The 67,217-nt window shown below is 34.9% G+C and overlaps 5 protein-coding genes and 2 long non-coding RNA genes across 10 annotated transcripts in view; 2 read left to right on the top strand and 5 right to left on the bottom strand.

Moving 5' to 3' along the window:
• LOC100267260 (CASP-like protein 4A3) overlaps positions 1-3,790 on the bottom strand; it is a 5,527-nt gene extending 1,737 nt beyond the window's left edge. Inside the window, exons 1-2 of one of the 2 annotated variants that reach the window (XM_002279677.5) lie at positions 3,094-3,787; positions 193-328 (exon numbers count right to left, since the gene is read on the bottom strand). In XM_002279677.5, the coding sequence (XP_002279713.1) occupies positions 193-328; positions 3,094-3,707 (750 nt within the window). In that variant the 5' untranslated portion in view covers positions 3,708-3,787. Of the gene's footprint in view, positions 1-192; positions 329-3,093 lie in introns of both variants that reach the window. The other variant, XM_059734030.1, reaches the window with a different exon arrangement.
• Positions 3,791-7,028: 3,238 nt separating this feature from the next.
• Positions 7,029-23,088, bottom strand: LOC100262100 (protein EXECUTER 2, chloroplastic). Its single transcript, XM_002279698.5, has 11 exons — positions 22,606-23,088; positions 21,667-21,783; positions 21,509-21,574; positions 12,753-12,859; positions 12,596-12,677; positions 10,394-11,092; positions 9,745-9,871; positions 9,487-9,656; positions 9,264-9,338; positions 7,646-7,738; positions 7,029-7,526 (listed from the first exon to the last, which is right to left on the bottom strand). Exons 1-11 carry the CDS (start codon positions 22,936-22,938, stop codon positions 7,425-7,427), a joined length of 1,971 nt encoding a protein of 656 aa, XP_002279734.3. The 5' UTR covers positions 22,939-23,088; the 3' UTR covers positions 7,029-7,424.
• Positions 23,089-24,247: 1,159 nt separating this feature from the next.
• On the bottom strand, positions 24,248-31,875 carry LOC100260484 (E3 ubiquitin-protein ligase SIS3). 2 transcript variants are annotated; one of them, XM_019226471.2, is made up of 11 exons: positions 31,626-31,875; positions 31,390-31,428; positions 30,855-30,921; positions 30,669-30,742; positions 27,792-27,930; positions 27,587-27,679; positions 27,317-27,382; positions 26,401-26,520; positions 25,872-25,985; positions 25,151-25,309; positions 24,248-24,787 (listed from the first exon to the last, which is right to left on the bottom strand). In XM_019226471.2, exons 1-11 carry the CDS (start codon positions 31,652-31,654, stop codon positions 24,383-24,385), a joined length of 1,305 nt encoding a protein of 434 aa, XP_019082016.1. In that variant the 5' UTR covers positions 31,655-31,875; the 3' UTR covers positions 24,248-24,382. The 2 variants fall into 2 exon arrangements, with proteins under 2 accessions (XP_019082016.1, XP_002282957.1); XM_002282921.4 differs by lacking the exon at positions 25,151-25,309 and having other exon boundaries at positions 31,626-31,870.
• A 12,645-nt stretch (positions 31,876-44,520) lies between these two features.
• LOC100241599 (uncharacterized) lies at positions 44,521-46,857 on the bottom strand. Its single transcript, XM_002279763.5, has 5 exons — positions 46,365-46,857; positions 45,798-46,043; positions 45,207-45,288; positions 44,858-45,072; positions 44,521-44,721 (listed from the first exon to the last, which is right to left on the bottom strand). Exons 1-5 carry the CDS (start codon positions 46,727-46,729, stop codon positions 44,601-44,603), a joined length of 1,029 nt encoding a protein of 342 aa, XP_002279799.3. The 5' UTR covers positions 46,730-46,857; the 3' UTR covers positions 44,521-44,600.
• A 1,024-nt stretch (positions 46,858-47,881) lies between these two features.
• On the top strand, positions 47,882-53,470 carry LOC109124333 (uncharacterized). 2 transcript variants are annotated; one of them, XR_002032275.2, is made up of 2 exons: positions 47,882-49,945; positions 50,716-53,470. It is a non-coding gene; the product is annotated as an uncharacterized LOC109124333 (long non-coding RNA). The 2 variants fall into 2 exon arrangements; XR_002032274.2 differs by having other exon boundaries at positions 50,694-53,470.
• Positions 53,471-54,283: 813 nt separating this feature from the next.
• On the bottom strand, positions 54,284-59,759 carry LOC109124334 (uncharacterized). Its single transcript, XR_009464626.1, has 4 exons — positions 59,421-59,759; positions 56,604-56,796; positions 56,345-56,523; positions 54,284-54,479 (listed from the first exon to the last, which is right to left on the bottom strand). It is a non-coding gene; the product is annotated as an uncharacterized LOC109124334 (long non-coding RNA).
• A 5,037-nt stretch (positions 59,760-64,796) lies between these two features.
• Positions 64,797-67,217, top strand: part of LOC100255417 (T-complex protein 1 subunit gamma) — a 15,037-nt gene continuing 12,616 nt past the window's right edge. The window contains exon 1 of the mRNA XM_002282955.5: positions 64,797-65,008. Within this exon, the coding sequence (XP_002282991.1) occupies positions 64,984-65,008 (25 nt within the window). The 5' untranslated portion in view covers positions 64,797-64,983. The remainder of the gene's footprint in view (positions 65,009-67,217) is intronic.

The following is a 67,217-nucleotide window of genomic DNA, read 5'->3' as shown; positions in this document are numbered from 1 at the left end:
GTTGCCTGCTCTGTCATTCACTAGAGATGGCACTATAGAACCCTAAACCACAAGGAGACACAACCAACGAGTTCACTAATAAAGCTGAATTATTGTACAATAGAGTTGCATACATATAGAAAACAAAGCATGTTAGGTATGCATATCACCAAAATTCAAAACGGCAAAAAGATAGGAAATTTAATAACTTACCTGATCCATGAAGAAATTGAGATGATAACGGGAGTGGTTGGAGAACATATGTTTCTGTGTGACTAAATGGTATGCAAGATCACATGCCTGGAATCCCGAATACACAAATGCAATAACAGTCATAGATAAACAGTACCTGCCATCAATAAAGCCATCATGTCACAAAATCTCTCCAAGGAAAGGGAAAAAAAAGAATGATAAATGCACTATGTTTGTATTTGAACATATATATTCACACACAAACTGATGCTGGTGTTGCTTCAGTAGATAATAGAGATTGAGTGAAGCAATATCAGTTGATTATTTTGGTCAAAATTTCAATGCTAGCATAGCAGAAAAAGCAACAAGACAGAATGTACTGCTGATTTTAAGATAAGAATAATTACCACCACTCATAAAAATTATGTTTTGCAGGGTGTGCACATGAGAGACCAAAGAAAATCTCATCCACACTAGGTAGGAGCAAATTGATTGGATCAAAAATTTTTGCCCCAGATTGCAAGAAGTTTTTGCTATATTTTCTTACAGGCACAAAAAGGTTTTGCCAAACATCAGCATAAAAGGAACATCTGGATTGAAGGAGATGCAAAAGCAGCAATTTACACTCTCAAAGTTAGAAGCTTCTAGTAGAATTAGGAGCATGAACCATTATATCACAACTATCCAAAATGGAATCTATAGTTGTTCAAATCAATCATCTATACAAACCCACTAGAGATTAAGATAGACATGATATTGTTCCAGGCTATAAAATAGGGAAGGATATAATTGATACATAAATATGCCTTATCCAATAGCAAAATCATTTGGAGGTCGTCCTTCCTAAAATGCATCTTTGCTCATTTATTTTTCCTTATCAGGAAGGAAAAGAAACAAAAAGAGAAGAAGACATTATTTGTAATAGTGTTATGCTTTTGGCTCCAGTTAGAAGCTTAAGCCATGATTTAAAAAGGCAATCTTGATACCATGGAAGTTAAAAAAGGAGTTCTATGAGAAACAACATTATCCTTATTTCCATGTTAAAGTTAAACTCTTTTTAGATTCAAAAATACTTGATTGAAATCACCTAGACATGTATAAAAGCTTTTATCAAGCTTGAAAGAAATGACTTTTAGCTTCCAAGGAGCCAATCCAAACAAGGCTGAAATGAGGCCTATTTAATCAAATAATGGACCTATCAAGCCTATAATTAGAACTGTTGACACCAGTGGAAGGGATATCTACAGTAATCTATCCAGTTAATTTGTTTGCTTAAATGGGCACCTTGTCAAAACCATAAGATGTTTGCACATAAATGAATAACATAAAAGAATGTACTTTCTCCTAAATATCATAAAAAATGTATTTTTTTTTTAAATATATGGAATCATGAAGTTTAAACAAATGGTACTACAAAATTTCATGTCAACAAAAACCTGGAAAGAAAATAAAAAAGAATAAGGTTCTGAAATGGATAAGTGTGAAAAAGAGTTGGAAGTGATTAACAAGCCCAAAATTAATATATATTATGGGGCCAAATCCTAACAGCTTAAACTTTTAAAAAAATTGGTAACTCAACATGGTATTAGAACTCTAATTTATTAGAGATCTCGAGTTCAAGTCAACTTACAATTTTAAGAAAATTGGTAACTAAACTTGGTATTAGAGCTTTGGTTAATTGGAGGTCTCTAGTTCAAGTCTTCCCCTTGTCTAATTATCTTTGATCACTGCAGCTATTGTTGTTTGTGCTGCACCTGATGGGTATGGGGCCATATGTTAAAGGATTGTTAAAGCATGACATACATTGCGGGCCCATATCCTAATAGCAAAGTTTTAGGAAATTGGTAACTCAACAGCGTGAGTTAAAATTGAAGATAAAGAGAGTGCATGTGAAGTGGGAAAATTAAGATGGTGAAAGACCTACTATCAAAATCCTCTGCCATGGTTACCTATCATAAAAATAAAAATTAAAAAAAATTAAAAAAAAAACCTATGTACCATGGTTAGAACAATTTCATAGCTATGGTGAGAGCAGGGTAAAAGGGAAAACATTTTTCCCTGAAGAATCAGGTCACCTATGGTTGAAGATGAGAAAAGCTCCAAAACAGAATAATATTTCAATTGGATCCCTAGAAATGTATGGGCATGATGGAGCATCCAGATTGAACAAGTAGTGCATTAGTTATAAAAAATAACTACTGTATGCCAGCAAAAATTTCCATTAACTGAATATAAGAATGAGATATTCAAAGTTGCAAAACATATAATGAATTCAGAAAAATAGTGATCTCACAACAATAACAGGGTGCATTTTGCAAAAGAAACGGGTATCAATTACATACACGGACCTGATAAAGGATAAATACTGTGAATCCACAACAGCTGCAGAAAGATGAAAAGTGAAGCCACAATGGGCTTGTATCATAGTTAAATTAAGTCCCTTATTTAGCCTAATTATGGATGAATTGACTAGATTCACAAGTCTGGTACTAGAAGAGGTCCTATGATGATGCAATTCATTAAGGGCAGAGTGTTACTAAATTACAACTGTGGATAGATACTTTAGACATAAATCATTTAAAATTGGCAGGACTGATTGCATATCTAGGATAATTTTACTTTTAAGTATAAACAAAACATCAGCCCAGATTTGTTTTTATTGTCTAGGTTTGATTCCAAAGTTACGCACTAAAAATATATCACCTGTAAAATTAAAATGAAATAGATTTAAAGTTGAATCCCACTGCAGCAAATTAAAGGGGATGAAAAAGTTTTACAAGCCGGTTCAAAGCAACATCTTTTGGGCTTTTCCAAAAATTCAGTAGTTCAATTATACTTAATGGGAAAAACACATAATAGAACACATTTGAGCATTTGATTGGACATTGAAATAAACCACACAGAATCAGTAGAGAGTGAAACCTGTACTCCTTGTAGCGATCAAAAGAATCACCACTCCAACCCTGGGTCTTGTCTGCAGCCATGACCGAAAAGGAAATCAAGCAAAACACCACCTCACAAACCCTAAACCCTAGCTCAGCTCTCTTCACCATATCCTCTCTTCTGGATCTCCGAACTATCGACGTCACTGCGCCCGGCGGTCGCCGCTCCCTACCGCCGTCCTCTACCCTTCCTCCGCCTCCGGTAAAACCGTCCCGGCCACCACTGGGATCGACTTTGGTCACCACCGCCGGCATCTCATCCCTTACAGCGCGGTTAAACGTCACCACTGATGATAGGGGCGACTTGGCATGCTCCCGAGGCAAAGCCGTCGGATTATGCTGCCCTGGCAACCCTTGAAGGGAAGATCGGTGGGGCGAGTGCGGAGAATACTTCTCGACTGGCACCATGGAGTTGGACTGATGCTTTTCCGGTGAGTTCACCGGCGAGCACTCCGGCGGTTCTGGTTCGTCTGACCGGAAAGGAGACTCTGATCGAAGGGGAGAGTGAGGGGACTCCATCAGAGACTGAGACCGTGAGTCGGAAAACGATTTCTCGGAAACTGATTTCATTGAGTAGTTTTCTCGGCTTTCCATTTTCCTTCCAATTTCACGGATTTTAATGAGAGAAAAAGCTCTGTTTGAAGACTCGGAAAAGAATGAAAGCGAAGTTTTCTACTTTAAATTTTGTGTCCCTTACATAAGTATATAAGGTTACTGCCACGTGGCAAAAGGTTTTTATATTATTATGAAAAGGGCTGTATTCTATCCGGCATAAGAGCCTCCATGTCGTAGTCACAAAAGCCAACCCAATAGCGATTTGCCACGTAGTAGAAAGAAATCGATTTGTTAGAATTTTGATGACGTGGCTATGTTCTATTCATCTACCCACCAAACTGGTGTGCTCACCTTTACACAGAATCTCCCCCCCCTCACTAAAGGCAGTGAAGACACCGAGATTCTTCACAAAAGACATAAAAAAGCGTTATGGTTAAGTTTGCCAATTTCAAAACGATGTCGTTTAAGATTTCTATTGTCTAAGCCTGTTAGGAGGTGGTCATGGAAGACAGTACTTTTGATTGGATTAGAGTAAAAAGTGTTTATGAAGTTTTTAAGTTTTTTTTTTTTCATTAAAATTTGTTTAGAAAATTTTCAAAAATCATTTTTAAAATTTTAAAAATTACTTAAATGCATTTTGAATAAACTTTTTATTTTTTAAGTTAATTTTTAAAATTTTTTGAAAACGACCATATTAATATAAACACGATCCCATCCCAAATCCCGAAAAATGTTTTTGAACATGACACATAGAAAACTTTTTAACTATATGTATAAGAGGAAGGTTCTAGAATAGAGCAAGGAACCACAGCTTATGAATGATATTGGTCATTTAATTAATTATTGCATTTGGCAGGCTGGAAAAGAAGAATGGCATTTGGGTATGTGGGAAGCTGCATGGGGAGAGGGAGAGAGAGAGAGAGAGAAGAATATCAAAGGAGGAGTCCATTTACATAAAGCACTTTTGGGTTTCTTTGAGGGTAGGCTTTCCTTGGTGAAATAAAGACACAGATTCCTCCAACTTTTTCTTTTTCTTCAGCCAAACAAAATTCTTCCTGCACTAAAAAGTGTGGATGGATAACATTCATACACATAAAAACAACACAGCTAAGGAAGCAATCAAGAAATGGGGGGGGTTGGGCCCATTGCCCACATGATTGATGCCTTTCACAAAGTCACAAGACTCACAACCACCCCTACCAGGTCCATGAGAATATACCAAAAGAAAGAAGAAAGAACCAATACCCAATCAAATATTGGACACCTTCCTTGCTCACTACCCACATTAGTGATTTCCTTCATTAATTACCATTACCACCACCTCTATGGGTTCCAAGAAAGTACAGCTTAAAGAAAAAGAAGCCCTAAAGGCATCAGACACACTCATCATTCTCCAAAATCATGGGCTTTTACCACCTTCAATAACAAAAAGAAACCTCAGTGAGTTTGGTTTCTGCTTTTACAATGCCATAAGCTGTTTTTTGGAATTCCATTCTTTAAGCTTTTCAAGTGTATAACCGCCCACTGATATCTACGAGCTTTTATGTTGTATTCAATGATTACAAATCTTCTGATGCTTTGGAGTACACCATCAACATGGACAGCTTCCAATCAATTGACTTAAACTCGTTGACAAACTTACCAACAATCAATTGATTTTTCTTTGATGTTAATACATAGATTATTAAAATGGAAGAATTGTGTTTTGGACCCAATTGGTCCAAAAATTAACCAAAGATCTATATATAATACATATTTAAGTTCAAGACCCAGATAAAGTGTAAAAATTAAGTTGAAAGATATTACCTTTATTAACTCCTAAAATACCTTTAACCTCTGTATAGGCAAATAGTGAGTGTAAATTTGAATTTTTTTGTGTGTTTTTTTCCCTTTCTATTTTCAATTAAATATTACTCATTTCTAGCTTTTTTTTTTTTTTTTTTTTAAAGATATCGAATCTTTTTACTCTTATTATAAGTAAGAATAAAAAATTTTCATATAAAATTTAATGGATAATCAATGAATGCAATTTTATTCTTTTTATTATTTTCATATAAAAAATAACACTAAACAAGGTTTTCAATTTTTATTTTTTAAAATAGTTTTTATTTTTTAATTAAATGTTTTTTCAAAAAGAAAATATTAAAATATAAATTATATTACCATTTTTTTAGAAAGCATTTTTTAAAATAATTTATGAACGTAATTTTTTTATTTATAATTTAAAATAGAAAATAATATTGATTTTCAATTATTTGTAAAATTTTTTTTAAAAAGCAATGAAAACCCCAAATGGTTAAAATAGAATTATTATGGTTGTATAAATAATGGTGCAATAAAAATAAAAAAAATTATGTAAAAGGTCAATGGGTATTTTGGTCTTTTGATATCCTGTATCGTTTCATCAATTATGTAAATTATATGGACTAAATCTTAATTTTTTGGCCCAAGTGGCCCAAAACACAATTGTCTCATTAAAATATACATTTTGACCCTCTCCCCGAACAAGTGTTCAAAATGCTATTTAGCTTTTTAAAAAAATTAAAAATAAAGAAAGATATTTAGAACCGCATCTAGAAACTATGGCTTTCATGCAAATTTAAAATCCTCATTTTCAAACTATCATTTGTCATTTATATAGAAATTGCATTTTCAAAATACGGTTTCAAATTAATCAAATAAATAAACCGATAGTTTTTTTAAAACATGCCAAAAACCCATATCTTGTTTGGCAATAGGGCAATTTGAGCCAAAATTCTGAGTCTATGCGCTCAGTTCAGTTTACACAGAAAGTGGAAACAGGCTCATCACCCATTACAAAAGATGGAAAGAATGAAGCCAAGGAATACCCTAAAACCACTTGGCAAATAACCCTTAAAACAACATTATATTACCAACTTACCGCTAGTCACTCCATGCTTGGTCACAAAGCAAAATGATAATACAACTCAGCAAAAAAGTGGGAAAAAAGGAAAAAGGGTAAAGGTTCCTATAAAGGCATATAATGATACATACAAAGAGATAGCTTGGTAGTAGGGTAAAACTGCCATCTTCCTCAAACACCACGTAAAAAACCTCAAAGCCTTCTCTCTCCAACATCATGGGCTTTTATCACCTTGAATAACAAAAAGAAACCCCAATAGAGCTTGGTTTCTGCTTTTACAAAGCCATAAGAAATTTTGCTTTCTGTCTTTTGGGATTTCATTCTTTCAGCTGTCAAGTGTATAATAGCCCAGTGATATCTATGATCTTTTATGATGTGTTCAATGATTGGTTCATAAAATTGCAAATCCTCTGATGCTTTAAAGTACACACCATCAATATGGGCATCTTCCATTCATGATTGCTGGGTTGAGTTCATGCACGCAATTCAGTTTGTATAAAAAAATAAAAGTGGAAACAGGCTCATCAAATATTACAGAAAAAATGTAAACAAAGAAGCTAAGGAATACCTTACAACCACACGGCAAATGACCCTTAAACAGCATTATATTACCACTAGTCACTCTATACTTGGTCAGGAAGCAAAACTGATATACATCTCAGCAAATAAGTGGGGAAAAGGGAAAAGGGAAAAGGGAAAGGTTCCCATAAAGGCATATAATGATACATACAAAGTGATAACTTCGTAGTGAGGGTAAAACTGCCTTCTTCCCTCAAAACACCATATAAAAAACCTCTCTTCTCAGCATCTAAAGACTCCCAAGTCTGGCGTAATCAAAGGGGTGTCAGGTTAAACAGATTATAGGTCATGGCTCATTCAGGTAGTTTCAAACGGTTGAACAGCACAAGGAAACTTTGCTCAGGAACAACATAAAGGAAACCAAGATCTGCGCCTCGGACATATGGTCCCATGCCCTGAATGAACATATTTTACACAGGTAACAAAATGAAAGCAACTAAAATTCAATTTGTAACTTACAACTAAAGATAGTATTATATAGAATCTAAGCAAATATCCCAGATAGTTTCATTACCTTGCCACTGAGTTGGAGAAGTTCACCATCAACCCATTGGGGATTGCGGAATCCAAATTCAGCTATTCTCCCTTGACCGCTGTAACTTGCAACCTGGATGAAAGAGCTTCTGTAATAAGTTCTCATGTTCAGAAAATCCAAGGCAGCTGATTTGGAAGCACCCAATAAGGAGAGGTAATGAACATTCACGTTTCCACTTTGAAATAAACTTTCATTTCAATTGAATGCACAAGAAAAGATATTGGAAGAGGAGTGTATTAAGCAATGAAACAAGAGCATAGAAACAAACAAGTGTCTAATTTATTGATTTCCAAAAACTAATAAGCAACCAGTCATAAAAGAAAATTCATTTTTATTCATGTTAATTGGAACTCAAAAAGCATGAACTACCTGTATTGGACACATCATGAGTATGGGTATTTTAAGGATATGCACCCAACACGCTGACTGTTGGATACAGGTGCTAAGGCTTTTAGCCTTTGATATACATTGTGAGTTTATTAGCAAATAGTTAAGCTTTTGAGTCAATCCATAAACTTAACTTGGTATCAAAGCCTTGCTCACGAGAGGCCATTTGAACCTTACTGCGCTTTTATTTCCCTCATTTATGAATCCATGTGCAAGCAAGAGGAGGTTGCACATGAGGCAGATTACACTCTTGGGTAAAATTGATAGCTTTAACTACAGACATAACCAACAGGAGGGTCTGACAGAGGAAAGCATGTATTCCTTTTTCATCATCAATTTCTGCCAACACTTTCATAAGATGATATATCTATTACATATTTATTTCAAAGTGGATCAGTTACCATTATTTCAAAGTGAATCAAGTACAGATATGGAACACATGATGTTGCACAAAGATATAATTGTAGACTGGGACATGAAAAATTAAGAAAATAAAATAAATAAAATAAATAAATACAGAATGGTCACATCAACTCAGCTATGTCATTTTGTAGGGATAAGATGAATATAACACCTACATTAAACTATAATGAACATATGTTTTCTAGTTCCATGTAAAAGGCTATCAATGTTTGACATGCAAATGAGGTCCACTGGTTAAGAAAGGAAAAATAGTACTGTCCTACAGAGGTTTGTATAGCATTGTTCAACGAGGCATATGATGGCTAATGCTAGTATGCTGTTACTATTTGTAAATAATAAAGCAAGATGACAGTAAATGCTAGTATGCTATTAAGATTGGTTAATGCACAAAACAAGATGAATGAGGCATGTGTATCTAGTCCCCTATAAATAACTTCCCACGGATAAAGGTTAATATTTTCCTTCATTTGTTGCAAGTCTAAAACTCCTTCCAAGTGTACTATAAATTTTCTTAGTATGCCATGAGAAGCACTGGCAAGAGTCTTCTAAAACCTTTCCAAGGATCCTCAATTCTTTAGTACCAACTACCAACCAAACAGCCTAAGAGCCATTCAAGATTAAAGGTTTAGAAAAGTTGATATTTGTTGATTACTCATGGTTTCGAATTAGAGGTGAAAATACCTCTTGTGCTTAGTATGAGAGAGAGAGAGAGAGAGAGAGAGAGAGATGCACTGCACGTGAGCACATGTGACACACACACACACACAAATGTATCTGGCATAATTACCACGCCCAACTCATCTGGATACATTCCACGATTGGGGATACGACTCCCTTTCCCAATTTTAGCACGAAAGGTCACCTAAGGAATCAAAACATACATGAATTAGAATTTTCTAACAAGAAAAGCTGAATTAATTGAAAAAATACCATTTATATGCATAAGAAATAAACATAATTGCAGATAATAAACAGAATGGTGTAACTAAAAAAATTATAAAGATATAAACCTGCCCAGCAGGAACATTAAGATCTCCTGTTAGCTTCACTGCCTCGACATATTCAAAGAACTCGACATCTGAAGACTTATCATTGTCATCCCCTCCATTCCAGTTGCCAAATTTACACCTTAGTTGTACCACCTCAGTTCCATAAGGGCCAAATGCACCGACATAGAGGCCTATACTTCAACCATAAAATCTTATTTTCAAAGAGACTTCATTACTTGAATTGAAAATTAGAAAGAAAAGAAAGGGAAACAAGCTCACCATCAAATGGATCTAAGCTGCCTTTGGAAGTGGTAATCCGACTAAAACTTGTATGCTCAGATAGTCTATTCCGCTTCTGTGCCTGACTAACAGCGAGTTTGACAATTTCACGTACATCTCTAGAAACCTAAGACAAAAAAGGTATTGATTAATTTTTTGTCAAGAAGCAAACCAGTGCAGTAGAAAAGTAAAGAAGCCCACATGACCAAGGACTCAACTTTTGATCAAATTCTCAAAATTCTTTGTTTCAATATCAACCTCTTCCAAAATATGAAAATTTACCTCGACAAAAAAAAAAATGATAATTCCAAGAAGTATTAGCGATTCCTTCCATTAGCAGCTAGACCAAGATTGACGTTGAAATAGATAATCAAAACCTTAGTATGTTTTGTCATGGACACCAGTCGAAAGTAGAATAATACCTATTTTGATCATAAAATCACTCAAAGAAACAAGCACAAGGGAGGTGTTTTCCCAAAAAAAAATCAAAAAATCAAAATTAAGCCTGTTAAGCTCAAAGTAATCCCCCTAATGCTCATCACAAGAAGCTCATTGATAACACTAACAGCAAGCAAATATATAGGAGTCTGATCACGCAAAAGCTCCAGATCTCATTTTCCATATTCAATGAGTCAGATCTCTATCTTACCTTTGGAGAAACTTTATCAGCACTCCAAAATGCTTTAGCCACTTCAGAAGGCATGAGTTCAGAAATGCCCTGAGCTGCTATTGCTGCCACTTTGACCTTGGACACCTTATTTTCTCCAATATCATGATCTTGACTTCTCACAGGAACATGTAGCACAAAAGAATCTCTTTCCATGTCTCTAATTTCAGCTGGTTGACGCACGTAATCATCCTTAGAAGATGTATCCTCTTTATTATGCAAAACCCCACCAATAAAAAGCTTCATATCCAAATTCTGGCCATCTTCTGCTGTGTTACTACCTCCTCCCAGAGCAACCTCATCTGGCTGAATCTTGTCCAAGTCATCAGCTTCATCTTCAGAATCCTCACTAGATTGTGTCTTCTCATCATCTTCTTGCATGAACTGCTTCACAGAATCACCATCCTCTATCACTTCATCAGGAACATTAATTTTCATGACTTTGACTTTCAATTCTGGAATTTTATCTTTGAGAAAATTTATCACACTTTTTATCCCTTCCTCAGTTGCCCCCTCAATACTTATGCCCTTCTCCTCTCTTTTCTCTGTCTTACCTTCATTCCCCTGAATGTCTACTACAGATGCAGTCTCAGTTTCAGAAGAGGATGAGCCTTTTGTGGGCCTGGATGTCAAACTTGTGGGGTTCGCTGTACTTCCCTTGGCTCGCTGCAAATATACTACCTGTCAAAGGATATAATATCAGCTGCAATTTGCATAAACAGCATAAAGAATTTGGAAACCTTCAAAGACCCTAGAAAACAAGACTTTCCACATAAGAGATGCAAGGAGATGGGGCAAACCCCAGCCCAGATAATTATCAAAAGAAAAGTTCAGCATCTCTATAGAGTATTCACTGTTGGACAATCTGTTGCATGTGTGGTCTGAGACAATGCAACAGTTTAAACCTAAGAGCAATACACAGAAGTTGGAAAATAGAACTCTCTTTAATTAAGAAATAATTAGACAAAATAAAAGGAAAGTAAAGAAATGATCAAGCTTTTTCTGACAAACAACCAAATCTTTTTGCGTGTCCAAGCTTATGAAATGGAAAATAGGATGTTCAATGAAATTCTTTGGCTTAAAGAAAACTAAATGACTAGCAGGTCCAGTAATGTGCTGATAAATCCAGCCTAGTTTCACACAAGGCATGAACCCAACTCCCAAAGGGGCAGACCAGGGTAACATTAAATTTCAAGACCCAACTAGATTTCAAACCAGGCCAGTGATGAACATGTTAAGACAGGTCATTTATATGTGCTAAAGAATTGCTTGAAAATTTCAGGATGTAAGCTAACCAGGTCTCTCCACAACCTGGTACAGAGTTAGAACCAACTAGAAGTTTGTTTTGCTTTGGACATCAAAGTTAGAAACCCCAATTAGATGGGGACACTTAAAAATAATTATAATAATACTCATTGCACTTCTAAGACGGCATTGTCACCAAAAGGGTTTGGAATGATCTTGAACGGTTATATTCACATCAATCTAAGGCTGGACCGGCACTTTTGAGGCTTGGACCTTGACGGCCATTCTATGCTACCAACTCAACAAAGTCTCAAATCAAAACCAGCTATGCAGGTAACATTAGTTTAGTATTATATTAATGGTGGCTGAAGATTCAGTCCTTTCAAGTCCTAAAAAACTTTCCAGATCTGCAGAACATTTTACATACCACTATACCAGTCTTTGCCTAAAATATATGATCCTTTCTTGAGCGGACCATATCGTGGAACAATCAAAAAAATGTTTTCACCTTCAATCATAAATGGAACTTCCAGAGAAAATTCCATAGAGAAGTTTCGCATAAATAAGATTTATGGTATCCCTTTTGCCATTGATTATTGAGAATTTGAACATACATTTGGATCTACCAAATGGATACTCTAGATTTACCAAAATTTGAAAAGTGCAACTACAAGAAATAATGTACGAATGAAGACTTAATACACACATCATTGTCGCAGATATGTGTGCATATTTTGAATTTAAAAAATGGTTTTCCTAAACAAAAGTCAGTCAAACAGTTAAAGTATCCTGACTCTGCATCTGTGCTAACTGAGTCTAGCCAAACTCAGTAGCAGCTGAGTTAGGCAGGCAGCTTGGTCATCACTGAACATAAGTATCAACCTTGACTAAATAAATAAAAAATGATTTGTGATATAAAAAAAGGTATTTGGATTTCACCTGCATAATGTACTTCTCATCCGAATCTTTGACCACAAAAATTTCAAACAGTGGAGTTCCTGCAGATGCAGTAACCAGTTGTCTGCAATAAAAAATAGTCAGTAAGGCTCCTCAGGATATCAGGAATCAATTGATACCAGAAGTTTTTTTTTTTTACCTAGGACTGTAACTCCTGCCAACAAATCTTCCCACTCCAGGTGTTATATGAACTAATCTGCCAAAGGGATCATCAGAATCAGCAGAGCAGCCTACCCACCACCCAACCTGCAAATCAATGGGTTAAAAAGGCTTTCCATGAGGATGCCATGAGTATAATAATCAAACTGAGCTAATAATAAGTCACATTAAGTTCATCTTAAGTAACATGCATGAATGTGAAACATGATCCACTTATTTAGGAACTCAGAGATGCAAAAAAACAGCTGACAAGGCAGAGAACTAGGAAAACAGTTTCACGTCAAGAGTAATTGCTACCATCTTTCAAACAATCCATTTCACAAACAAAGCTTCGTGAAACTGAGGTTTCAAAATTTGTAAATGAGAACAATATCATTAAACTGGATCCAAATTTACAGGCCCAGTAGCACCCCCCTTAAAGCAGCCTGCTCGTCTTTGATTGGAGGAGTATTCTATAGCAACAAGTAGCCTTTATCCTTTTCAGGCTTATCTTCGGTAAAGTCTTTTTTCCCCTTAGCCTTATCTGATCTACCAAATCCAGTTCCTGTCTCTTCAGCTAAATTTCTTCAGAAATCTAAAGCTCCATATTAGTTTAAGGTCTTTGCATGGCTAGTGACGCATAAGAAAGTAAACACCAATGACATGTTATAGTTGAAAGATCTTACAAAACCTTTAGTACTGACTATTGCATTTTTTGCATAGAGAATGCAAAGATGGTTGATCATCTTTTTCTACATTATCTGCTGATTTTGGGGCTATGACACAGATTATTCAATCTTGCTGATTTGGATTAGGTTTCCCTAAGTAGTATATGTGACCTATTGACTATCTCTTATAGGGGTTTAGGGAGTACCAAAGAGGCAAAGTCCTTTGGCAAACAGCTTGCTTCACCTTGATTTGAAATGTGTGGTGAAAACGAAAGGTAGGATTTTTTAGGACAAGTGAAGGACTTCAGAAACTCACTTAGACCTAATTCATTTCTATTCATCTTTTTATGCAACCTGTACCATTACTTTCGAAGGCACTCTTGTCGATGTTGTTTAGCTCAATTGGAACTCATTGTGTAGAACAAAAAGGTATGGATAGCAACGAGAGGAGCATTGATTAGGTCTCTATTGGATGGAGATGAGATAAACCCTATGAAGTGATGAGATGCTTTATTTGTATATTCACATGTAGTATTCCAATGCAGAGGTCTCCTTAGTATAGAAGAGGAGTTCAGTCATATATTTTTTTATTTGTCTTTGTATTTTTGGGGAGGACTCTTCATCCTTCTCATGTGCTTATTATCACATTGAATACATATTTTTTTTCTTATAAAAAAAAATATTAGACCTTTAGACAGGGTGTAAATAAAATGGGAATTAGGTTGCTTTGTTAGTTTCATTCTGTTTCGAAGAATTTCCCGTCTTTCATTGTATCCTCTCTCTCTCTTAATTAAAAACATATCTCAGTTTTCATCTGTGTCTGCAAAGAACTGTAACTTTGCCATGACATGGAGTGAAAAATTCCAAAGACTACTGGCATATGATCCTGCAATATTTAGACAACCTACCAAGACTTAGCTTGCAATATACCTTGTAAGTAATGAACTCTTCTATCCATATTTTCACAATTCTATCCATCATCAGAAGATAAATTTGTTTCTGCATTTGATTGATAGCATGTTTTGTCTTGACTCCTGAACTTTTTCCTAGCATCTGATGATATTTCAAACAATGAAGTATCTTCTTCTACTTCCTTCTTACCTTTCAGTTAATATGAAACTTTAAGGCAAGCCATGGTTTTTTCCATGCTGATCCAAGAAAGTATCCATGGGTCATTCCTAGTTAACAAAGGTCTAGAACAATGTTGTCAAAAGAAAAAGGTGATGTCAAGGCGATAGGACTCTTTTTAGCCTAAGGCAAAAGGCGATAACATGAGTACAGTAAGGCAATAAAAAATATACACATATTTTTGCCTATTCGATACTTAATCAATACAAGCGTTGTCTTCAACAATCAATACTATTAATTTTACACTCCTCATAGTGTCTTATAAAATTAAAAAAATAGTAATAAAGTGTTAAATGTTATATCCCACATCATAAGAAACATCATATTGTTTAGAGAAATTCATCCTATCCAAAATGCATATTCTAATTTTACAGACATCTAAAAAACAAAATAAAAGAATAAATATCCTAGAAAAGTTTTGGGCATCATCATCATAGTCATCACTACATTAAAATTATTATCACTTTAATCAAGACTAAATTGATAGCCCTCTATTTCATTATCACTATGATTAATAACATAATATTTCATCTTATACTTTATTAAATCTAATATTAGATCGAATTAAATTACAATCTAAGTATGTTTAATCTTAACTCATGGTTGATAGCAACCACCTCTATGCCTTGCACCTTATCCCAAGGCAATCGCCTAAGCATTGCCTCTTTTAAGCCGCCTTGCCTAGGCCTTTAAGAGGTGGCTTTTATCTGCCCCACCTGGCCTAGTGGCCTAAGCAACCCAGGAGATCGCCTTTGATAACACTAGTCTGAAATCTTCTGCTTGCTTAACTTTATGATTTTTGTGAATATGAAATGTCTTCAAGTCTTACAAATAGCCTCGAAAATAGGTTCATCGTAAATTAGGCATAAAAATGCAAAAAAAAAGGAAAAAAGAAAAAAAGAAAGATGATGTCAAAATATTTGCCTATCTCCAAGCATAAGTACAAAAAGGGAGGGGTTGAGTCATGGGTTCGGTTGGGTGCGGACAGTCTAGGGTTGTTTATGGAAGGTCTGAAACTCTGTATTATGGATGAGAAAGAAACAGGATGGGGAAGGGAGTGGAAGGAACAGGGCCGAACATTCTCTATGTCACGAGGGATAAACAACGCGGGGGAGTATATCCGGCTAGGGGTCTCCGATCTTGAGAGGAAACACTTCTGCATCTTCGTCCCGAGAGGCAGAAAGGAAAAGCGAGGGTGGATGACCATGGCGGACAAGATTAAAGAGGTGATAGGTGCTTTTGTTAGTAGATCAAAAACCCAGGAAGGAAAGGCTATGGGGAAAATTGCTGGGGGGAATTCATACGCAACAATAGCAAAACGCGCTTTGTTGGGCAATCCAAACGCGATCGCAGTGAAGGTCAAAAGAGAGGATTCGATGGGATTGTTGAAGAAGTTGGAACACTGTGTTGTGGCGAGCAGGAGGAGTAACGTAGGGGAAGAGGATGATCTTGAGAAGTTGGGACAGCGTTGGGCAAAATCGTGGGAGCTTAAAGGTAGCCTAGGGTTGGTTAAAATGGAAAAGGGAAGGGTTCTACTGGACTTTGAAGACTTGGAAGAGGCGCGTCGTGTTGTTTCTTCTGGAAATCGCACGATAGAAGGAGTCCAGGTAGGGTTGGATTTTTGGAGTCCGAGGAGTGGGTGCTGGACAGAGGAGGAGAAGGCAAAGGAGATTTGGGTGAGATTATTTGGACTTCCAGTTTCGTTTTGGAGCCCAGAGATTTTGAAGAAGGTGGGGGACGAATGCGGTGGCTTTATCACAGCCGATGAACAAACGAAGACGTTGGGTGAGCTACAGTGGGCCAGAATCTTAGTGAGGGGAAGAGGTGGTGCTCGTCCGAGTGTTTTGGAAGTCGTAGTGGAAGAGGAGGTCTATGAGATAGCATTATGGTGGGAATGCCGTCCGGTGATAAGGAGGTCTTCCAGACAAGCAGACGGCCGGTGTAGCAGCGAGGTTGGGGGTGAGGAGTCCTCACGCGCGGAGAAGCGAGTGACAAAGGGGTGGGTGAGCGTGAGGCTCGAGGACCTGCATCCGTCAGGAGATGGGACGGGTGGGCAGAGGGCTGTTGGGGGTTGGGTTGTATCCAATGAAGGTCGAGGCCCAATAGTCCCGTCTTGGACCCAATCTGGTGCAGTCCACCCTTTAAGTTCAAATGCCAGCCAAAAGGTGTTAAAAGGGGACGGTGGGCCTGGGCTGAAGAGTGGAGTAATGGGATTAAAGTTAAAAGGGGTGGCTTTAAGTCCAGATGCAGGCCCGTCGTGTAGGCCCGATGAGGTGGGCTGTTCCAATACAGGCCCAGTCTCGACATCAAACAAAGGCCCAAGTTCAAAGGGATATGGTACACAGTCTGTTAGAAGTGTAGATACAAGGGAGGGCCCATCTTCTTCATCAGCAGGCCAAGACCAGAATATCTCTCAGAAGAAGGACCTACTGTTGACGGGGCCTGATCCAGGTATGACTCATGCGCTAGAGCCTTTTGTTGCGTGGGAGACTGAGGACTTGAGGAAGTTAAATGGCGTGGTTAGGATATCAGAGACGGATAAGGCACTGGAAGAGGAATCAACGAGGTATGGAAAGGGGCTGGGGTCTTGGGGGAAAAGGGTTCTGGGGATTTCTCATCTCAACTCTCTTAATTTTGATCGGACTCCGGGAGTGGAGTCTTTCGGTCATTCTGGGGATTGGAATGAGGGGGTTCGGGTTGACAATACAATGTGGCTAACGGTATATGAGGGCTGTGTTGAGAGGAGCAATGGATGCAGGGAGGTGGGAGCAAAGGAAAGCAGCAGTGCTATGGAAAGGGGGATTCTTGAGGTCGGTGCCATATGTGATACTCAAACAGATAGAGGAATGCAGGAGGATAAATGGGAGGAGAGTGATCTGGCAAAATTCAGTCAATTCCTGGGATTCCCCACGGAGGGATTGGAGAAGGAAATACTGAAGTTTCTGTCTCAAATCAGAAAGAGAAGGGAGAAAATCCATAGTAAAGAGCTATTGGAAAAATCTAAGTTTGAAAGGGAGTTAAAAAGACTGGAATGCTCCATTAATTATGAGGGGGGGATTAAACAGAAAGGCTCGGTACAGGGCAAAGGGCGCCAGATTATGATTGTCCAATGAAGATGAAAATTCTGAGTTGGAATGTGAGGGGAGCAAATGATAGCTCTAAAAGAAAAGTAATTAAGACGTTTATAAGGAATCAGAGGGTGGACGTAATCTGTATTCAGGAGACTAAAATTCAAGCGATGTCGGATAACATTGCGAGAAGCATAGGCTCTGGCAGATTCCTTGAGTGGAAGGTTGTGAATGCGGAAGGAGCTTCGGGAGGAATTCTGATGTGCTGGGATAAAAGGACCCTGGAGGTTCTAGATTGGGAAGAGGGCCAGTTTACCTTATCTTGTAGATTCCGGAATGTAGAAAATGGGGCGATTTGGATTTTTACGGGAGTGTACGGCCTGTTCTCCAAGATGGAAAGGGAGGCTTTATGGGATGAGTTGGGGGCGATTAGAGGGCTGTGGGAAGACCCGTGGTGTATAGGGGGGGACTTTAACATAACCTTGTTTCCGAGGGAAAGGAGCAGCCAGAGGAGAATGAATTCAGCAATGAGGAAATTTGCGGAAATAGTGGATGACCTGGGGCTGATGGATCTCCCACTTCAAGGGGGAGAATTTACTTGGAATGGGGGACAAAACAATCAGGTCTGGGCAAGATTGGACAGGTTCCTTGTTTCCCCTAGTTGGACTGACCAATACAATGGGATTAGTCAATGTAGGCTGTCCCGTCCGGTCTCCAATCATTTCCCAATTATGCTAGTGGGAGGGGGGATAAGACGAGGCCCAACTCTATTCAGATTTGAAAATATGTGGCTTAAGGTTGAGGGCTTCAAAGATTTAGTGCGCAGCTGGTGGCAAGGAATTGAGGTTAGAGGCAGTGGTAGTTACAAGTTGGCTATTAAGATGAAGGAAGTCAAACAGAAATTGAAAGTTTGAAATAGAGAAGTTTTTGGGAAGCTAGAGACCAATAAATCCTTAGCCCTGCAGCAGGTGGAGTTTTGGGATAGGGAGGAAAGTGGGAGAATTCTGACTGTGGAGGAAACAGAGCTTAAGAAAGAAGCAAAGGATAATTATAGGAAATGGGTGATTATGGAAGAGACTCATTGGAGACAGCTTTCTAGGGAAATATGGCTGAAGGAGGGGGATAGAAACACGGGCTTTTTTCATCGTATGGCAAGCGCTCACCGTAGAAATAATCATTTGGAGAGAATAAAGATCAATGGGGAGTGGCTGTTAGAGGAGCAGGAAATCAGGGAAGGAATTGCTAGCACGTTCCAAAGTTTGCTCTCAGAAGATATGGGGTGGAAGGCGGACATAGGGGGCCTTCGGTTAGACCAGATCAGCCAACAAGAGGCTGAGACCTTGGAGAGGCCCTTTACAGAGGAGGAAATCTATGTAGCTCTGATGGAGATGAATGGGGATAAAGCCCCTGGTCCGGACGGCTTTACAATGGCATTTTGGCAAAGTTGCTGGGAGTTCATTAAAGAGGAAATTTTGGAAATGTTCAAAGACTTCTATGACCACAGTTCTTTCCTCAAGAGTCTTAATAATACCTTCTTGGTGCTGATCCCCAAGAAGAGTGGGGCTGAGGACCTTAGAGATTTTAGACCGATTAGTCTCTTGGGGGGGCTTTACAAGTTATTGGCTAAAGTGCTAGCTAACAGACTGAAGAAAGTAGTTGGTAAGGTGGTATCCATTTCTCAGAATGCCTTTGTGAAGGGAAGACAAATCCTTGATGCGTCTTTAGTTGCAAATGAAGTAATAGACACGTGGCAGAGACAAAAGGAAAAGGGCATTATATGCAAGTTGGATATAGAGAAAGCCTATGACTGCATCAATTGGAAGTTCTTGGTGAAGGTGTTACAAAAGATGGGATTCGGGTCTAAATGGGTGGGGTGGGGTGGATGTGGAGTTGCCTATCGTCAGCTAAATTTTCAGTGTTGGTGAATGGAGTGCCTGCAGGTTTCTTCCCTAGCACTAAAGGCCTTAGACAAGGGGATCCGCTGTCTCCTTACCTCTTCATCATGGGGATGGAAGTGCTTGATGTGCTTATCAGGAGAGCGGTGGAGGGGGGGTTCTTATCAGGATGCAACATAAGGGGTGGAAGTGGTCCTTCTTTGAACATCTCTCACTTATTTTTTGCTGATGACACAATTATCTTCTGTGAGGCCAGAAAGGATCACCTAACTTACTTGGGGTGGATTTTATTCTGGTTTGAAGCGGCTTCAGGCTTAAAGATTAACTTAGCCAAGAGTGAAATCATTCCAGTTGGTGAGGTGGTGGAGGTGGAGGAGTTGGCTGTTGAGCTTGGCTGTAGGGTGGGGACTCTACCTTCTCAGTATTTGGGTCTTCCTTTAGGGGCCCCAAATAGAGCGCATATATGGGATGGGGTGGAGGAAAGAGTGAGGAGGAGACTAGCTTTTTGGAAACGGCAATACATTTCTAAAGGAGGAAGAGTCACCTTAATAAAAAGTACATTGGCTAGCATGCCAATCTACCAAATGTCCATTTTCAGAATGCCAAAGGTGGTTGTTAGAAGGATTGAGAAAGTGCAAAGGGATTTTCTGTGGGGAGGGGGAAACATGGAGAGAAAAGTGCATTTGGTTAAATGGGAGGTGGTTTGTACAGACAAAGAGAAAGGTGGGCTAGGCCTTAGAAAGCTAGCTTTGTTGAACAAAGCTTTACTTGGCAAGTGGATATGGAGGTATGCATGTGAAAAAAATATTTTGTGGAGACAAGTGATTAAGGTGAAGTATGGGCAGGAGGGTCTTGATTGGAGGCCCAAAAAAGGAAATGGGGCGGTTGGTGTAGGGGTTTGGAAGGAGATTTGGAAAGAATCAGATTGGTGTTGGGATAACATAACATTCCGTGTAGGAAAGGGCAACTTGATTTGCTTTTGGACAGATGTGTGGTGCTCATATTCTTCATTGGCTCAATGTTTCCCTCATCTCTTTGGTATGGCTGCGCATCAGAGTTTGACGGTTGAGGAAATGTGGGATCAAAATTCGGGTCAAGGAAACTGGAACCTACACTTCTTGAGGGACTTCAATGATTGGGAGATTGAGTTGGTTGGGGAGTTCCTCCACATTTTGAGGGGTTTTAAACCTTCTTTGGAGGAAGATTCAGTTATATGGAGAAAAGGAAGAAGTGGTCAGTTTAGGGTTAAGGAAGCTTACAGTTTGTTGACGAATTCTGAGGTTATGGGATTTCCCCATAAAAGCATTTGGGTGGCAAGAGTGCCAACTAAAGTTGCTTTTTTTGCGTGGGAGGCGTCATGGGGGAAGGTGCTAACTTTGGATAGTCTTCAAAGAAGAGGATTTCAACTTCCAAATCGGTGTTTCTTGTGTGAATGTGAAGAAGAAAGTGTAAATCATATCCTTATATATTGTACAGTGGTTAGAGCTTTATGGGATATTGTCTTTGGTTTAGTTGATGTAAAATGGGTTTTTCCGGGAACTGTAAAGGAGGTCTTAGCTAGTTGGAGGGGCTCGTTTGTGGGAAAGAAAAGGAAAAAGATATGGGAAGCCATTCCGTTGTGCATTTTTTAGACGGTATGGAAGGAGAGGAATAGATTAGCTTTTAGGGGGGGGGGGGGTTTTGAATGTTCAAAAGTTAAAGAATTCTTTTGTTTGTAACTTGTGGAGTTGGGCCAAATTGTATGTAGGTGAGGAGGCGTTCTCCCTTATAGGCTTTTTAGAGTGGATAGCCTCCACTTAATGGGAGGTGATCCTTTGTTTTGTTTTTTGAGGCCTATGCTGTTTTGTATACTTCCTGTATGCTGTGCGGCGTTTTGCCTTTTTTAATGCATATCTTTTACTTATCAAAAAAAAAAAAAAGAGAAGAGCTTATTGCCCTTTTTATCCATGGTAATCAAAGATTCAAAGATAACTGGCCAATTGTAGCTAAGAAAGTTACCAGTCCACTAGCTGTATGTCTACACAACTTTGAAGCATCATGGTAGCGCTCTTCATCTATTGCATTCTGCATGTTAAAAATGAAAAATGTCTCAAGAGTCAAAAATGTTCTAAATTCAGTTCTATACTTACTAATAGTGATCCAAATACAAATCTAACCTTCAACTGAGACATGATTTCAGTAACGCTATCCATTGACATAGCCTCTGCAATGGCCATTTTCAACTTGGCAGCTTCCTCAAAGTCTTCCCTTTCAATTGCATCCTCTAGTTGAAACTGTAAAGCATAGACTCCAGTGAAAACAAAATCATGCACGTCACTTATGCATGTTTGAAATTGGAACATTTACCCAGCTCTAAGAAACAGGGATAGATCTCAACTACCTGGATCTTAGTTAAGTTCAATCTATTATTGTGACTCATTATACAGGAATTCATCATTAAATTTTAAAAAATAATAATAATAGATCAATCAATCAATTGACCAGCTCTTTGTGGCTCATCATGTGACATTCTCCAACATTAACAGAAGTCATCAATAGAGCCACATAATAAAATTTGTAATTCAAACAAAAAAAAAAAAAACAATCTTGAATCCAATCTTGTCAGTTATTTTGGCTTTCAAAAGATGGCAAGCCAACAAAAACCAAACCGAATAATTGTTTTTTATGCTAAAAAAAAAAAAAAAAGAGTAAAGATTCAATGTTCCCTGGGTCTCAAATAATTAAGCCAAAAAAAAAAAAAAACTCTTAACCAAATTCAGCAGTCGGCTACACTGTATTCAGAGCCCAATCAGGATAACAACCCGTTCGATCATAGAAACAGTTCAAAATTTCAAATACTAAGATGAATCCGATCAAATTCAGCAATTAGGCACAATTAAAGAAGAACCCACTTAACAAAAATTAAGAATGACAAGTGACTTAGCCAAAGATATAGAGAGAAACATGAAATGGGTGTGTTAAGAAACAATATATAACCCTCAAATACTCACAAGACTTCAGCGAATTCAGCAATTGGGCACACGCAATCAAGAAGCCACTTCGCAGAATCAGTGATTCACAAAAAGAGAGAGACGGGAAATGAAAAGAAAAGGTACCTTGAGAACAGAAGCAAAGCTCTCAGCCTGCTCAATTTCAGAGAAATGCCGACTCCATTGATTCCAATCCCATCCAGAAGAAGAGCTGCTATTCCCGTTATTCGCAATGGTGGGGTTGTTGCTGCAACGGCAACACAGATTGGGACTCTTGCGGGGCCTGAAATCCGCCGGCTTGTGGTACACAGAACAACCCAGACCCCAACCAAAGAAGAAGCCGAGCTTGAGATTCGAAGATCTCTTAGAAGATAACAGGGCATCAGAACAGGACTTGGACGGCCTGAACTGAGTCATGGAGGCTATGTGCCCCATGCCCCAGGCATTTGTCAGCGCCATCTCTCTCTCCTCTCTCTTTCTCCTCCTCCTTTTATCGTCTTTTGATATATGGATAGAATCGCCGGATAATTCAACCCCTGTGACACTTGCGCTTTGATAAAAGATGAAAGTGGCATATATATTAATGTTACGTTTGGTTTTGAAAAATCTGAGATAGGAATTAAATAAAAATAAAATATTATTATATATTCACTTATTAAATGAAATTAATTAATTTTAAAAATATATAAATTTTCAGTTAATTTTGATGATATATTGATTTTTTCTTATTTATAATAAAATTAAATTTGAAAAATAATTTTTCTCAATTCATAATAAAAATCTAAATGGAAAATAATAAAGAAAGATGACTATATGAGTCTACAGGATAACATTTCAATTAACCCTAAAAATATTAATCCATGAAATTATTGGCTTTGTATTTAAAGGGTGGTGAAATTATTATAACTAATATTTTTAAAAGCTATAAAGTCATGTGCTGGCCCTTGTGACCCGTAAACCTCAACTGCGCACTCGGCCCTTGGAGACCAAGCGCAGCGCAGTACACGTGTTGTGAAAATGAAAAGTTGGGTAAAATTCAACGTGGAGGCCAATTTTAACACGGTACACCACAAATAATATCTTGATATTTATATATATGTAATTAATATAAAAACTCTGACGTTAGTAAAATAGTAAATATCATCCAAGTGGAGAAAGCTTGGCTTCAAAGTGCAAACAAAGTACAAACGCACTTGATAGAATCATCTACAGTATCAAAGGAGTGGACAAATGACAACCACCGCGAACTCCAGGTCCCACTTCCCACCTTCTCTTCTTCTCTTTAAACCACATGCCATTGCTCCAAGAATGGCTCACTTCTATCTGACAAGGCACTCTGCATCAACACACAAAATGGGATGATTTTCAATCAGGCAAAAAGATTGGTTTAAATGTATACCTGCCTGAAGCCTGAAGCCTGAAGGCCCCCCTTTGGAAGTAGTTTCTGTCACCTTTCTGCAAGAACCAATTACGATAATTTAAGCCCACATTCTCGCCCATTGGCTCTCACTTCAGACCCTCACGACTTCTAAGGCCTTTTAAACGCATCTGTACATACCAAATGAACCGCCATCGCCCTGAGCGATGGTGTGAGATATCATATATATATTTCTTTGACTTCTATACCAAAACATGCTTCATATTTATGGAACTGTCTTTATAGGGTTCATGTTCATGAGGTACATGGCTGTAAACTCAAAACAATTATAAGGGGACAGGGGAAATGAAAGCAGCAATAATCCGAACTCCATTAGCTGGCCCAAAAAAATGAAAAAAACGATCTTCATATCAATAAATTCTTTTCATTACAATGAAAACCCAGTATAAGCATCAGGTGTCTTCTCTCAGTACATGCAGTTAGATGCCAACATAAAATGTGTAAGAGAAAATTCAAGAAATGGTCTTAACTTTGAGGTGGGGTGGAGTGATGAACCAGCACTCCATTATCAAAAGGTGCTGGTTCTGTGTTTGTGAGATCATCCGTTACAACTGGCAGACCACCATTCTCAGCATTTTCCAAAGCATTATCTGCATCGTTGCCTGCCCCTGCATTTTCCGTCCGGACTGGCCGGAGAAAGCCCTGCAATCTCAACATATAGCCCTGGCTGGGAGGTTGGACTCTCACATAACGAGTGGCTGTCACCACACTAGCAGATGATCTTTCTGAATCGGCCCGAAAATGGGTCAGCGCGCTAAGGTCAAGGTTTGGGAAGACTGAGCAGCGGCAACGAGGACATTTCACATTCAACCGGAGCCACTCATCAATGCATTCCACATGGAAATTGTGAGCACAGGGAAGGCCACGAACCTGCATCATCAAAAGTTAGCACGCAGTAGTGGCATACCTTCAAAATAGTGCAGTTTTGAGTCTGATTTTCTTTTCTTTTCTTTTTGGTTATGTTGGGTACTTAGAAAATACTAAGAAAAAAAAAATATAAAAGAAAATAATTTTTTTATGTTTGATTATCTTACAAAAAAATATCAAAAAAAATTAAAATTAGTTAAAAATTTATATATTATTAAATTATTTAATCTTTATATAGATGAGTTAAAATAAATAAAATGAATTTAAAGTAGTAAATACAAATTATTTATCAACTTTTAATTTATTTTTTATTTTTCTTCACTTCTTATTTCCTTCTACTTTTTCTTTGTATTTTCTTTTCCTTACATTTTCCCTGAAATTTTCCGAGAACCAAACATATCCTTGTGTCACTAATTTTCCTTCCTTTAATAGCTCCACCTGCATCACTTTTGCAGCTGCATCTCGCTCAGCCAGCATCCCGGACATAAGAGAATTTGTGTGGGGTTGCAACCAGTATAAAACCTTCTATTAAAGTTGAAATTAGTACATAAACTTTAATGGTTTGTTTGGAATTTGTTCTTGAAAATGACTTTTTTTTTAAAAATAAAAAAATTGAAAGTAGCCTTCCAAGTTAAAAAAACACGGTTTGACAAATTTTTTTTAAACTAAAAACAGGTTTTTAAAAATAGGATTATTTTAAAGAATAAATTTAGGTTTTCTCGAGTGATTCATTGTAGACTGTTTGAAAAAATAATTGAAAATATAGAAAATACTTTGGAAACTTTTGTATTATACATAATAACATAGTAATACCTTGATAGAAAATAAGCCAAGAAAACTGTTTTCAAATTTAAGTTCTCAAACAGAATTTTCTTCTTCAAAACAACTACGAATTGTTTTTACAACTATTTCCAAAAACCGTATTTTAAAAATATTGCCAAATAGCCACCACATTTCATTTTATTATTGAAAACAACATAGAACTATTTTCAAAAACTATTTTAAAAAATATTGCCAAATAGACTCCACATTTTCTTTTTTGGTAAATCCATAGATGATAACACAATGAACTAGGTAAGTATTTTACCTCATTTCCCACATGGAACTCTTCTAAGCAGATGGGACATTCACTGCAATCAGTTGGAACTGCCTTCAGCCTGAACTTTGGAAGTTCTTGAATAAGAGCCTCCACTGCTTCCCTCTATTTTCCAATTTAAATAAAAGACCAGTCATGTAAGAGTGATAAGTGTTAACCACTAAAAGAGAATAGTAAATAATCCATCATAAAAGAAAGTAGCATCATATGCCCCATTAGCATTGTCTATTCATGGTGTATGGAGGACTCTTAACTTCCTGTGTCTGATCATTATCCAACCATTCTAGGATTGCCACTCCCAAATTTCTTGTCAATATCTAGTGCAGTGCCAGTCCAAGCACTGAGTTTGTTTAAATTGCTACCAGTTGCCAGTAAAATACAGAATTGCAAATCATGGGCCAGACTGATCCTAACATCAAATATTGCAGAGCAAATACCCAAACCATAGGAAAGAAAAAATCATACTCCAAAATAGAGAAGGGGGACTAGTTCTAAGCCCTGTTAATATATTCACAGTTACCTGAGTTGGAGTCAAGTAAAGGCCAGGATGGTATGCAGCAGCATCTTGACCCATGCCTCTCATCTCCTGGCCTGCAGCTTCAAAAGCCCAATCTGGTACCCTGATCATGTCCACCAAAACCTGAAGGAAAAATTCACAGCAAATGTCTAGTTTAAGAACCAGCAAACTGAAGTAAAATAAAATGTAAAACAATTGGGAACCATTTTAGTGAAAACAAAAAGTTTCATGCAGTGTTGTCAATACTCAAATGTAGACAAAACATATTGAAATACATCAAAGTGATTTTCATATCAGAAAAATGTGTTCATATTTAGTCCAAGAACCAAGTGTTCAATAGTTATGACAAAGGTTTACTTCCCAAAGGAACACTTCAACGACAGTCAAAAGGTAGAGGTGTCTAAGAAGTTTATTCCACTCTATTGTTGGATATGTATACTGATACACTTCCATTCAGAAGAAGAAGAAGAAGAAGCTTGATATGAGTTCACTTAAAATGGTCCTAGTTTCTTTCCAAACCACAAAAAGAAAATTTTCAAAATTTAAGTGGGTAAAAAAACTCTCAATATGTCTACAGAAGGATTAGCCATGGGTATAAACATATTTACTTCATCATGACCTAACTCTAACAAGTAGACTAAACTCAAAATGTTTGACACATCAAGGGTGCAAACTTCTTTCTTTATCTTCTTCAATATCTTAATGTTCATTCTACCAGAATTGCTTGCATGATTATAAAAGAATTACTCTATTTTGATATTAATCATAAAACTAGAGTACTTCAAATTTTTTAAACTTAATATGGATCCTATGTTTAATCCAAGGATCAATTGCCAAAACCTTAAGAAAATGATGGTATAAAACAATATCTTCAGGGTCCAGCGAGCATTGCAGAGCTCAGTGAAAATCTAGAACTCACCCCATATTCTGAAACAGGAATCCCTTGTTGAGCACGTAGTAAGTGTGCTTGTCTTCGTGAAAACCACTGGAGAAAAAAGTTCAAAAAACACAGATGAAAAGGCATAAAACTTGCCACAAGCAAATCATCTTAGAACTATATTTCTGGCAGGTAGCCCAAATTAAGGATGGCACTAAATAGGAGACGGAAGTGAAATACTCTCACATGCCAAGAGCAAATTGAATTGAATTTAGTGATACCATACAGCAAGACTAGAAAACACCAACTAACCTTCCCCATGGACATGCAAGCAATGCAAAGGAGTCCACAATAGCTGAAAAGCAACCAAATAAGGAAACCCCATTTCTGACCTTCTTCAGGTAACTGTATGCATTCCAACACATTACATCCATCTTTTTTCCCTTTTTTGATAGGTAAATGCAAATAATATTAATAACAATGGCCACTCAAGAAAAACATGCGAGGAAGATCTTACACAGTCTCTTGCCCTAGTGAACCACAGAGTACCAATTACAGTCCAAGCCCAAAGAAAGGGATAAAGTAGCAAAGAAAGAATGGAAAGAACCACTATTCTTCCACAAAAGCGAGCATATCTCTGCTGCCACCCAAAATCCCTAAAAGCAAATAAAATTGAAAAATAAAGAACAATCCGTCATTTGCAATTCAGGAATATACCAAACACCCTTCAAGAACAAAGCAAAGAAACAAGTAAAACCAATAATGCCACTCTAGAAAAAGATTTAAGGAAAAACATATGTACCTCATTTAAATTGACAATCAAACAGATGCAAAGAAAGAAATTATAATTATTTTTTTTTATTTTAATTCACATTTCATTAAGAAGAACAAAGTTGACTCTAGAAGAATGACTTCTCTCACATTTTGCAAATTACTCTTACAGTTGAGCAACATCCAGGCATTTCATTTTTTTTCCCCTCTTATGCTTTATGGACTTGGACCAAATTGATAGACAAAATTTACCAAATCCTCCAGAATAAAAAACAGAGCTGAAAAGATGTCAAATAAAACATAAACCCCATAAAGCCTGATCTCAACTGTTCCAGTCAGCTACATAAATTCTGCACATATGGGGTCCTTTTCAGTCATATCATAGGCAAACATGCCTTTTTTCCAGCACTTCAACACATACTTTCTTTGTCTTCTCTAGTCAACATAAACCATAGGCAGCATGTCTTCTCTATTGTTCTTTTCCTTCTTAAGAAACCCACGATTTTAACATGGAGTAAATCCAAAAATCTTATTCTTTGGATAAACTTTTGTTCAATCACTCTCTCCACCAATGTTTTATAGGAAAACCCACATGTTTAATATAATGATGACTAGTTTATCATCAGAAATCTCCTTTTTTCTATGAATTTATAAGCATTAAAATGCAGAGTGGAATAACTCATTCAACATTAGTTAATGGAAGATGCAATACGAAAATGGCAAGGACCTACACTAACAAAATTACCATAGTTCCCCTGTAACCATAGTGATTGGATCAATAAGCTTCAGTAATCAAATATTGTTCTAACTTAAAAAGGAGGCCATGACTTCAACAGAAACACTCCCAGATATGTGGAAGTCCTTGCAACCACAAGATTTTAGATTATTTGATTTCATTAATATAAGGAATCTGCAACTCCACTAGGTGATATTAAATGGAACCCACTCATTGTTTTTTTTTTTTTTTTTTTTTTCTTTTTAATCTTTTGATAGGTATATTTTTGTCCCCATTGGGACTTGAACCTAGAACATCCCTCCTCAACCCTTTACCACTTGGGCCAAATCTCAAGTGCTAAAGCCCGTTCATTGTTCTCACAAACTTAGGTCTGTACGAGATGTCATACACCAGAAGGTCTCTCTCTCTATTGAACACACGGTCCTCTGCAACATTATTTTCCACACAGCACAGGCAAAAGTGGCATACACCCTGTTAGTTAAAGGCTTGATACATTTCCTAAAGTACCAAGGCTACTTAGTGGGAAGGAAGAAGAAGGGGGTGGCCCGGGTGGGGCGCTGTATTCATACCATCTATGGTTGCAGATGAGAGAAAAAATACATGTGAAAAATCAAGAAAAGCCAACATAAAAAATGATGACTGGTTCCAGATGGTTGCTGCTATGTGCATTGAGGCAGTAGGATCCAAGTGTTCAAAATAAGGGGGAGGCAGTCTTTACTCCACCTACAGGTCAGGATGCCTTTTTTCATTTTTCTTTTTTCTTTTTTCTTTCAAAGTAAAACATTAATTTTATAACTAAAAAGGTACTGATTGGTTCACAGTTCTTACTGACCTGCCTTTTTTCTTCTTCTTTTTTTTTTTCCAAAGAACAACATTCATTTTATAACTAAAAAGGTACTGATTGGTTCATAGTTCTTATAATAAAATGAAGTCAATTCAGCCACATAGCCCAAATTTCTGGGTTTCTTTGGGACAATGTTAAGTAATACACCAATAGTCTCCAATTTCCATTATTACATTAATAGAAATAAGCACATAAAAAAGAAAGATGAGTAGACAACACAAATTACAGGAATATCACTGTTAGATATTAGGATTAAAGCAGTGTGGCACTGAGGATAGATTCAAGTGGAACAGTCCATCATTTAGATTGTCATATCACTCGCTTGCAGCTCATTCCAGTATAAGGATTGTTCAACAAATGTGAATTTCATGTCCTTCCAACAATAACTATTGATACACACACGCACACCCCACAAGTATATACATGGTTTGGGTGATGCATTCAACCGTTAGAGGAACTCTGTTAATCTGGCACGATTCGTTCGTGGGTAAGAAGCAGAAAAAAGTTAAGAGTTCTGCTCCTGTGTGTCTGTCCTGGAAGCTATGAAAGGAAACAAACAGAAGAGCCTTTGAAGATTCTGAGCAAACACAACAAGCAATTAAACTCTCTTTTATGAATACTTTTTTGGAATGGGTTAGATTGTATATAGATGAAGTTCCCATGACCATGATTGGCTTTGTAGGCTAGATTAGTTCAAAGTAAGGACAACGGGCGAGGGGGTTTGTTTTTTGTTCTTTTCCTTCTCCTTCTGTTTGTATTTGGGTGACATACATATGCTTTGCATGTACTTTGTCGCACATTTGATTCAGGTGCTTTTCTTATTCATATATGTTTTCTTCTGTATTGCCTATCAAAAAAAAAAAAATACCACGAGTGTATAGAAAGTTGACAACTTAATTATTTATGTTTACTCAACATAGTTAACAAAGGCTGATTCTTTTTTTCATTAAAGTAGAAGCTGAGAGTGATGAACTCTAAACCAGAATAACATATTCATCTCATGTTTAATAGTAAGCTCAATGGAATAAGATAGGAGGCCTTACAAACCCATTCCAGCAGCAAGCCCATTATCTACAAACATCAAGAGCCGAAAAACAAACACAGTGGTATAGTCAACCTGGACCAACAACAAGATGTGAACAAGAAAATTTTATTTTTTTTCAACAAGCTGAAGTACAAATAAATATTAAATCACTTTCCAATCCTTAAAATTCAGAATCGAAACGTACCATGATCCATATATGCAACGGATATGTACATAGATCGTATCGCTTCCAATTGATTGCTACAATTATTCTAATAGTTAATATTGTTAAAGAATATACATAAATATTCATTCCTCCTGTGGTTGTTAAGAAAATTTAGGAAAACAAAAGAAACTACACTAGCTGAGGGAAAAACCCTCCCCCTACCCTAGCCTATGCAAATATTTGGCTCTCTCTGAGATTTTCCATTTTTGTTGAACTAAAATGACAGCAGAGCAGGATATTAGAAACGCTTATACTCTTTTCATTTCCTCCATTTTCTCGTAAAACGAACAGATTGTAAAAGGAGATCCTAATGTCAAATCACAATAGAGGCAAAAAAATTCAAGACCTAAAATATTCTATAGCAATGGGCTTACGAAAACGTACACAAATGTTAACAAAAACTGAGAATAAGCAACAAATTGGTTCCCAATTCAGAGTCATCAAACCTAATTGAAAGAATTTAAAAAAAAAAAAAATGTGAACGAGACCCTCGGAAATGACTATCAAAGGATACACACTAGTAGCGAGCATCGACAAGAAAAACCCATCATACCTGCAAGAACCAAAACGGAATGATACTACCTCAAATTTCGGCACACTAATCAACCGTCTGGTTTCAGAAAAATTACAGGAACAACCAAAAAAATTTAAAATTTAAAATCTCACAAGAAGTCAGTACTCAATTTTTCTTCTTGTTTCCCACGCTTTCTCAACAAACAAACGGAAAGGGATATAAAAAATAAAACTCACCACTTGAAATCTACTCCTCGGATAGCCATTGAGCAGGGACTATTCCGAAACCCTAGACTGTGCCCAAGATCTAATCCTCATTTCATGAAACAAATGCTTGATTCAGAGAACCGAATCGTCCGCGAATCTTTTTTTTACAAAATCTCGATTGTGACAGTGCGAGAAATGTAACAGTTGAGTTAGGGAGAGAAAGTAGAGAGAGCGAGAGACGGAGAACTGTGGGGAGAGTGAAGAGCGGTGACAGAGGCTTAAACGGAGTGTAGACGGAGGTGGTGCCGTTACTTGACGACGTTAAGACAAGGGTTGGCTTATACGTGACGGAAAATGGCTTGGGTACGATACGAAGAGGTGCAGAGGTTGGGGCCCAATTTGCTGTAAAAGGCGCACACGGGGTTCGTGTGTGGCTCAGCTTTGTCTGCCGGGACATTGTACGGACGCAAGTGGGTGACACGTAGGACATGGTTGCTGACGTGTTGGAATTAGGTTCGCTGACCTGGGGGACATTTCATGAAACTTTTTATTTTTTAAAATTACCGGACGATTTTTCAATGTACATCTCCATGCAATACTACCAGATAAGAAACAATTTATCATTAATTTACACAAAGGTGCATCATTTTGAAAATTGGTGATTGATTTAAGATAAATAAATTCAGTGGGATGTCTAATTGCCTATTGACTTTTATAAAACAAGACATTTGTGCATCAAAATAAATCAGTATCTTAAAAGAAAAGAAAAATGCTATGTGGATCACTAGGTAATAAAGTTAATATTATATATAATTTTTCATTATTTTATAAAAAAATAAAACAAAAATTTTTAAATTTTAAGCATTTTTAGGTATTTGTGTTTAAAAAAATATTATAACTTCATGTAACTCTGTGCATATATTTACTCTATAATAAAAAATCTAGATATCAAAATTAAAATAATTATATTTTAATATTTTATAAAAGAATTAATTGAATAAAAAAAATAAAACTATGAAATGTACACTCTAGAGTTGTATTGAAAGATTATTCCAAATTATGTTTGATTATTAAATACCATTATTGATATTTGAAAAGGCCATCAAAGACAAAACTTTAAATAAATATGAAAATTAAATCCCATTGATAGTAAGGCTGTGTTATTGAAATTTTTTTGTTTAATTAGCATGTTATTGATAATAAGGTTGTGTTATTGAAATTTTCTATTTAATTAGCATATTGGCGAGTAAGATTGTAACTAGTGTTGGTGCATGCTTAACAATATCATTTTTTACTAGCTTCGAAAGGTGAGTGTACTTAAAATAAGGTGTGTTCGGATTGTTTTCTAGGCAAATTCCTTCGAAACTTAAGTTAGTTTTTTTTAAAAAAAAATTGAAGTTAGTTTTTGGAAGAAACGAGTTATGACTTTTTTAATAAACTTTTGTCATATTTGAATTTAATGTTTAATGACTATTTATTTTGACAAAGTTACAACATTTCATGTACTTTTTTAATGCTTTAAATACTAATAATTGACTACACGAAAAACAACTTTTGGACGTAAAGTCAAACGTTTATATTCATGATCGCTTTTATCGTAATGGTTCAAAACATTTATTATTTTACGCAATGAATATAGATACGGTCCAAATAACCCTTTGTCCGTCATATACGTGGACCGAAAATGAATTTATACTTGGACGGATGCGGATCCTATCCCGACACTATTATTCAGAGAGCACACATTCAAAAGGGGGTTGGCTTAAACTAAACTACCTCCAATAGTACTTTGGAAGCTGCAAAGGGCATATATATCTAGATAGCTCGACAATAAGAATATAAAAACATTTGATGTAAGTCACCCAATCTATATCTGCCGACCTTGGACATTCCGTCAGCTTTGCTGGCCCTCTGATGCTACGCCAACACATACTTCCACAGCTGACCTAAAAAAAAAAGTGGCCACTGGGGCTCCAGTAATCCGATTAGCTGATGCATGGCCTAGAGATATCTGTCATGTTAGAGTTTTATCTTGACACGTATTTGAGTATTTGCAAGGCATATAGATGTATTTGTGTAACGCCCAAGTTTTCTTTTTAATGGGTAATTTAGGAAATTCTTAATAATAATATTAAATTAATTAATTAATTAATTAAATAAAATAGAAGAGGGTGAAAAAGTAATTTTACGAATAATACCCTAGGTATAAATAAAAAATTCTCTTCTTCCTGTTCTTTTTTTGAATCGTATTCCTGTTCGCAGAGAGTTTTCAGAGAACGTGAAGTTGAGGTCAGATTTCAAGGTTTGAAGAACAAACCTCTATAGGTAAGTTTCTAACCCCTAGATTATTATTTTAGATTCATTAGTTAATTTCAAACACATTAAATATATTTTTTGGAAAACCCCAAATCTAGATTAGGGTTAGATTATTTTTTTAATTCGTTTTAATATCAAATAGTGAAAATTTAAGATTTTGATTTATTATTGGAATTGGGGAGATCTTAAGTTTTTTTATTAAAAAAAAAAAAAAAGATTCCTGTGAAGATTTCGATTTAGATTAGGGTTAGTTTATTATTATTATTATTATTATTTCGTTTTAATATCAAAATAGTGAAAAATTTAAGATTTTGATTTATTGTTGGAAATTGAAAATTCTTAAGCTTTTAGAAGAAAAAAAAAAACCTGGAAGATGCGTGTGCACATTGTAGAATTGGAGAAAGAAAAAAAAAAATGGAGGACGCGTGTGCTCAGTGGAATTGGAGAATGAAAAAAAAAAAATAATATAATGGTGTGGGTGTGTGTACGGATGGAGGAAGAGTGCTGTTAGTTAATATATATATATATATATATATATATATATATATGTCTATTGTTTGTTGGCAATAATGGGGTATTGTTGGAAATAAAGTTTATGTTTAAAAATAAAAATAAAAATGAGAGAATAGAAGTTTTAAATAAAAAGGAAGTAAAGTTTTTTTTTTATATTATAATTATGAGCGTAAGTTAATAAATAATATAGAAATTAATTATTGAAATAAATTATAGTTTAATTAAGTTATGTCCCAAGAAATAAATTTTAAAATAAATAAATAAATTCAATTTTATATGAATTAGAAATTTATTAATTTTTAAAATATGAATAGATTAAATTACCTTTCATAAATATATAAAAAAATAATAATAATTTGAATGCCTAAAATTTTAGGATTGTCAAACCTATAATTTTAGATAAATAGTAATAATTGTTCCTCTTATGTTTTGTTAGGTGAAGAGTAGATTTTCAAGATTATTTTTCTCCAAAATTTTTGAGGACTTTTTTTGAGGTAAGGGAAGTTAATACAATATTTATAAAATTAAATTATTTTATATGTTATTTTGAATTGTGGAAAAGAAAATGATATTTTGTTACCATGCATGGATCAAACTGTTTTGCACTAAATATTATGTTGGAATATTTTGTTTTATTTATGACACAAAATATGGAGATATTATGTTGTGTAAATTTGAATACTTGAACAAAAACATCACTCTGGTTGATTTGGCCCTTGTCAACGGGATATAATAATTGACTATTCGGCCCTGTCAACGGGATATAATAGTTGACATTTACATTTCATGGTGGGAATGTAATTGATTTGGACCCCAGTCTCTAGGGGTTTGGTTAGAGGTTACTAGTACTAATAGTGTTTGGTTCCGTCCACCAGGAACAATTTGAGGCTAGCCACCCATTTGAAAAGTCCCACCTAACTGGGCATTTGATATTTGATAACCAGAGTAATGAAAATTGAATGAATTTGATTGAATCTTATGTGAAAGTGTTTAAATTTGATATGAAAATGGTTGGTTGAATTTTGAATATATTGGTATTTTTAAAACTCTGATATTTGATGAAAAAAAAAATGATATCTCCTATTTGAAATGAAAATATTTGATCCATGAACTGTATTAATATTCCTTATTGGGCTGTGAGCTCATTCCCAATTGTTGAAAATTTTTCAGGTACTCTTAGTTCGGGTGAGGAGTGATGGCTGGGCTGAGGAATGGTCATCATTAGGATTCGATTTAGGATTTTATGTTGGATTTTGTTTAACTGTTAGTTATGTTCATTTGGATCCTTAGGTATTTGGGAGTTATTTGGATATTGATCCTTCAAATTTTATGTTAGATCAAAGTTGAATTTTGGAGATTTTGAAATTTGTTCTAGTACTTGAATTGTTTAAGTTTGCAAATATTTGGACAATGAATTTTGGATAGTGGATGTTTTAGTTTTGAAATTGAATTTTGAGGATTTTAGATTTTGTTCCGCTACTCTGAACAGGTATTTGGTAATTGGTAACTGGTAACTTCCAATTACAAGATAATTGTTTGGGTCAGGTTACACTGTAAGCCTTCGGGTTTAAAGTGTGAAATGACCGTCACGCCCTTGGAGTGGGTCTTGGGGCGTGACAGAGTGGTATCAGAGCACTAGGTTTTGATCTTGATGGGAATTTGAATTGGTTTAGATTGGGGATAGATGAGTGACGCATTTGTTTAAGTTTTAGTTTCATTTAGTATAAATTCCAATTCTTTCTTTATTTGGAAATTTTCTAATTGGTTCTTTAATGACTAATTTAGTTATGCCTTATTATTTTAGGACATCATGCCACCAAGAAGAGCAACTTCTTCACAAAACAGTCAGGCTAATAATGATGTACCTCCAGTTGAGGGTTTGCCTCCTGTGAGTGCAGAAGAGATCTATAGGTATCTTGGGACACTAGCTGGTTTAGTTGAACGCCAAGCTCGAGCTGTTGGGACTAATGTTCAGGGACAGTCTTCATCTTCTAGGGGTAGCTCTTTTGATGACTTCAAGAAATTGGGTCCTCCTTACTTTTCTGGTGCTACAGATCCCACAGAGGCAGAGGCTTGGATCCTTAAGATGGAGAAATTCTTTGGTGTCATAGATTGCTCTGAGGAGCAAAAAGCCTCTTATGCAGCTTTTATGTTAGATAAAGAGGCAGATCATTGGTGGCGTATGACTAGGAGACTTTTGGAGGATCAAGGACCCATAACATGGAGACAATTTAGGGAGGCTTTCTACAAGAAGTATTTCCCTGACAGTGTTAGGCGGCAGAAGGTGGGAGAGTTTATTCGTTTGGAACAGGGGGATATGACTGTGGCTCAATATGAGGCCAAATTTACAGAGTTATCATGTTTTTCCCCACAGTTGATTGCTACAGAGGAGGAAAAGGCATTAAAGTTTCAGGATGGATTGAAGCCTTATTTGAAGAACAAGATATCTATTCTGAAGCTTGGTGTCTATTCAGAGGTTGTTGACAGAGCCCTTATAGCAGAGAAAGATAATAAGGAGCTTCATCAGTATAGGGAACAACAAAGGAAGCGAAATAGGAGTGATGGTGCTCATGGTAATCAAGCACAGCGAAGGTCTACATCAGGAAGAAATCAGAATAAAGGGAAGACAGCGCAGAATTTAGATGGGGCTTGTCCTACTTGTGGTAAGAAGCATGGGGGTAGGCCATGCTATAGAGAGACTGGAGCTTGCTTTGGTTGTGGGAAGCAAGGACATTTGATCAGAGATTTTCCGGAGAATAGGAAGTTCATCACTGGGAAGCCTAAAGAGGAAAATAAGGAGGATAAACATAAACCCAAAGCCCAAGGACGGGTGTTTGCTATGACTCATCGAGATGCTTAGGCCACTTCTGATGTGGTGACAGGTACTCTCCGAATCCACACCTTATTTGCTAGAGTCTTGATTGATCCTGGATCAACACACTTTTGTTTCAGTATCTTTTGCTGGTTTGTTGGGTTTGCCTGTTGCTAGCATGGACTTTGATTTGATTGTTGCTACTCTTGTGGGAGATTCTGTTGTGGCCAATAGAATGCTTAGAAATTGTATTGTGATGATTGGATATAGGGAAATGCCAGTTGACTTAGTACTCCTTGACCTTCAGGATTTTGATGTGATTTTGGGGATGGATTGGTTAGCTTCCTACCATGCCTCTGTTGACTGTTTTGAGAAAAGGGTGACGTTTAGTATTCCTGGTCAGCCTAAGTTTAGCTTTGAAGGGAAGCATGTGGACAGACCACTGCGTATGATCTCAGCCTTGCGAGCTAGTAGCTTGCTTAAGAAGGGTTGCCAAGGATTTTTGGCTAGTGTGATGAGTAATGAAAGTGATTTGAAGTTGGAAGACATACCCATAGTAAGGGAGTATCCTGATGTCTTTCTAGAGGATTTGCCTGGCTTGCCACTAGAGAGAGAGGTGGAGTTCACCATCGATTTGGTACCAGGAACAAGTCCTATGTCTAAGGCCCCATACAGGATGGCACCTGTGGAGCTTAAGGAGTTGAAAGTTCAGCTTCAGGAGTTATTAGACAAGGGTTTTATCAGGCCTAGTGTTTCACCTTGGGGAGCTCCTGTTCTATTTGTGAAAAAGAATGATGGCTCAATGAGACTTTGCATTGACTATAAGGAGTTGAATAAGGTGACAGTGAGGAATAAGTATCCCCTTCCTCGGATTGATGATTTGTTTGATCAGCTACAAGGTGCTTGTGTGTTCTCTAAGATAGATCTTCGATCGGGTTATCACCAGTTGAGGGTTAGAGGGGAAGATGTACCCAAGACTGCCTTTCGAACTAGGTATGGGCAATATGAGTTTCTCGTTTTGCCTTTTGGTTTGACTAATGCACCTGCTGCTTTTATGGACTTGATGAATAGGGTATTCAAACCCTATTTAGATCAGTTTGTGGTGGTTTTTATAGATGACATCTTGGTATACTCAAGAAGTAGAGAGGAGCATGAGGGCCATTTGAGTATTGTATTACAGACCCTCAGAGATAAGCAGTTGTATGCTAAACTGAAGAAGTGTGAGTTTTGGTTAGACCGAATTTCTTTCCTTGGGCATGTGGTAAGCATTGATGGCATCTCAGTTGACCCTGGCAAGGTAGATGTTGTAGCTAATTGGAGAAAACCTAGTACTGTAACTGAGATTCGAAGTTTCTTGGGACTTGCTGGTTACTATAGGCGGTTTATAGAAGGGTTCTCTAAGATTGCCCTACCTTTAACTAAGTTGACACAGAAGGGAGTTAAGTTTGAGTGGTCTGATGATTGTGAATGTAGCTTCCAAGAGTTGAAGAATAGATTGGTGTCAGCTCCTATTTTGACAATCCCTTCAGGTTCAGGAGGATTTGTGGTGTATAGTGATGCCTCTCATCAGGGTTTAGGTTGTGTTCTTATGCAGCATGGGAGAGTTGTAGCTTATGCTTCTAGACAGTTGAAGCCTTATGAAAGGAACTACCCTACTCATGATTTGGAGTTAGCTGCTGTGGTTTTTGCACTTAAGATTTGGAGACATTTTCTTTTTGGTGAAACTTGTGAGATATTCACAGATCATAAGAGTTTGAAGTATCTATTTTCCCAAAAGGAGTTGAACATGAGATAGAGAAGATGGATAGAACTACTTAAGGACTATGATTGTATTATTCAGTATCATTCTGGGAAGGCGAATGTTGTAGCTGATGCCTTGAATAGGAAGTCAGTTGGTTCTCTAGCAGCTATTAGAGGCTGTCAAAGGCAGTTACTTGAAGAGTTGAGGAGTTTACAAGTCCACTTTCGAGTTATGGGCTTAAGAGCACTTGTAGCAAATTTCAGAGTACAACCAGACTTAGTTGGGAGAATTAAGACCCTACAAAAGAATGATTCCCGATTAGTGCAAGTTATGGAGGAAGTTAAGAGGGGCAGTAAGCCTGATTTTGTTTTGTCAGATGATGAGATCTTGAGATTTGGGACTAGACTTTGTGTCCCAAATGATGAAAACTTAAGGAGGGAGCTTTTAGAGGAAGCTTATTGTTCCAAGTTTGCAATCCACCCAGGAGGGACAAAGATGTACAAGGATTTGAGGCAAAACTATTGGTGGTCAGGTATGAAGCGTGATATTGCACAATTTGTGGCTCAGTGTTTAGTGTGTCAACAGGTGAAAGCTGAACATCAGCGACCAGCAGGGTCTTTGCAGCCACTTGCTATTCCTGAGTGGAAGTGGGAGCATATTACCATGGATTTTGTGATAGGATTGCCAAGAACCTTAGGGGGTAATAATGCTATTTGGGTGATTGTTGATCGGTTGACAAATTCTGCTCACTTTTTACCTATGAAAGTCAACTTTTCTTTAGATCGTTTAGCTTCTCTTTATGTGAAGGAGATTGTGAGAATGCATGGAGTACCAGTTTCTATAGTGTCTGACAGAGATCCTCGTTTCACTTCTAGATTCTGGCATAGTCTACAAAAAGCTTTGGGCACTAAGTTGAGTTTTAGTACTACTTTCCATCCTCAAACTGATGGCCAATCAGAAAGGGTAATTCGAGTTTTAGAAAACTTGTTGAGAGCTTGTATTTTGGACCTGCAAGGTAATTGGGATGATCATTTACCTTTAGTAGAGTTTGCCTATAACAATAGTTTTCAAGCTAGCATTGGGATGACACCTTTTGAGGCATTGTATGGTAGGAAATGTCGATCTCCTATCTGTTGGAATGATGTTGGAGAAAGGAAACTTTTGGGGCCTGAACTTGTGCAGTTGACTGTTGAAAAAGTTGCTTTGATTAAAGAAAGATTAAAAGCAGCTCAAAGTAGACAGAAGAGTTATGCTGATCATCGTAGGCGAGATTTGGAGTTTGAGGTGGGTGATCATGTGTTCTTGAAAGTTTCACTTATGAAGTCTGTAATGAGATTTGGGAGAAAAGGAAAACTTAGTCCTCATTTTGTGGGTCCGTTTGAAATATTAGAAAGAGTAGGCACTTTGGCATATAAAGTAGCCTTGCCCCCAAGCCTGTCTAAGGTTCATAATGTGTTTCATGTTTCGACTCTAAGGAAGTATATTTATGATTCCTCTCATGTTGTGGAGTTGGAGCCTATTCAAATTTTTGAGGACTTGACCTATGAAGAGGTACCCGTTCAAATTGTGGATGTGATGGATAAGATACTACGACATGCTGTTGTCAAGTTGGTAAAGGTCCAGTGAAGCAATCATAGTATCCGAGAGGCCACTTGGGAGTTAGAAGAAGAGATGAGAGAAAAGCATCCTCACTTATTTCAAGATTCAGGTATGTCAAGTTTAGAGGACTAAACTTTTGTTAAGGAGGGGAGGATATAACGTCCAAGTTTTCTTTTTAAAGGGTAATTTAGGAAATTCTTAATAATGATATTAAATTAATTAATTAATAAATTAAATAAAATAGAAGAGGGGTGAAAAAGTAATTTTACGAATAATACCCTAGGTATAAATAGAAAATTCTCTTCTTCCTGTTCTTTTTTTGAATCGTATTCCTGTTCGCGGAGAGTTTCCAGAGAACGTGAAGTTGAGGTCAGATTTCAAGGTTTGAAGAACAAACCTCTATAGGTAAGTTTCTAACCCCTAGATTATTATTTTAGATTTATTAGTTAATTTCAAACACATTAGATATATTTTTTGGAAAACCCCAAATCTAGATTAGGGTTAGATTATTTTTTTAATTCGTTTTAATATCAAATAGTGAAAATTTAAGATTTTGATTTATTATTGGAATTGGGGAGATCTTAAGTTTTTTTATTAGAAAAAAAAAAAAGATTCCTGTGAAGATTTCGATTTAGATTAGGGTTAGTTTATTATTATTATTATTATTATTATTTCGTTTTAATATCAAAATAGTGAAAAATTTAAGATTTTGATTTATTGTTGGAAATTGGAAATTCTTAAGCTTTTAGAAAAAAAAAAAAAAAAACCTGGAAGATGCGTGTGCACGCTGTAGAATTGGAGAAAGAAAAAAAAAATGGAGGACGCGTGTGCTCACTGGAATGGAGAATGAAAAAAAAAATATATATATATAATATATATATGGGGTGTGGGTGTGTGTACGGATGGAGGAAGAGTGCTCTTAGTTAATATATATATACATATGTCTATTGTTTGTTGGCAATAATGAGGTATTGTTGGGAATAAAGTTTATGTTTAAAAATAAAAATAAAAATGAGAGAATAGAAGTTTTAAATAAAAAGGAAGTAAAGTTTTTTTTTATATTATAATTATGAGCGTAAGTTAATAAATAATATAGAAATTAATTATTGAAATAAATTATAATTTAATTAAGTTATGTCCCAAGAAATAAATTTTAAAATAAATAAATAAATTCAATTTTATATGAATTAGAAATTTATTAATTTTTAAAATATGAATAAATTAAATTACCTTTCATAAATATATAAAAAAATAATAATAATTTGAATGCCTAAAATTTTAGGATTGTCAAACCTATAATTTTAGATAAATAGTAATAATTATTCCTCTTATGTTTTGTTAGGTGAAGAGTAGATTTTCAAGATTATTTTTCTCCAAAGTTTTTGAGGACTTTTTTTGAGGTAAGGGAAGTTAATACAATATTTATAAAATTAAATTATTTTATATGTTATTTTAAATTGTGGAAAAGAAAATGATATTTTGTTACCATGCATGGATCAAACTGTTTTGTACTAAATATTATGTTGGAATATTTTGTTTTATTTATGACACAAAATATGGAGATATTATGTTGTGTAAATTTGAATACTTGAACAAAAACATCACTCTGGTTGATTTGGCCCTTGTCAACGGGATATAATAGTTGACTATTCGGCCCTATCAACGGGATATAATAGTTGACCTTTACATTTCATGGTGGGAATGTAATTGATTTGGACCCCAGTCTCTAGGGGTTTGGTTAGAGGTTACTAGTACTAATAGTGTTTGGTTCCGTCCACCAGGAACAATTTGAGGCTAGCCACCCATTTGAAAAGTCCCACCTAACTGGGCATTTGATATTTGATAACCAGAGTAATGAAAATTGAATGAATTTGATTGAATCTTATGTGAAAGTGTTTGAATTTGATATGAAAATGGTTGGTTGAATTTTGAATATATTGGTATTTTTAAAACTCTGATATTTGATGAAAAAAAAAAATGATATCTCCTATTTGAAATGAAAATATTTGATCCATGAACTGTATTAATATTCCTTATTGGGCTGTGAGCTCATTCCCAATTGTTGAAAATTTTTCAGGTACTCTTAGTTCGGGTGAGGAGTGATGGCTGGGCTGAGGAATGGTCATCATTAGGATTCGATTTAGGATTTTATGTTGGATTTTGTTTAACTGTTAGTTATGTTCATTTGGATCCTTTGGTATTTGGGAGTTATTTGGATATTGATCCTTCAAATTTTATGTTAGATCAAAGTTGAATTTTGGAGATTTTGAAATTTGTTCTAGTACTTGAATTGTTTAAGTTTGCAAATATTTGGACAATGAATTTTGGATAGTGGATGTTTTAGTTTTGAAATTGAATTTTGAGGGTTTTAGATTTTGTTCCGCTACTCTGAACAGGTATTTGGTAATTGATAACTTCCAATTACAAGATAATTGTTTGGGTCAGGTTACATTGTAAGCCTTCGGGTTTAAAGTGTGAAATGACAGTCACGCCCTTGGAGTGGGTCTTGGGCGTGACAATTTGATATTATATATAAAGTATGTATGGATTTCTTTAAACCCATGAAGATCAATACAATGTCCTAATCTGCCGCTGGGAATGGGCTAATGCAGTGTGGAAAGCACCATTCAGTAAAGTTTCTTTGTTGGATAGCAGTAACAGAGCATGCTACGTCAGAGCTGGATTGTCTTGGTACACTAGTGCCAATAGTCATGGGGGCTCTGTCATCAAAGTGAAGTGCCTGGATCCTTGGAGAAATAGATGGTTGGATGCATACATAGATATAAATCACAGCAAGCCAAGCTGGGAATTGCTTGCATGGACACTTGCAATACCATTGTCGTCCCTGATTGCTTTCCAGGTTAGAATAGCTCTAGAAATTCGAAAAAATAAGCTTTGAACTAATGAGTAAAAATTTTCCTTTTAAAAGGGTAGCAGAAACAAGAAAACAAAGATTGATTTAGCCTCTGACGCCGATAGTTTATGCTGTTTTGTTTCTGTTGGGATGCAACAATGTCAGTTAAATCCTAATATCAGTCATCCAAATGCTGACCCTTAGAACAGGCCCATGAGGTGTGTGCGAATATCATAGAAGGTTTGACCTACTCTTAATGGGCGGACATTAACAGATTTTTAAATGAGATGGTCAAAGTTGACATAAGAGCTTCCAAGAATGAAGAAATCGATTCAAGAACCCACCTTTTCTATTGAGGTTGGTGGAGGGGAAAGGTTTTGTTTTATCTACATGATGAACTCTAGAAGATTCAAAATTTTAACTTATTTTGTTTTCCTATCAGCAGCTAAACAGAGCACTAAAATCCATTTCATGCCACAGAACATGAAATCCAAAACTCCAAATTGAAAACCCTAAACTTTTGATTAGGTAAAAATTGCCCACCTTCAATTGTGTCCATGTTAGCACTCTCCCTTCATAACCAATTACCTTACAATGTAAAAGCCACAGTAAACATCTGCTTGTTCCCTTTTTCTGAAAACCCACTGGCAACTCAGGTTGGCATTGAATATTAAGCTTTCAAATTCAGGCTCCCTAGCCCAAACCAAAGGGCACCTTCCAATATCTATTAAAACTCATGCTCTTCATATGATCCTAGAGAGCAATTCCCCCATCACCTAGTGGCACACTGAACCTAGGTAGAATGTCCAGTTCCTCCCAGGTAAGAAGCCACAGCCTAAAGCTACCAAATCCATGACCTCAAGTTTGTTCTGAAATGGAGGCTTTCCAAATGAGACATCTAGAGAAGTTCTGCTGCCAAAATAATAACACAAGTCTAGCTCCTTCTCAAGGTTTGGTAAATTGTATTGTTAAACTCTCTTGAGGAGTCATCCACTAGGTACAAGTCCCACATGCATACATATACAGGATGCTCCTTCCTTCCCAGCATAGGAAGTAATCTTACTGATTAGATGGAACGAACCCACTGCTGTACAATCAAGAAGATGCCCCATGCAAATATTAATTAGAGGGTAATTCAGGGTATACATTAAATTCAAGAAGAAAATGGATTCACCTACAGCTTGGTGGATTTAGACACTTATATACAGCAGATGCAGGTTGCTTGTAAGTAGGTATACTATTGATGTCGACAAATCTGACTTCACCAGGACCAAAAGAAAGATCCCTATGCCTGTGAAAAAAAAAAAACTAAAGTAAAATTACCAAAAGAAAAGTTTATTATGTTCTATATCATGGTAACTAACTTGAAATGTTTGAAGACTAATTCATTCTTTGCAATAAATAATTAACTTTATGGTCCCACATACCTTCGAAAATCAAGCCCAACTAAACCAGCTTGTAGGACTGTTAAGTTGTCAGAATCTGGTGAGACGATGATGACCGTGTCCCCAGAGTACTGGGTTTCAAGAATCGACATTAGCTGTGTCACACGAACAAACACATCTTCAACGCTCTCATTTGGGGTTCCATCATTAATTGGAGGTGGCTTGATGCTCGGGGAAATACTATCAGATGCATACACCTGAGGCATGTTCATGCAAGCAAGTAGGGAATGTTAAGGATACTGAATTTTAAGGATATAAACACAACTAATCCATATTAATAAACCATATATTTTCACAACATGCCTACAAAAGGAAAGGATGGAAATCTTACTTCAGAAACAGATTCCAAGTTCTTGCCTTCAAAAGCTCCCAGTCCACGGGCATCCAGAAAGCTGTACTCTGGAACTATGAAACTGCAACCAGTGAACACAGCAAACAAAGTTAGAAGTTTGAAGGATAGACTGTTATGAATTAAGGCGACATATTCTTGTGATGCTGTTACCCTCCTAAACTACTCTTAAAATCAGAACTTGAATATAAAAAACTAAGCAAGGAAATAGTTCAAATTCACAGCCCCCATTTAGCTGCTAGGGAAACAGAAATAAAAGAACAAGAAAGATGATTTCGTCTTACATTTTCCTTTCTTCTTCTTTTTTTTTTTTCTTTTTTTTTTTTTAATATTTCCCAAAGATAAAATCTCAACTCAAATAAGCCAAATAAATACTAGGCTCAATTGAATGGAGATTTTGCTTTCTTGGGGACAATTAGTGTTACAAGGAAGATCCAAAATCACAATTTCTCCCAGACAACTGCATTTCTGCCACACCCAAATGAACTATCTACGTCCATAGTTTCATATCCAAACACATAAGCACCAAAACCCTCGTCTTTTTTTTGTTCAATTCAATATAGATTCACACACCTCCGGGTGACCCCGTTTACGGAAGCAATGATCTCTGCGGCCTGGTAAGCTCTCTGGGTAATAGAAGGCCATATCCAGCAGCTCCCTTCACAAGCCTTCATTGCCTTCAATTCAAAAGCTGCCCTCACTGTCTGCTTCTTCCCTCTCTCCGATAACCCACTATCCACTGAGGTCTTGGCAACTGGATTCGTGTTAATTATCCCCATGCTTTCAAATTCCGATTCCCCAGCCCTGACCAAATAGTACCTTTCCACACCAACAACCACGAAAATAAAAATTCCTCAACAACAATTATAGTAGTAACAATGATAATATAGTACTGTTTGGATGCTGAGAAGATGTGGGGCAAGAAAACAAATCAAAATTTTAAACCTTAATTGCTCAGTGTTGCGTTATAAAACCCTTGAATATAACTGATATAATGTTCTCGTTTCTTGAAAAAATCAAAACCCCACAACCGATACCACCAAAAAATTTCAATTTTCTTTTCTTTTCCTTGATTTTCTCAGCCTACCAAGAGACACTAAACCCCAAAAAATGAACAGTTCTGGGGTTCGCCCCCAATACCTATTAGTGAGGCGAGCCGGAGGCATCTGGAAGAGGCCGCGAGCACCTGCATCCGGTGGTTGAGAAGTAAAGAAGGGGGTAATAGCCACAGAAAGTGAAGCCAGGAGGTGGCGGCGGTTAATTGGTAGGATGACATTGTTGGGGTTTGTGGAGAAAGGAATAGAAGGGTAGGGTTGTTGATGGGAGGAAATGTGGAGTTCTGGGGCTAATGGGTTTGAAGAAATTACCATGGTTTTGAATTCTTCAACTGTTTTATGATTTTTTTGGCGCCAACCATTCGAGGATAACTGAATTCTTGAAATCTGTTGTGGGTTTGTGTGCTTTCTATGGAAGAGCAGAGCGCTGTTGAATTCGATATGCAACATGGTAGAAGATGGTGGAGGGGGGTTTTCCAATGAATTAATTTAAACCACATAGCCTTTTCAGTTTACAAGTCCAACAGATATATACATGGTCTAAAAATGATGGTGACTAGATTACTGGTATATATAACTTAGAAACGTTGGATACTTTTCATATGATTCTTAATATAAATGCATGCGACTTTGTAAAATTTGGTCAAATGCTTCTCAATCTAAGAATTTCGATTCGGCTCTGTTCAGATCCGTAATCACACTGAAAATCGACTCCCGTAAAATATTTTATGGGTTGCAATGCATAGGCAGAACTTAAAATGGTGCAACCAGGGTTTAAGTGTTAAAGTAATACTTTCAAGTGTTTGATAAGGCTAAATATGGGTGCACACTTCGCATTGTATTTATCTTGGTTTTGGAAATTAACAAAGCTCTAGGCTCCCTTTGGTAATTGTTTTTTAAAAAAGTTTTGAAAAATAATTTATTATAATAATTTTTTAAAATTATTTTTATGATGTTTATAGCGTAAAATGTTTTTAACTTATTTTTAATATTTTAAAATATATTTTTAAAATAATTTTTATATCTTATGCTTTATTTTTAATCATTCAATATACTTGTATAATTATTTTCTAAAATAGTCCTTATAAAATGAGTGAAAATAATAAGAAAAACAACTAAAATAGAATATAGTTATTATTACCAAATGTCCTTTTTTATTTGTTTGTCATGAAGAACGAAAAACTGTTCTCGAAAACGGTTATTAAACATGTCTTTTAACAACTTTTTTTTTTTTTCTCTTTTTCAAAGCTATCATTAGTTTTTATGAAATAAATTTTAAAATGTAGTGTTGAGATATAAAATTAATCATATCATAAAACTAGAAACATATGAATATTATATAAAGGAGAATTGAGATGGTCAAACAATGAATGGAAGAGAATTTTTCTTACTTGAGAATATTTTCCTGGGAAAGTTTGGTTTTTAGGCTTATGATATCTAAATATCATGAAAATGAGAACCCACTTTTACAATTTCTAATTTTACAATGTTAAACCCAAAATATTTTGGGTTTCATGCACTTTGGGTTGAGGTGTTTTTTAAGGCCTAATATGCCCTCTCTTACTTGACAGGTCAACCTCCACATATGTATTAAAAAAAAAAACCGAAAAAACTTAAAACGTTTGTCTTGTTCACCTTCTCCACTACACACTAAAATCCAAAAAGAAAAAAAATCTCCATTTATTTTTCTCCATTTCAAAACCCAAATCTAGAAAAACCCTAACCTCTTCGAGTCTCTCTTTCTCCCTACCTTCGTCCATGTCTCTTCTGCTACCTCTCACACCTACAACTAGCATGCTCTTTCTCTCTTTTGTTTCCTATGACAAGGAGGCCTACAACCAAGGAGTGGAAGATGGGAAAGGAATTTTGGATCACGATGAAAATGAATCATGGGTAGATCAATGTCACTTCTTTCTTTGTTTCTCTGTCTATAGGTTTGTCTGCAACTCAGACCACAACTTGTTCAATTTCTCCTATTCTTCACACTAATCGGGTACTTTCTTTGCCAAAACCCTACTTTATTTTGCAATTTATGCTTAAATTTAAAGCATCTACGGAATAATGCTCATTGAGTTTTGTAAATTGAGAGTTGAGAATCGTATAAGGAATCCTGGTGTTCATAATTTGATACCCAAACGCCTGTTGGTCAAGTTATTACATCATGTTTTAGTATTACTAGAAACAACATATCAAAATTTTGAAATTTGGTTTTAAATATGTTGGAACGATGTGTCTTTTTGTTCTATTGCTTCGGTATGAGGTAATGAGGTTTGCACTCTTTATGAGTCTGTTTGTGTGTTAAACTATGTAGAGTTTCAATGATAAGGACAACCTAATTGAATTTAATTGAATTGTGTCTTGATGAGTTTTACATTTAGGACCAGGTTCTCTCTAGTCTCAAAAATAGGGTTCAATCTGAACTTGCAGGACATATTATGGAAAGTACTTATCCTGCTCTGTGACTTGTGTCTAGTGCGCTACCTGTGTATGATTTGGAAATTAACATTCTCATGTAGCCTCCTTTCTCCAATAAGGATTTGACCTATTCTTAATGTTCTAATAAGGTAATTGACAATATTATTAGTAGAAGTTGATGGGATAGTACTTGTTTCTTATGTTGAAATGGTCACATGATGAGGGCACTTGTATTTTGAAAAGAAATATGATGCCAGTTAAACTATATTCTTGCATATCAAAGGCTTCAGATGCCTGATTGAACAAATCTTCATCTTTATTGTTGTTTTATGTTTTTAGATACAATTTAATATTACTGATGTGTATCAAAATATCTAAACTCTCTTGTATTCCTCTCTGTCTTTTTGCTCATGTTTAACTATCCTTGCAATCTTTAAGGGTTTTGTTGAGTTGAATTCAATTAGATAGCATAGGACGATAGGAGAAAGTATTTTTCGGAACTTGGTCAAAAGAGGAATGTGCATCTTTTATTTTATTGGTTATTCCTACATTCAAAGAACAATTCATGTTGCATCTAACAAAGGAATTTAAGTCATTTACCTTTAAAAAATCAATCCTTATTGGTCTTGGGAAAAAAAAAATCAGTACAAAGTCTTTTAAACTGCACTACTAAAACATTTAGAACCAATATTTCAAGATGTTGTCAAGAAATTTATCAAGGACTCTAATTTTCCTTTACATCTTAGGAGCCAAAATTAATTTCTTTATTTTCTCAAAGTATTTTATGGGAGTAGAATTGGGTACATTCCTTTTTCTTTTTTTTTCTTTTTTTTCACTCTATTCTTAGTATGATTTCCAAGGCATTCTAATTGTTTAGATGGAACTATAGGCCTACATTAGGCAAAAATGATGTGCAATCCCTATCTCAACAACTAGGCTTGGAGATCGTTGATGAAATTCTTTTAACTAAATTTTTTTTTATAATAATTCTGGATTGGCTTTTGCCCGAAGTCCAGGTGAGTTTCATGGCATGAAAACTAGAAGGTTCTATCCTCGTAGTTAAAGTTTCCTTTTTTTTTTTTTTATGTTCTTTTATTTTGCTCTTTCTTTTTCCTCCTATGCTAATAGTCAAGTGGTTTTTTCTTAAATAGTTCAAAAGAGTTGTTAAAGAATCTCTCTACGATGCTCAAGTTTGCACTAAACAACAACTTTGTGGTTCACAACCATGTTTTTATGGTCCATAGCTATCAGGTGACAATTTTAGATTTTGTTAGATTTTATTCAGCTGAGCTTGAAGTGCTAAACCATTCTTTGGTCCATATGTGGTGTATTCATTTTGTTTTGTTTTGTTTAATCAAATATGGCAATATATGTAGTGACTAGCTAAGGGTATATGTGGAATGAACCCTAAATTGTGCTCAAGGATTGAGAAGGAAAAAATTAAACCAAGATCAATCACACTAGTCTTGGAGTAATGATTAATAGTCTCACTAGTGAACTAGCATTAATCTTGCCAATTTATGAAATTCTTAAAGTCAAATCAATGCCATTTTTTGAGTTGGACTACATCATTACCTAATTTTGAAAGTAATATCCATTCTCTATTTAAGTTTTTTTTAAAATAATAATAATAATTCAATCTCCTTGATTCAAATTAAAGAATTAATAACCACAAATTCCTTTTCTAACTTGGTACAATAGATTAGGTTGAATACCAATGATTGTTTTACTTAGTGTAAAACAATTGATCTCTTATATTTAAATGTATGTCTCCTTTGCGGTAGTTCTGGAGGAGTAATTAAACTAGTTATAGATTGTTGTTACAGATAAAATCTTAATATGATAGATTTTATGGTGTAAGGAGTTGTTGGATTTTGTTTAGCCATAAAACCAATAGATGGAGATATTGGAACCCTTGGACATAAGTGCATTGTTTATCCATTGCAAAATTTGCTATTTAATCCCACTTTTTTTTTTTTTTTTTAAATATGAATTATAGTAGAAGAAAATTTTCCATGTAGAGAACTTCATGATTGGATATTGGATGGTGCTTGACCAAGAAAACTTGAAGCTGGGATGGTCTCATTTAAATTGTGAGTTCTATGGCCTTTCCCAAGTCTATGTTTAGGGATACATCCTAATCTTACTAACTATAATGTGGCCTATAAGTAATAACCTCTAATAATTCATAATTTTCTTGGAATTATATTTTTTTTAGTACTAAATAACACTCTTTATATGCAACTATAATTTTGTGCATTAAATATATGTTCCTTTAAATCAACTTTAACTCTTTGCCCCATAAAAGTGCGTTTTCATCCCTTAAATCAACTTTAACTCTTTGCCCCTTAAAAACTCTCATGACATCTTAGGACACCTTAATTGCAAAGGAAGAAACCAAGGCACCTCAAATAGAGGGGAAACTAAACTTCATAAATCAAAAGACCAATGATATTAGATTTTTTGGTTATCATTCAATTCTTCTTTTCTTTTCACAAGCAACAATAATTGGGTAAGGTTCACACATGTTTTATAAGATGCTCTAATATATGTTGAAGATAATAAAAAAATGGATATAAAAACTTTCTTATTAATCTTAAGGATTACATGAATATTATACACACTTAATTAAAACAAAAACAAAAAATAATTTTTCAAAGTTACGTATTGCTAAATCTTACTAATGCTACCTAATCCATGTTTTCCTAAACAAATTCTGTTATGGTTGAGCAAGGTGCTACCTTGGATTGATAAACTAATTACCTAAGGTTCACAAACGAACTACCTAAGCTCCATTAAGGTAATACCTAAGGTTCACAAAGGTCGTACCTAAGGTGCATTAAGGTAGTACTTAAGGTTCACTAAGATAGTACCTTAGGTACATTAAGGTAGTACCTAAGGGTTCTATCGACTAACCAATTACAATATAATAATGTCATTATTGCCAATTTGTTCAGAATTATGGAAAGATAAGTTAGCTACAAACTATAATGCTTAAGTGAGATAATTTTAACTAGACTCTTAAAGCAAAACAAGCCTTTCACTTGCTCAAACACACTAAAAGAATGACACTAGTTCTTGCAATGCCTAATTTTGATAAGATTTTTGTGGTGATATGTGATGTTTTTGTTATTGGATTAGGTCCAGTACACATATAAGAAGGAAGACTCATTGCCTTTGTAAGTAAAACCTTAGGTACTACCATAGTGAACCTTAGGTACTATCTTAATCAACCTTATGTACTACCTTAATCGACCTTAGGTATTACCATAGTTAAACTTGGGTATTACTTGTGTGAAGCTTCGAAACTTCATTTGTGAACATTTGTGAGACTTAATTACTTCATTTGTGAGCCTAAGGGTCACTAATGTAGTACCTAAGGGTTACTAAGGTAGTACCCAAGGTTCACTAAGGTAGTATCCAAGGTTCACTATGGTAGTACCCAAGGTTCACTATGGTAGTACCCAAGGTTCACTATGGTAGTACCCAAGGTAGATTTGAGCATGACATTCATTTTCTATTGGTTTTTCCCTTTCGAACCTCAAGTATTAGATGTTTCAACCTTAGATACTACCCTAGTGGATCTTGGGTACTACCTTAGTGAGCCTTGGGTACTACCATAATGAGTCTTAATTACTTCCTTAGTGGACTTTAGGTACTACCTTTATGAACCTCAAGTACTACCTTTGTGAATTTATGTACTATCTTTTCCTTATGTGGTTCAACCTTTAAGTTGCTTGGAAATGAAATATAAGGTTGTTTCTCTTTGAAAGGAAATGGGAAAAAAGGATATGTTTTGTCAATATTTTGTAGGTTGTTCATTCCAAACAATTTAATAGTGCAACACCAACTCAAGGATTCCATAGTGTGTTTTTTATCACTCATAAATGTAAAGGTACCACAATTCACCTATATATTATCCATATTATTTATTTATAAAGTTTTTTTTGTCGTTATTAGACTTTATCGTTTGGTTGGCTTCTAGTTAAAGGGATGAAGGTTTATTTGTTTTATCCCTTTTTTTCTTGGTTGTTTAGTGGTTGTCTTACACTACTTGTATCCTTTGGTTGGGCCCTTTTTGTTTTTCTCTTTTAATAAAGTGTTTGTTTATCAAAAAATATTTCAGCATACCATGTTTTTGGATTAAACTGAAAATTTTTATGACAAAGTGAAGGACTTAAGAATTTGTGCATCACATTCTTTCCCATATATTTTTTTTCTTGGATAAATACTCTATGAAGCATTTTGTATGGTCTATCTCAACTCTCTTTGTCACTGACTTATGACAATTTTGCTATGGGATGAATTTATATGTTCTTTTTCTCAACTCTCTAAATTTATATGTGGTTGTGGTGCAGATATAGAATGTAAATTTTGCTATCTAAGGCCTAAAAAAAAATCATAGAAAGCTTTTGTGGTTGCTAATTTACTCTTGCAAGAGGCACAAGATAGGGAAAGTATCACTTCCATTAGTCATTTAGGTTTCAATGGTAGTATAGATTGAGTCAACCCTCTATATATAATGTGCACTTGGAATCAAGAAGAAAAAAAAAAAGCCAATTGGACCTGCACTTGGAATCCATCAAAGGAACTGTCATCTCTCTCTATACATGTGTATAAAAAGTGAAATTGATTTTTGAATTCTATAATATATTATTTCAATGTCCAACTTGGGCATGGCATGTTCCTTAATTTTCATATGGGTGATAAGGACTTTCTGTATTGCTACCATTTATTTGAATTTTTAGTGAAATAGAAAATCAAGTTCTTAGAGAATATTTCTTGTATAAAAGAACCTTTAACTGTGTTGGCTTTCCCTAGTTTAAAAACTATTTGAATGCATATATATATATATATATATATATATATATATATATATAATATTTTATCACTGTTTCAAGAAAGTTCCTCTTTGCCTTCATGTTTTCTAATATACAGAGTGTATTGATTTTATTTTCATAAAACTCTCTAATGATTCAATTGGAAATTAAATCATTGTTTTCAATAAGACAAGAAAGAAGCTAATATGGCCAAAACAAGAAATTTGGAAATAACCTACATGGAGTCTTGGCACATTGAGATTTTGGCTAACTTGAGTTTTCTTTACCAAGGTTAGCAAGGTTTTGGTTTATGACATTGAAACAAATTATATGGACCATTGCTATTTACTCAAAATCACCAAATTACAAACACAAAACCCATCATATAATATAGTTACTCATGAATGCATTTTCATTGTAGGTAATTAAGTTTTTATCTCCTTGAGCTCTTCGCATTTGCTTGATATCCTGTTGGACCATATAATCTGGATTTTAACTCTTCGAGAAGACCCATCTTTATTGTTATCATTACCTACACCAACTTCCTGTTTAATCTAGTGACGAGAATATATATACACACACACACAACAATTAATTGGAGTGTAAATCTTGAATAACTTTATATAAATTGTAACACAATTTATCAATATTGTTTTTTTTTTTTTCTGTTACTACTTGATGAAAGTTTTAGTCTAATCTTAAATTAAAAGGGATACAAAAATGGTATAAAAAATTCACACCACCACTAATGGAAAATTTCATGCTCCACTCAAAAGAAATGAAAAATTTTATGGAAAAAAAAATAAATTAAAAGGGATGCATCTAAATATGCCTTAGCTTTGGGTGGTGCCAATCTGTTTGCCGGACATGGGAAGCACACTCTTAACAACACCTGTATGCCCACCTTCAAGGGTGACTCTATTGCTTCCATTTATTGAGAAGTGATAATCAACAACATAATCAACCTGTAAAACATAAACATAATAAGAAAAGCTAAGGTGCTTTCACTTGCAAAATCTAGAAAATTTTACACTAATTAGCTTGAATGAATTCACACATTAACAATAAGTTCTTTCCAAGAAAACCTAAACTTGGAAACTCAAGGAACCAACCCCAAAAACTTGTCACTTCCTACTGTGTTCCAAGGAGCCAAAAGTAAATTTAGCGTTTTGTTTCTACTTAACATCATGTTCATCTAACAATTCTAATGTCAAAATCAAAACATGTAAATCTTCTAGCCATAATAGTGTAGGATTATCAAGATCACTATTAAGTGTAGAATGAATAGGTAAAACTGCTATAAAAATTCTTATGCTAATTTTTCACTTGTTATGAACAAATGTAAGGGTACAAGCTTGTATAGGCAGTAACATAATAAATAAGGAACAACCTACAACTTGGTACCACTTTGCAAAAATAAAATAAAAGAAACATAGATAAATGAAACATATATAAGCAATAGAAAAAAAGTCCTCAAAGATGGGAATGTTAACCTAGGTTGCATGCAGAATGAAGTAATACCCTAAAGTTCTCACATTTGCTTTAGAAAAAGCAGCACCTATAAGCTGTTGATCAGTTGCATTAGTATGAATGTCTTCATGCATCTCTGGTGCCTAACAACATATGGTCAATAATGAATTCACTAGTAATTAAAATGAAATTTTAAATTAATTAGATCAAAGGTTATCAAATAAGCAAAAAAAAAAAAAAGGTTTAAAAATGGAGTCATAGAAAGCTCAACCGGGTCGCTAAAACATCATTGCTTGATTAGTGAGGCCATTTCCTAGGCACCATAATGCTTCATGCTATATGGGATTGATTACTTATGCTTTCTCCAGTTTCGGAATGGAATTTGCAATATTAGTGATAGTTCTCCACAAAATTGTTATTACAAGTTATTAGTGATAGTTCCCCACAAAATTGTTATTACAAGTAGTGATAATTCCTCACAAAATTATTATTACAAGTTAGTATACTATAAATCACAGTCATTGTTTGTTACAGATATTCAACATAAAACTGAAAAAATAGCAACAATTATCTTAAAAGTATAGGAAGAAAATCAAATACCTTCTATCATTTTCTCCCCATGTTGTTACATTCTGAAAATAAAATAATATATATATATATATATATATATATTAGCAAAAAATGAAAAGAAAAAAAAATCAATGTTTTCATAACCGGACCGATCATTGAATCGGAAAAGTTACCAGCTCACGGTTAATTGGTCGAACTAATGGTCAAACCGGTGATATCATAAAATATATATTTTTATTATTTTATATATTATTAAAAAAAAATCTATCTAAATTTTGACAGCATCTACTTTCTTTGTTGAGTTTTTTCACAAAATTTTTTACCTGTAAAAGTCATCAATCATCATATATCATATCTATAACACAATATAAAATGTTATATATTTATAATGTCAATAAACTCAATATTTATCAAATAATCAAACCATTGTTATCCTATAATAACCAAATTATCGAAGAATTGTTAACTTAACACATTGTCCATAATAGATAATACAAATGTCAACTACAACAATTCTCAAAATATAACATGTCAATGTTTGAATATTCATGAAGATTTTTTAATACTAATAAATATAAAATTCATGTCTTCATTCATTTTGGAAATTGGAATATGGAGATTGAAAATGAACATCTGGAAAACCAAAGTTCTTCATATCAAGCCCTTTTATAGCCACGCCACCACCATCTTCATCATCTATAAAAATATTGAATATGTATCAACAAGAAATCATTTTTGAAGAAAAAAAATATAATTATTGAACTTTAATGAATTTAAATATTCTACTAACCAATGTAAGAACTTGAACATTCCACTTCATTTATTGGAATTGACCTTTCTTCATATTAAAGATTTTCCAATTCTTCAACATCTAGCTTTACTGGCTGATCCTCATCAACTATCCAAAAATCGGTCTCATCAATGCATGCATAGTTAATGGGATCATAGATTCTTTTCTTGTTTTAGAACCTAAAAGAGAAAAATATATAATTATTCATAATTGTGAATAAAAAAATTTAAATTCAAAACAACTAAGAAAACATTTATACCGATTTTTTAGCCGCAAATTGTATGAACGTATATAAAATCATTAAGCCTTTGATGTTCCAATCTATTCCTTCTTTTGGTATGTATACGTTCAAAGACACTCCAATTCCTCTCACATCCAGAAGACGATGTAGTTTGGCTCAATATTTGAATGACCAACTTTTGCAAATGTGGTGCACTGTATCCATGTAGCCTCTACCATTCATATAGTTACCATTTTCACATTAAAAATAAGAAAAAAAACATTAGCAAGTTTAAATTATTAAATAGTAAGTAGGTAACTAATGAAAAAAAACAAACACACTATTAAATGAAAATTATCTTTTACCGGGTTTACGTGAAGACTAAGTAAGGTCTCTTCCAAAACTTCCCAATAGATCAAGAAACAACTTCATTTCATTCATTGTATCAAGCTTTCTTTTTAGAACTTTTTGATAAATAACATTCATGACACTTTCATAACAGTTGACTTATTACAATAGTTTTCCTAATCAGATTGGAAACATGGATTCAACCAATAAGTTGTTAAATGAATGTTTTTCTTTAGTTATTGATCCCAACGTTGCTTTATGATCTCTATATAAGGTTTGTATAGTCTTTTGTTGTAGTTAAACAATTTCTTGATGCCTAAACAAACCCTATAAATGCCTTCATACACATATCCCATTGAAGACCTCTCATCACAATCAACAATACGCAATAAGCACATTAGTGGAGACATAAGATTCACAACAATTAAACAATCATTCCAAAATCTATTATCCAAGATGATAGAAATTACAACTTTGCTTTTATTATCCCTTGAATATTTAGAGTCCACAAAGAACTTGCTAGTCACCAAAGCTTGCAAGTCATGTTTATGATCATGAAGACTCTTGAGTGCAATGAATGTGGTAGCAAAGCAAGTTGCACCAGGTCGAAGAATCTCTGTCCATCCTTTTTTTTTTTCTCAACCAACTTAACAAAGCAACATGATTATACACAAAAATTGTCACATTTGATGCACGTCTTACAAGTTCAGCAACATGGTTCATGTTACCAATATCCTTAAAGATCAAGTTAAGACAATGAGTTGCACAAAGTGACCAATTGATGTGTTTATGTTTATGAGAAATCAATCTCCCCACGGCCACATAATTTGCTGCATTATCAATTACTATATGAACTATATTGAGTGGACCCACCCATTCAATCACCTCATCAAATAATTGAAACAAATTAATTACATCATTGACAATGTCTGAAACATCAACAGATTTCACAAACGATATTTTTTTCAGGACAATACACAAGGAAGTTGATGAGTCTTCTTTGTCTATTATCTGTCCAACCATCACCCATTATTGTACATCTAATTTTTGCCTAAATTGCACTATAAGAGTCCACAAGTAACTAAAATTCTTTCTTGGCATCCTTTAAAAGATTAACTCGCAACTGATGGTAATTTGGACTTTTATATCCAGGACCAATTGCAGATATAACATCCAACATTGGCTTGAAGTAGAAGGAATTCACAGCATTAGTAGAAATGCATGTATCATAAAAGAATCTCTCAACCACCATAGTTGCTCTCCAAATAGCTTTTTTCCTAGCTAATACACTCCTTATGGAAGGTTAAGCTCCTTGAGTATTTCTTGGTACAAAATACTTATCCACTGTTGATTTTTTTTCTCTTTCCACTACTAGTTGCCATAGGACTTTGCATTTCTTGAACCTTTTCTTCACTTTCTGTCATATCCCTTTCAAATTATGACACATTAGGACCATAAGGATTTCTATATTCATATGCTTCTTGGGTTGCTTTCTTGGAATTCACAAACTTGCAAAGAATTTTCCATTCGAAATCTGACATCATGAGGAACCGATTTACATGGGCCAATATTTCCTTTCACGCCAGTAACATTTTGTTTTATTCTATGAATACCCCCACCTTTTGCAACATTTTTACAATACAAACAAATAAGAGCTTTCATTCCATTTGTATATCTTTCTTCATAAACATGCTCCCATGCATGGTTGATCTTATTTCTAGTTGTTTGTGAATTGGTAGTTGAATCTTGACCAGAGGATGGGGTCAAGTTTGATTCCATTTTTTTTTTATTTCTCTATCAAATTTAAAAAAAAAAATCCCACATTAATCTAGAGAATTATAGTCATCAACAATTTAATTTAAAAAAAAAAACAAGTCTTCAACAATTTATAAAAACCCCACATTAATTTAAAGAATCAAAGTCATCAATAATTTAATGATTTATAATAAAGTCATCAGCAATTTAATTTAAAAAAAAAAAATCAAGTCATTAACAATTTATAAAAATCCCACATCAATCTAAAGAATCAAAGTCATCAATAATTTAATGATTTATAATCAAGTCATCAACAATTTAATTTTAAAAAAAATCAAGTCATCAATAATTTATAAAAATCACATATTAATCTAGAGAATGAAAGTCATCAACGATTTAATGATTTATAATCAAGTCATCAATAATTTATAAAAATATCATATTAATCTAGAGAATAAAAGTCATCAACAATTTAAAAAATCAAAGAATTAAAAATTTTGAAATTTATTAAAGAAATTTTTTTCAAAATGAGAAATTTACTTTCAAACTAAACATTTATCTAAAATCTTATTTGAAAATGAACAAATTATTTTACCTCCTAATGTTTTAAGTTTTAACTTTTGAATAATTTGAATAAATTAAAATGTGTAATAAATAAATTAAAATTTGAATATTAAACATAATATCATAATCAACAAAATAAAAAAAAACACATTAAATATAAAATATAAAAAAAAATTCAAAATATCAAACCTTTGCAGCTATTGGTCGGAGTGGGAAGGTTGTGTAGTCGAGTGGGGGCTTTATAGCGACAGGAGGCGTTTCCAACGGCGCGGGAAGGGGGCGACGCTGTAACGGCCGATGGGGGGGAGGTTTTGCAAGGCTTCCAGGTCGTCGGTGGGAGCTGCCCCAACCTGGGTATTGCGGTGCGTTGGGGGGCAGCAACTTCTACGGTTCAAATTGCAAGAGGGAGGGTTTCAAAGGTGTTTTTATATCTTCCAAAACGATTTCGTTTTGATACTATAAAATAATAATAACAATAATAATTGGTTGGACTGAATCGGAATCGTGACCGGCCAACGATCGGACCGATTAACCATGAAAAAAATATAAAGATATAATTATATCATGAAATGAGAACACCAAACACCTCAAACAATTAATCATTCAGTCTAAATGAGATTTCACTAAAGCAATAAATAACACAAAAATTTGAGAATGCATGATAGAAAAAAAAGAAAAGGGCAGGAAAAAGAGTAAAAGAATTTCATGCATGTCATGCATGCAAGGAGTATGAGAACTTAAAGAAAAAAAATCCTTTTGGCTATTGAGATATGCAAGAAAAACAAAATCAAATTTGAAACTTGCATTAGAAAATTCAAAGGGTAAATAAACGAAAATGCCAAATACGGATGCATGCAATTAAAGAGAATGTGTATCAAAATTTAAAAATGAATTATAAGTATTTGCTTGGTTAGTAAGAAAACAAAGGTCAAGCAAAAGAGAACTCAAAAACTTGCAAAGACAAATTCAAAGACAAAATTTGTGTTTATTTTCCTATAAGAAAACAATATCATGGATAAATAAAAGACAATATCAGATATTGATTCATATAAATAAATAATGGATAATATGAATTCAAAATTAAAAAAAAAAAACATTTGCCCCTGCATACAATAGCTAATTCAACCACAATCTTTTCATTTATTTTCTTAACAATTTATCAGATGAAAAACGCTGGAAAAGTTTAAAACTTTTTTTTAACAAATGTTTTTCTTCTCACTTAGAAAATTGAAGCATGAATTTATTAAGTATGCTTGAAGCCTTAAAAGAGTAGCATCCTAAATATCTAGTGACATCATAAATTTGGCAAAACCACTCTAGCATTCTTCAAAAAATAGTTCTAGGGATCTCATCGCCTCTAGTAACTATATATTGTGAATCATCTATAAAAATCAAGCAAATAAGCAAATCAAATCACATGGTCCTAGATTCCTATTAAAAATGTATGAGAATGAGCACAGTAGAAGATCCAAGGCCATATAAACCCATTCACCAAGCTTAAATAACAATGCATGAATCATTGCATTAGAAAATTAACTAAAAAAATTACTAGTAACAAGAAGCTCTAACAATCCATGGCTTCAATTAAGCATAATCCAAAATAAACAATAAGAATGTAAAAAAAATAACCACCCACAAAAAAAAAAAAAAAACAAACCTTATGTTAATTTATTAAGCCTTAATTTTTCAATAATAAATCCAAAAACAAAAATGCCAAAATTTTCCCCATTTTTCCTTTCCTCTCTCATCCACCAAACAACTAGCGACAATTCCTTAACACACTCCATCTGTCCTTATCCGACTACATCTAATTTTATCAACATACCAAAAACAAACCAAAAACAAAAAAAAAAAAAACAAAAAAACAAAAAAAAAACAACAACAACAACAGAACAAAATTACAAAATGAACGATACAAGCATGATCAAAATAGCTACAGAAGAAGATATTGACTTGTTGATGGCGACAAAGAGAGAGACTAATAGATGTAGCCTTAAAGAAAGAATGACAGAGCACCTACAACTCCACATGTCCTCGAATCTACACCGTGAAGTTGTGACCAGACAATTTTCTCCATTTCGATCACATGAATCTTATGATTCCGAAGGGTTTTTGGGAAAAAAAGAGGTTAAAGTCATGAGATTTGGGTTTCTGAGATGAGAAGAAAATGAGGCAAAGGTTAGGGTTTTTCGGGTTCTGAGATGAGAGGAATATGAGACAAAGGTTGGGGTTTTTTGAGTTTTTTGTGTAGCTATGAATAAGAAGAAAACAAATTGTTAGAGTTTGGCTTTGAGGATTCTAGAGAAAATTTTGAGGGAAATTTCATATGTGGGGTTAGAGCAAAATGAGAGGAAGAGGTTTTGGGAAAGTGAAAAATTTTAGATGGTTCTCGGGTTCAAGTGGTGAAGAAGTAGAGAGAGAAAAAAAAAATGTAACCAAAACATAAGATTTTTTTTTTCTTAAACCTTTCCAACAACATGGATGCTGATATGGAGACTGGGTGAGGGCAAAGTGGGTATAAAAAGCCCACTTAGCATAAAATGCACAAAAATTATATTATTTTGCACATAAATAGGGAATCTTAAATTTTCAATTCTTGGATTTCAAAAACCCAATTATTCCTAAATGATCGACCCAAAACACAGGTTTTCCTATTTTCCTTCTCATCTTAAGATTATAAAAGGCATATTAATTAACACTTCATTTAATGAGACCATAAATGAAGTTTAAAGTAAATAAAATAATAAAAATAACAAACAGAAAAAAAAAAATGAAAGAAAAGAAGAGAAAGAAGTTAGGTGGTCATCCACCATGTTCTCTGAATTAATTTCTTAATGATTTTATGTTCAATCATACAATAATAATAATTACTTTTACTTTTACTATTCTAGTGTTCAAAACTATTCAAACTAAACCATCTAAATTTTATATGAGGTTATACTAAAAATAATTAGTTTTAGGTCCAATTTTAGCTAAAAAGATAATAAGATCACTTCTTTTTGTATTTGTCGTGCCCCACCCCTCTAATAGAACTGTTTATCTTCTCTTTTATTTATTTTTTCCTTAACCAACCACAACCAAAACACCCAAAATTAATGGCATAACCATTTACTAACCTCCTAATTTTTGTCTCTCTTCATCATCCTTGATGAAACTATTTGCAAAGTAAAGTTAGGATAGTACAACTTTCTTTCTTCACAAAGTAGCACACTCCTTTCTTGTTACATGCAACATGCTTTTGTCTTCACTTATGTTGTGTATTCTCCCTCACTATTCTTAGCTTACATTTCTTTTATTCATAGGGTAACACATCTTTCTTCTTCTTGCTTAAACTTAGCCCACCTTCCTATCTCATCACTTTAGTGATTCATTTAATTTCTTCTTAAGTTATAACACTTTTTTAATTCTTAAAGCGACACATTTTTCTTTACTTGAATTGTGCACTTCTTATTTTCCTTTTTTCTTGTTAAGCCCACCTTTTTACCTTATGACACACCTTTGGACCATGGGGTTGTGATAGAATAGAAGTCCTATGAACTTTTTGTATGAAGTTATTGTGTTAGTGGTAGAGAAAGTTGTGAGATAGGCCAAAGATTCAAAATAGAAGTTATGGTTTAAGGTAGAGGTATCAAAGAAGTCGAGTCAATTTTAGCGTGCCTTCATTGGATAACATGTTGGGTCGACACGGTCTTGTTAAAAATTGTCTATGTTGTGGTAGCTCATGCAAGCTAAAAGCCTAGCATGACCCATGAGTATTGGCTAATTGTGTTGTGATGTACGATGAATTATTTCGATGGGTCATCCTACTTCGTTAATATTTAATTTATTTTTTAATGTCATTCTATTGTCTTCAATTCTTTTAATTAAGTGGAATTATTTTTTATTACTTCAAATATATTAAATAGTTACACTTTATATATATATATATATATGTAGAAATTCATGTTTGAATTTATTGTTGGTCATGATAATAATAAATTTAAAATATTGGAATATAATAAAAAATGAAATTTAGAAAATATAATCATTTTATTGTATTTCAATAAATTACTTGAAAATGGGGGAAAAGATATGAGAACTACATTTGGTATGTAAAATTATAATAGTGATTGCTTTACCTATCCGTTGGGAGAGGCATTTTATGACATTTAGCATGCCAGCAAAAGGGGAAAAATAAATAAATCAAAAAGTAGTATTTGGACTAACCAAGTGAGCTGCCACGATTGGTTGTGTGACTTGTGTCCTTAGGCCTAGCACAACCCAAAAGAACGGGTCGTGCTGGCATAACCCATTATAGTAATTGGTTTGGGCACCTGATTGGGGTCTTTTGGTGTGTTGGGCAATGGGCCAAACTGGGTGGTGCAACCCATTTGACACCTTTAGTTTATGGTGGAAATGAAAAATAAGATTTAGCCATAATCTCAATAATGATTTTAAATTGGAAATTTAGCCTTGGGGGTTCAAATATTTTTCTCCAATTTAGGTTTGATTTGGGAAATGCAAAAAAAATTTAAAAGAAATTTAGGTGTCAAGGGGTTTTAGATTTTTTTTCTCCCATTAGGGTTTGATTTGGGAAGTGAAAAGAGATGTAAAGATTTTGTTTCCATTTAGGGTTTCATTTAGAAAGTGAATAAAGATTTAACAATAAATTTTAGGATTTAATCTTTCTTTCATTTACTATTTGATTTGGGAAATGGTTAGGAAAATCTAAAAAAGGAAAAATATATTTTAATTTTTATTTAATATCTTGATTTTTATTATCTAAAATTATTTAGTTATTTTAATTAATGATATTTTGAGGTTATTTATGATAAATATATTTTATTAAGAATAATTAAAATTAATTATATATAAAAATCTTAGTTAGGATTAAGGGTTTTTAGGATTTCTTTACTAAATTTAATTAATAATTTAAAGATAATTAGGAGTAGATTATTTTATCAAGAGTTTAATTAGAGTAAATTATTTTTTAAAATTAAGAAAAAATTAATTAAAATGAATGAAATAATGAGGTACAATAAAATCTCTATAAAATAATAGTGATCAAGAAAAATTATTATTTTAACAGAGTTATTGATTTATCCATAAATAAATATTTATTAATTTATAAAGAATATTATATGTTTATTGCACAATACTCATGTATGATTTATGAATCTAAAAACAATAGATATGGTAAAAAGTTAGTACATTAAAACTTAAAATATTCTACATAATAAAACATAATTATTAATTGTAAAAAATAAAAGACTCTAAAAATAAGAGATGGTGTCAAAACTTAATTTCTTAAAAGATAAAATGTTTCAAATATGCAATGATATATATATGTATATATATATATATATCATTAATTTATATTTATTTTTAAAAACATTGTTATTTTATGTATTTAATGAGGTTATTAATTTAATACATTGACCTGACCTGGGACCATAAGATTTTCAAAACTGGATTTGGTATTAACTTGAAGTAGTTTCAAAACTGGGCCGAGTGGGGAGAAATTAAAATCCAAGCCCAACAACAGTGGGGTATATCACGTGCAAATGCACGTGACCTAGACATTGCTTTTGGTTAACGTTATTAAAATTTTAATTATAATAGGAAGATTCTAGGGTTTACGAGACGCACTTCAGTACGACGGAGGCTCCAGACTTCACTCCATTTTCCCTCGCAAACTATTCCGAAGACCCTTTCACGCAGAAGCTGTAAAGCATCTTCTCGACGCCATTAGGGTTTTCCACAATCTCCAGTCATGCAAGCGCCAGTGCTGGTTCTCAGTGAGTCCCCATTTCTTCACAATCTGAGCATCAAGTGTTACTGAACTTAGAAGAGTTTTTATATGTGTGCATCGTACGGTAGTCTCAACATAAATGGTTGGATAATTGGAATCAGATTCGGATCTCATTTTTGGTTTCCTCGGTACTGTCCGACTATTCACTGTCAGGCGTGGCCGAGATTGGTTGAATCTGGGAAGGTTAGGATGAGTTTAGGGTTTGTTTAGTTCCTCAGAAATTGGTTTTTGGAATTTTTGAGCCCACATTTTTGGTGGGTTTTTATATAGGAATGGAATTGGAATCCAGTTTAAATTATGTGCACGCCAATTCCACGGTAGACAATTACAAATTAAAAGCAAGATTTTATTTGGGGTGGGTTTGGGTCTCGGGAATAACGAGGGTAAAGTAAGAAAAATGGCTTCAAATTTATTGAACTTGTTTTTAGCATTTTCCTTTCATTTCCTTCTGCTCAATTTTTTCAGTGAGGCAAACAGAGCCTTAGTAAATTCAGGAGTGGGAATGATGGGTAAGGCTAACAGGCTGTTTTCAATTTTCTTGTTTGGATTATCCGTTAGGGGAAGATAATATGATGATCTCAATAACTTTAGATAGGGGAAATGATGCAGAGTGATGATTATGGGCTGTTGTGTGTCAACAGATACTGGTCATATTGAAGGAAGAACTTCTAATATGACTTGAATATAACCATGAATTATGGTGCAGAATGATGTGAGGTTGATAAACAATGGGAACATGAAACAAGTATAGATGAGTTGAGAATGTTGAGATGGATGAGTAGCAAGAATGTGGCTGATTGAAATAGAAAAATGAGGGTCTTATGGGGAGCAGGGCTCGAACATAGTTTATTAACAGAGGCAACTCCTGTAAGGCAATAAGGTTGGTTTCTTGCTTGCAATGAGCTCTGCAAAAAGTTCAAAGTTCACAAGAAGAGGTAAGTCCAGTGAGGCAATAAGGTTTCTTGCTCGTGTGGAATGAGGTCCTATTACTACTTTTTAGGCTCTGATGTGGTTTGAACTTAAGATTTCATTAGAATTTAGGACTAGGATAGGTCAAGAGAGATTTGAGATTGGGCCTATGATTTTGAGAGAAGATATTATGTGTTTTTTTTTTGTTTTATTTATTTATTTATTTATTTTTATTATAGATAGTGAGCAAAAAAGAAGATAAGATCTCAAATAAAGTGGAAAAAAAAGGAATGGGATTCATGTGGATAATCCAAAATAGTTGGGGGTTGGTTGAGTTCAGCTGGCACCCTAGTGGCCATGCCAACCCTGAACTTCATACCTATTTTAATAAATAACAAGCATGTTTGATGGCTGAGCCACCTTTTTTGTTGCCATATGCTGCTCTAGGTCCAATGTTGCTTTTGGATTTTACATTGCCGAGTCAATTACACCACTAGAAATTGCTCCTAGATCAAAGAAATTGGAGGGGAGTTGGTTGGAGATGCTTCAACAAGATGCAAATGAAGCCTTCACCTGAAAATTGTTGCCACATAAGTAATATACCCCAGATTTGCATAGAGCACTGCAGCAATAGCACAGGGAAGCAGTAGTTAAAGAGCTTTAGACTATTCTGCTGCTGAAACAAAGAGAAAAATAGTTTGACTTCACCAAAAATTTCATTTGTTGACATTAGATATAAAGGCCCCTTTTTGAGAATGCAGGGAAATCTTTGAAGGAAAGATCAATATACTTTGAAAATTGTAGATTTAAGAGTGAAATTGCAACATGAAGAAGCTGTGGTTGCACAAAACAACCAGCAGAAGTAAGAAAGAAGAAGATGGCTAGCTAGGGTTGAAATGAGGGATTTCTGGGATTTATAGGATGCCGATTTCATAAATATATACACATAGAGGAAAATTTAGTAAATCATGGTGTAATCAGGCTGGACGGGCCGAATACCATTTCCTGCCCCAAACCAAGTTGGGTTAAAAAAATAAAAAGAAAAATCCTCAAACCTGTCTCACCCCTGATTTCACCTTCCCTTCCCATATATGTTCCATTAGGGGCAGGCTCAGCTCCCCAAATAATCCACCCTGTTGCCAGCCTTAGATGGATGTAAACAAGAGGTTATAGCAGGAGGTTGGAAGGGGGTGGTTTGCTAGAAGATCAATGGTTAATCACCCTAAGTAACTTGTACTGAGCATTAAATAGCACTGCAAGTTTTCTTGTGGTGGATAGACCTGGAG

This window comes from Vitis vinifera, chromosome 17 (genome assembly GCF_030704535.1).
Source record: "Vitis vinifera cultivar Pinot Noir 40024 chromosome 17, ASM3070453v1".
In the NCBI taxonomy this organism is placed as follows: domain Eukaryota; kingdom Viridiplantae; phylum Streptophyta; class Magnoliopsida; order Vitales; family Vitaceae; genus Vitis; species Vitis vinifera.
Note: the sequence above shows the minus strand (reverse complement) of the source record. Positions and strands in the feature narration are given on the sequence as shown.

Bases quoted from the DNA above. Each gene is read 5' to 3' on its own strand.
- LOC100262100 (XM_002279698.5), bottom strand. From the start codon at position 22,938: ATGGCGCTGACAAATGCCTGGGGCATGGGGCACATAGCCTCCATGACT. The intron at 11,093-12,595 runs GTGAAATCCAAA...ATCCTTTGACAG, and splicing joins ATGAGAAGTACATTATGCAG to GTAGTATATTTGCAGCGAGC. The intron at 7,739-9,263 runs GTAATTATGCCA...TCTTTCATCCAG, and splicing joins ATCCAGATGAGTTGGGCGTG to GTTGCAAGTTACAGCGGTCA.
- LOC100241599 (XM_002279763.5), bottom strand. From the start codon at position 46,729: ATGTTGCATATCGAATTCAACAGCGCTCTGCTCTTCCATAGAAAGCAC. The intron at 45,073-45,206 runs GTAAGATTTCCA...AACATGCCTCAG, and splicing joins ACTTGGAATCTGTTTCTGAA to GTGTATGCATCTGATAGTAT. The intron at 44,722-44,857 runs GTATGTGGGACC...TTTTTTTCACAG, and splicing joins GTTGGGCTTGATTTTCGAAG to GCATAGGGATCTTTCTTTTG.
- LOC100260484 (XM_019226471.2), bottom strand. From the start codon at position 31,654: ATGGCTATCCGAGGAGTAGATTTCAAGTG. The intron at 25,310-25,871 runs GTAAAATACTTA...CAACTTTAATAG, and splicing joins AGTTCCATGTGGGAAATGAG to AAGGTTTTATACTGGTTGCA. The intron at 24,788-25,150 runs GTAAGGAAAAGA...TTGATGATGCAG, and splicing joins CGGAAAATTTCAGGGAAAAT to GTTCGTGGCCTTCCCTGTGC.